The sequence below is a fragment of the Rhinoderma darwinii genome, chromosome 13 (genome assembly GCF_050947455.1).
Source record: "Rhinoderma darwinii isolate aRhiDar2 chromosome 13, aRhiDar2.hap1, whole genome shotgun sequence".
NCBI classification, from domain to species: Eukaryota; Metazoa; Chordata; class Amphibia; order Anura; family Rhinodermatidae; genus Rhinoderma; species Rhinoderma darwinii.
In genome coordinates this window covers 33257580-33329350 of record NC_134699.1, presented here as the reverse complement: position 1 = coordinate 33329350, position 71771 = coordinate 33257580, and the positions used below count along the sequence as shown (strand labels likewise).

At 39.2% G+C, this 71771-nt stretch overlaps 5 protein-coding genes across 5 annotated transcripts in view; all 5 read left to right on the top strand.

Moving 5' to 3' along the window:
* Positions 1-7953, top strand: part of LOC142665455 (microtubule-associated serine/threonine-protein kinase 4-like) — an 8616-nt gene extending 663 nt beyond the window's left edge. Inside the window, exons 2-16 of the mRNA XM_075845158.1 lie at positions 327-428; positions 827-926; positions 1146-1213; positions 1453-1538; positions 1676-1884; positions 2485-2623; positions 3112-3244; positions 3691-3856; positions 4108-4209; positions 4459-4581; positions 4862-4974; positions 5408-5496; positions 5873-5961; positions 6289-6375; positions 7119-7953. Coding sequence (XP_075701273.1) covers positions 327-428; positions 827-926; positions 1146-1213; positions 1453-1538; positions 1676-1884; positions 2485-2623; positions 3112-3244; positions 3691-3856; positions 4108-4209; positions 4459-4581; positions 4862-4974; positions 5408-5496; positions 5873-5961; positions 6289-6375; positions 7119-7234 — 1722 coding nt within the window. The 3' untranslated portion in view covers positions 7235-7953. The remainder of the gene's footprint in view (positions 1-326; positions 429-826; positions 927-1145; positions 1214-1452; positions 1539-1675; positions 1885-2484; positions 2624-3111; positions 3245-3690; positions 3857-4107; positions 4210-4458; positions 4582-4861; positions 4975-5407; positions 5497-5872; positions 5962-6288; positions 6376-7118) is intronic.
* A 7967-nt stretch (positions 7954-15920) lies between these two features.
* Positions 15921-24509, top strand: LOC142665448 (microtubule-associated serine/threonine-protein kinase 4-like). The gene is made up of 16 exons (XM_075845148.1): positions 15921-16210; positions 16890-16991; positions 17389-17488; positions 17708-17775; positions 18015-18100; positions 18238-18446; positions 19047-19185; positions 19674-19806; positions 20253-20418; positions 20670-20771; positions 21021-21143; positions 21424-21536; positions 21967-22055; positions 22431-22519; positions 22848-22934; positions 23676-24509. Exons 1-16 carry the CDS (start codon positions 15983-15985, stop codon positions 23789-23791), a joined length of 1950 nt encoding a protein of 649 aa, XP_075701263.1. The 5' UTR covers positions 15921-15982; the 3' UTR covers positions 23792-24509.
* An 8376-nt stretch (positions 24510-32885) lies between these two features.
* On the top strand, positions 32886-41392 carry LOC142665482 (microtubule-associated serine/threonine-protein kinase 4-like). Its single transcript, XM_075845185.1, has 16 exons — positions 32886-33195; positions 33875-33976; positions 34374-34473; positions 34693-34760; positions 35000-35085; positions 35223-35431; positions 36032-36170; positions 36659-36791; positions 37238-37403; positions 37655-37756; positions 38006-38128; positions 38409-38521; positions 38954-39042; positions 39419-39507; positions 39836-39922; positions 40666-41392. The coding sequence occupies exons 1-16, from the start codon at positions 32968-32970 to the stop codon at positions 40779-40781; spliced, it is 1950 nt and encodes a 649-aa protein (XP_075701300.1). The 5' UTR covers positions 32886-32967; the 3' UTR covers positions 40782-41392.
* An 8366-nt stretch (positions 41393-49758) lies between these two features.
* Positions 49759-58356, top strand: LOC142665434 (microtubule-associated serine/threonine-protein kinase 4-like). The gene is made up of 16 exons (XM_075845131.1): positions 49759-50068; positions 50748-50849; positions 51248-51347; positions 51567-51634; positions 51874-51959; positions 52097-52305; positions 52906-53044; positions 53533-53665; positions 54112-54277; positions 54529-54630; positions 54880-55002; positions 55283-55395; positions 55818-55906; positions 56283-56371; positions 56699-56785; positions 57528-58356. The coding sequence occupies exons 1-16, from the start codon at positions 49841-49843 to the stop codon at positions 57641-57643; spliced, it is 1950 nt and encodes a 649-aa protein (XP_075701246.1). The 5' UTR covers positions 49759-49840; the 3' UTR covers positions 57644-58356.
* A 4614-nt stretch (positions 58357-62970) lies between these two features.
* LOC142665463 (microtubule-associated serine/threonine-protein kinase 4-like) lies at positions 62971-71464 on the top strand. Its single transcript, XM_075845168.1, has 16 exons — positions 62971-63239; positions 63914-64015; positions 64397-64496; positions 64716-64783; positions 65023-65108; positions 65188-65396; positions 65997-66135; positions 66624-66756; positions 67203-67368; positions 67620-67721; positions 67970-68092; positions 68373-68485; positions 68919-69007; positions 69384-69472; positions 69800-69886; positions 70630-71464. The coding sequence occupies exons 1-16, from the start codon at positions 63042-63044 to the stop codon at positions 70743-70745; spliced, it is 1920 nt and encodes a 639-aa protein (XP_075701283.1). The 5' UTR covers positions 62971-63041; the 3' UTR covers positions 70746-71464.
* Positions 71465-71771: the final 307 nt, after the last annotated feature.

Below are 71771 nucleotides of genomic sequence, written 5' to 3'. Positions count from 1 at the left end.
CATAAGGGTTGTAGCTCTAGTTTTCACACATTTACTAAGCATTTTACTTCAGTTTTCGGGGTAAAACGGTGACTTACGACAAGTTAGAGGTAAAATTTGCGACTTTTCTGATGACTCACCAAATTTAAAAATAACAAGAATGTGAGCATGGTCTTCAAGGAGGCAAATTTGACACCAAATTTATTAAGTGAACTAAGTGGAAAATACAGAAAATGTTGGTATAAATCTATGTCTGCTCATAGCTCCAAATCTTCTGCTTCTCTTCACATAGTAAATGATAAAACGCTGATGTGTTTCACCTTCTTCTATTTGTATTTTATTTATAGGCAGGAGAAAAATCAGAACATGAAGAATTGGCCTTTATCAAAGAACTGGCCGAGAAAGTCCTGTGTGTAATTCCTCGTCTACCTCACTCATTGGACTGCCTGGTAAGGATCTATCATCTTCTATATCACATGTCCTAGGATCAGCCAGCACTATATACATGACGTCATATGATATAATAGTACATCTAGTTCATGTATATATGAAACACTTGTATATAACTGGTATATATTATATAATTGTAATCTCCTAAAATATATAGAAATTCTCATAATTGGTTCATTCATAACTGGGAGCACTCCAATAGTAGAACAATGCAGCTCCTCATATCCCAAAAATTAGAGATATATTAATTCAGTTTTGCCGATTTATTTGATTTGTCAGGAATTTGCTTTTGGCAAATTACATTTGTATTATATTCTATAGACCAAGAATACAGGCAAATTGACAGGTATTTAATGTTTGTGAACTTTTACACCTAATAATTCTAAATCTTCTACAGGAAACACCAGAAGGCCGAGCCAAAGAGGAACAAAATGGAACAACTGATTCTACTGAGCCAAATACCAGTCACCAAGAACTACCCAAGGATCTGATTATAGGTAAGGGGGTCACATATGTTCTTGCAACTGGCGATGCCATGTAACCATGGAGACAGAGTTTAAATGTTATATTTCATGAAGAATACTTGTCATTTCCAGGCTATTGTATTTTGTGGCCTTCTTTCCAGCCTTCTACTTGTTATTAATATTCATTGTATTATTATTCTGTATTTATGACCAGCTACGTCATGTATATTCATTATATTATCATTATTTTAGAAACATCTGTGCTGGCAAACAATGATCAAGGAAAATCTGAACCACCTGAGATTGATGAATCTGCCAGTGTAAGTATCATAGAGGCGGGCGTCTATTTACCATTAGGTTGTGGCGGTGGTCTCTAATCTTTGGCGCTCTGGCTGAATGGTGGATATAATATATCAGGCAGATCATGTCTGCATAGAGTCCTGCATGTATCATATCCTCTCCATATACCGCAGTGTTTATTGGGACATATTATAGAAGGGACACGTTGGTGGCGTCTGGAGCTTTTATGTTTATATTTCATTTCTTGTTCCTTTTTTAGAACTTGATCAGATCACTGGACGTGGGCAGAAAGCCTTGTAAGAGCCACTTTGAGACATCCACACTGATCAGCAGTGGAACTTATGGGTGAGCTTTATGTTGGAATAATATGAGTCTTAGGCTCTGTTCACATTGGCGTCAAGACTTCTGTTTCTGACTATTCCAAACAGAAGTATTGCAGATGAGAATGAGGATTGATAATAAAGCTTCTTTTTTCTCTCCAGGACTGTCCACTTAGTCCATCATACAGACACCCGCCGTGCATTTGCTATGAAAAAGATCGAGAAGCAGAACCTGTTCATGGCAGAAAAATTTCAACAGGCCTTTCTTGAAAGAGACATCTTAATGTTCATAGAGAGTCCATTTATAGTCAACATGGTCTGCTCCTTTTCCAGTCAGCGTCACCTGTGTATGATCATGGAGTATATAGGAGGTAAGACATGTCATTATTAATATGGATATATGGAGGAAACATTAAAAGGGGAAACATGTTCAGATATGTGCACATTGGTCATGTCTGTAATTCCAGCTATGGACTAAAGCAATGACTGTCTAGAAGGGGTTGTCCAGAAGGTTAAATCCCTTCAATAAATTCTGGATTGCTGGCATGTAGCCAACTGCTGGGGATCTGGCTGCACCCCCAGTGATCAGCTGTTATGGATGGGAAAGTTGCTGGTGCTTGTAGATTTCCCCTGCAGGAAATGTAGTATTATATGTCACCTGTTCAAGTAAATGAGCAGCCACCAAATACATAGATCCGCTGAGTCCGCCAAAGACAGTGCACTATTTACAGTGGTTCTGGCTAGTAGGGGAGATCCTAAGAGGGGGACCCCCTCTATGACATCCCTATGTCTTAATAGGCTTAAGCTATAAAGCTTTCCTCTCTTTATACATCACTTCTAATGGTTGTCTAATCGCCAGTGACCTTTATTAGTCTTTCCATAGTCTTGGCTTGATGATCATTATGCAGCATTTGTGGTCCAAATTCTTGGTATAAATCATTCACCTGTCATCTTTTTCCTTTCTGCTTTAGGAGGAGACTGTGGGACCCTATTAAAATATGGGGGTCCTATTTCTGTGAACTTGGCCCGTCTGTATTTTGCAGAGCTGGTTCTTGCTCTGGAACACCTGCATAGCTACGGTGTGGTGCACAGAGACCTGAAGCCTGACAAGTAAGTGACAGTAACATACTAGATCCCTCATTCACTGCTGTGTATATAGCAAGAGACAAGTCACGAGGGTTATAAAACATTGCAACTAATAGTGTAAGACTAGAGTAGTACTGTAGCCTTAGTCTAAGGACGTGTACACACTAGCATTATTTTGTAACTTATTATATAGTTATAATATCTAATCATGACTGATCCATTCATTTATATGGGACAAATAGCTGCCAATGTTCTTCAGTTTACAGTCATTAAAAGACATACTAAAAAACAAAACCCGCTAGTGTGGACGAGACCTAAAGCTGCCCATACTGGTGACAATTACACCTTATGTCACACAGTTCTGATGAATAGAAATGTCTTATGATGTGATCGTCCTTATATAAACTGGAGGTGAAAAGTTTCTGTTCTACTAGAGGGAAGAAAGTAAAAGTTTGGTAACAGCCGGTCTATGGATTATCACTTGGAGATACAACTCTCTCTCTTATTGACAGCTTGCTGATAACACCATCAGGTCACATAAAAGTCACCGACTTTGGACTATCAAAACTCGGCCTCATGAGACTGACAACCAACAACTACAAGGCTCAAATGGAGGACATCACCAAAGAGTTCCTTGATAATGAGGTTTGCTTTACTGATATATCTATAGATTTATTTCCTTCATACATATTAGTGTGGTACAATGAAGGGGCGCAACTTAGATAGCGGGGCTGGTGGGACATATGCTCCAGGTGTTGGGTACCAAAAAGCCGCCCTGCCATATCTAGAGTATTAAGACATGGGGCTACGGCAGTAAACTGAATCTTTTCCTTGGGTAAAGGAACGTCTAGCTATAACTTTGGTGCAATATATATCAGGGTTCCTAAATCTTCAGGTTATAGGGGTTCTAAGCCTTAAGAGAGTTACGTCCATATAACCAAAAGCTAATGTTATATGATGTTATAATTGGGGTAAAAGGCGAGTTCATAGAGTCTGTTATAAAGCAGCAGATGTATAAATAAATTCAGCAGATATTTCAAATAAGTAATATTTTAATTTGACCCCCTTCTCTTTTATCCATTGTTTTCCAGGTCTGTGGCACCCTTGAATACATCGCTCCAGAAATGCTTCTGATGGAAGGCTATGGGAGGCCCATTGACTGGTGGGCTATGGGAATTATTCTACATGAATTCCTGCTAGGATCTGTTCCATTCTTTGGCAGTACCACAAAGAAGGTGTTCAATGCTGTGATCAAGGGTAAGTAGAAGATACATTAGGATGATATATCCTGCATGTTATCTGTCGTGTGATCTAAATATATTAATCTAATACATTATGGTCCGAGCTACCTGCTGGATCAGCATCTATGAGAAATAGTCCAAGTGATACATTTCGATCAGATCTTTAGAGGGAGTGTTTTTGGATGTAACCTTCTATATATTGTTAAGAATTATTGATATTTCCCACTTCCATTACTTGTTGGTAACATTTGTTTTTCTGTGTGACAGATGACGTCACTTGGAATTTTGACAATAAAGCTCCTCCGCCTGATGCTCAAGATCTCATCACTGAGCTGCTCAGGAAAAATCCTGCACGTAGACTTGGGACAGGTAAAGTATATAAATAGTACTAATATAGACGTATAACACCTAGGACACCTGTCACAAGACGTAAACTTCATGTCTATGAGAAACACGACTTCATATGTTGTCCCTTACCGGTTCATCCGCTAAATATAATGCTGTATAACGGTTCTTCCTGTAGACAGCAGAATAGTACCCTGCACTGTTACACCTTCAGTTAACAGCTCAATGGTGGATATATATTAATCCAATCAATCTTTTCCCTTGTTTTTCCAGGAGGAGCACATGAGGTCAAAATTCACCCATTCATGAGTGACATTAATTTTGATTGCATTCTGAGTCAACAACCTGAATATATTCCTGAACTTGTGTCGGCTGAGGACACCAGTAATTTTGAACGTAAGTTACCTAGACCATGTTGTTGTGTGGAGGTGAAGAGAAATGCTGGGATCTGTTGTCACCTTGGAGAACATCATTACAACATGAAGACAATGGTTGGAATTCATAGGAAACCCAGTGGAGAACATCATTATCATCAAGTTTATGGATGAGGAATACATTTATGAAATGCTGACCAAACTTACTCAGGAGTTGTCACCCCCAGTCAGAAATTATAACTGTGTCTGTGATGTGTAATATATAAAATCTCCGCTAACGTTGGAATATTTATGACTTTTAGCTCACTCTGAGAAACATCATCTCATGGCATCAGATGAAGAGGAAGACACAAGCGAGGATATTGGGTACACAGTATTCGCACCTTTCACATCATCTACGAAAAGGTTTTCTAAAGTAAGTCTATAAATCCGTAAAATATCCAGTTAACTATTTATTGCATAATGGCCCATAAAATATAAAATAAATATATATATATATATATAAGGTCATCATGCAAAACTTTATCCACTCGCTCGATCACTTTAGTCGTCGGGGGAAGTTCTGGCTGTTTATACATTTTCATTGTTGCGTCTGTTGCAGGGAAATTTAGTACCACATGCTGGTTGGTCCCTTATCGATATGTATTATATACATATAATGTTATGAACCTTAGACAATGTATAACAATGTATCCTGGGATATCTAAAGGAATGAAATCATGGCAGTTGTCGTTCAAGATAAGAAAAGGAAAATGGAAAATAAAAGAAGTGATTTTGATAATGATAGACACGAGGACATATGTGCTGCAGTTCCTGACTGTATATTATAACTATCTATATGTTTTTAGCTGTGCACCCACACAACCAGGATGACTGACAATAACATGGAGGATCCCAAGTTACCTCCAGAGGATTCTCCCGTCAGTGACTCAGACATGTGAGTAGAATATGGGGTTATTACTGTGTATTCAGGGGAAGAATGGTTCTTGGTAATATAAGTTATTGGGGTGCAGTATATCTGGCAGAGAGGAATAGACAATTGATATACAGGGAATCTGAGAGCAGAATGTAGCTGGACGGAGCTGTATAATGGACTATTATCCTCATATCCTCCCATTATAATGTGTAGGATGGAGAATATAACATTAGTATTGTGGATATAATGTGTGCAATGTGCATATTGCTTTATACAGTAATATTCTATACTGGCAGAACACGACATCTTTATATTACAACTTCCTTCTTATATATTTATTATACAGTGATCTTGGTTTGAGGTCATTTTTACCAGAATTTTATGTTTTATTAAACAGGCAGAGACAATTATTTTCTTCTGAAGCTGATGATGAGAAGCAGAGGCACAATGATAGTAGCGACTTACCATCCAGCTCCACAGTGCCAGGTATGTACAGGGGCTTCTGCCTCGTCGTTTAGATAATCGGTGGGGGTTTCTGAGAGTTGGACCCCCTCTGTCCATGAAGTGATCGCATTTCCTAGTACAACGCCACCGTTTCTTATGATGTAATACACCTTTAAGATAGAAGAACTTAGATAAACTATATTGTTAAATCAGAATGATCCATATTTAGCAGTGCCTGGGATCTAATAATGTGTCATCTATTTGTCGCTGAGGCCTAGTTGCTGGATTATAGAGATCATTCTGTATATTGCCCTTTATTACTCTTCTGCATTATATTTACAGCCATTTTGTTATTTATTTTATAACAAGCTACTCTAGCTCAGAAGAAACAAGGACTGACATTTACCCGGACTGGACAAAAAAATGACAGAGAGCAAGGAGAACGGAGAACGAGAGGTAAGAGGCCAGCAATAGAGGACATGATCTTTAGGTGACATTCTTGACGGTGGATTTGCTGCGAATTTCCACTGTGTACACTCCGCAGCCGGAATCCACAGCAGAGTGTAATTTCACGGAAATAAACAGGAATTTAAAATATATAGTACATACGGTACCAAAAAAAATGAGTGCGGAAAAGAGGCTGCGGAGCGGATATTTAATTTCGCAGCATGCTTATTCGTTTCATTGATTTACTGTGGATTTATTGTACAAATTCTACATTGACTTCAATGGAGAAAAAAAATCTGCAATGAATTCCATGTGTTATATGTGTTGTGGATTTGATGCAGATTTTCAGTGTGGATTGAGATCCGAGAACTGGAAATTATATCATTTAAAGGAGGAAGTGGAAAAACCACCATTTTGAGCACATTTGCTTGCTAGAAAGGCAGCTCAGCCCTAAATATGGCCAGACATAGGCAGATGAAGATGAAAGGCATATTTCCACTGCGAATTTGCTGCAGGGAATGTCCGCAGCAAATATGCCATGTTGGAACATACCCTTAATGATATTCACTAATAATAATTCACAATATATAATATAATCATTAAATATTCCTAATAGCAGTCCCAACTACGAAATGCAGGTGCAAGATAAGGAAATAGACAGTGGCCATTCTGTTCTGTACACCTGATATTCCTACGATGCTGCTTTTTTATATTATGTCCATAACTTACTTTATTTTCAATTTTTTTCAAAGGTTCTATTATACGCCGGATATTATCATCGTGCCGGCGTGGATTGTCCAGGGCTGCTCGTACCATTGGAGGAGGCTGTGCGCTTGTTAGCTGCCGCCGTTCCTCGAGAACCATGTAGCGCCCTGGAGTAAGTACAGCAAGTCTACCACTGTACTAAGGAGGAAGGACTAGCTCCATCAGACCTTCCAAACATGCAAGGACCATCTGCAGAAGAAGGCTTTATTCAAACATCTCTTCAGCCTTCCATAATATTATCATCAAAACAGCTAGAGATGTACCAAAGAGGAAGGAATGATATCATCTTACCTTCCAAGCATGCAAGGCCCATCTGCAGAAGAAGGCTTATTCCAAACACCATCTCAGCCTTCCATAAAATTATAAAATAACCAGATCTGTACCAAGGTGGGAGGACTTATACTATCTGACCTTCCAAGCATGCAAGGACCATCTGCAGAAGAAGGCTTATTCCAAACACCATCTCAGAATTCCATAAAATTATAAAATAACCAGATCTGTACCAAGGTGGGTGGACTTATACGATCTGACCTTCCAAGCATGCAAGGACCATCTGCAGAAGAAGGCTTATTCCAAACACCATCTCAGAATTCCATAAAATTATAAAATAACCAGATCTGTACCAAGGTGGGAGGACTTATACTATCTGACCTTCCAACTGAGTAAGGACCATCTGCAGAAGAAGGCTTATTCCAAACACCATCTCAGCCTTCCATAAAATTATAAAATAACCAGATCTGTACCAAGGTGGGTGGACTTATACGATCTGACCTTCCAACTGAGTAAGGACCATCTGCAGAAGAAGGCTTATTCCATACAACTTTTCAGCCTTTGATTAAATCAATAAAAATTATTTATGACTTTAATATTTCATTCATTGCGTAATTTTTTTTCATAAATCCACTACGTTTTGTTTAATCCTATAGTCAATCAAAGAGTGAAAACTGCATAAAAAACAACAACCTGTTAAAGCTGGTTAGAGAAGGGGTGAATTTACACGCGGCACACTGAAAATCAGTTGCATTCATCTGAACGTAGTTGATTCTGCAGCAGGTGTATGGATTTCTGCAAGTTCCATTAAAGAGTGACTGCCCTTTCATCAAACTTTTGATATGTCATAGAGACATTGCATTATACCTGTTTAGCCAGCTGCTATCCCGCTACACGGTACGGCCCAGTGGGTCCACACCCCGCGCCGTGACAGAGGGCTTGTTCTTTATGGCACAAGTTGTATTTTTAATAGCAACATTTTGGGGTACAGATAATGTATATTGAATAACTTAAAAAAAAAATAAATTGGGGTAGGAAATAAAAAATGAACTGGATGTCTGCCATAGTTGTTTTTGCACTTTATTTTATGGCGTTCACTGTGCGATATAAATGACATTTTAACTTTATTCTGGGGGTCGTTACGATTATGGCATTACCAAATGTATATCTTTTTTTAATGCTTTACTACTTTTGCACAATAAAAACCCTTTTGACCGTTGACCTAGCTTTATTAGGGCTTGTATTTTTGTAGGACAAGTTTTAAATCGTCCCATTTTGAGGGACATAGGATTTATTGATTAACCCCTTCCCGACATTTGTGGTAAGTATACGACATTGAAAGAAAGTGCTTCCCGCAAAATGTCGTATACTTACGCCAAATGTTTGGCACCACCTCAGAAGCTGAGTCGGTGCCATCATCCCCGGATGTCAGCTGTATCTGACAGCTGACATCCTGCTGTAACGGTGGGGACCAAAGTTAGCTTCGATCCCCGCCATTAACCCTTTAAATGCAGCCGTCAAAAGCGATCTCTACATTTAAGGTGTTTGCAGCTCATCGACACCCCAGCAATGAAATCGCCAGGGTGTCGATGGCTGTAATGGCAACCGGAGGCCTAATACTGGCCTGCCGGTGTGCTTAGCACGGAAAACTTCCAGCCCCCGCCCAGAGGCGGGGCCTAAAAGGCTTCCGTAGCCGCCGGCAAAATTGCGCCGACTCAGCAGATGAGCCGGCGTCATCAGCGGTGGATATCAACTGTATGTTACAGCTGACATCCACTTGTAACGGCAGGAACCGGAGCTAGCTCCGATTCCTGCCATTAACCCCTCAGATGCAGCGATCGGATGTGATTGCTGCATTTTTGTGGTTGCTAGCAGATCGCCAGCTGTGCCTTGCAATCGCACGACTGCCGACTGCTATTATGACACCAGGAGACCTAACAATGGCCTCCTGTTTGCCATTACGGAAGCCGATTAGGCCCCGCCTGAAGGCAAAGCCTAATCGGCTTGCTGTCAGTGAATGACTGACAGATCTAATACATTGCACTGACAGTTGGACCTTCATGTCCCCTAGTGAGACTAAAGTAAAGTGTAAAAAAAAGTGGAAAGAAAGTTGTAAAAAATATAATAAAAGTTTTAAGTAATAAAATAAAACACAATCGCCCTTTTTCCCATATCAAGTCCTTTATTTTTAACTCAATAAATTTTTATTGACATTTTTCAACACAAATTTAACATACATTTTATATACATTTGTTTTTCAATGTAGAAGATGTGTAGTACTTGCATCATCCGACCAATATAATCTAATAAACCGACATACCATATGCAGACACAGTCCAAAAAAGAAAAACACTGTACCTCTACCATACAGCCTTACATTTGAGATAACACAGTACATATGAGATATGTAATCTTTCCTTACGTATTATATAATAGCCTAGCTTCCCTTTTGACTCTTAGCGAATTAATCTCTTCATTTCCCTATCCTCCTCTAATTTGTATTTCCTCTTTAAGAAATAAGGTTGTGCATGCTATGTAACCACGGATCCCACTCTGTCTCATATTGAGCTATTGAATGGTTCTTGTGTGCCATCATCTTCTCATGCGAGCATGTGCTGTTGACACGTGCGATAATTTCTGTAATTGAGGGTAATGTTATGCTTTTCCAATACCGGGTTATTGCTAATTTGGTCTCAATAAAGATATGTGCGGCTATTATTCTAAATTCTCTCGGAATATCTTTAATGTTTAAAAAAAGTAAAGCTAGTGAAGGGGAGGGAATTATTGTAATCCCTATGATATCTGACAGTAATTGGAATGAGGACTTCCATATGCTTTGGAGTAGTGGACAGGTCCATAAAATATGTATCAAAGTTCCTCTACCTCCACAGTTCCTCCAACAGTAGTGAGAAGCATTTGGATATATGCGTTGAAGTTTATCTGGCGTGTAATACCAACGAAGTATCGTCTTCATCCCTGATTCATAATGAAGAGTGCATTTCAAGTGCTTTGCTATGAACGTGAGTGCACTGGTCCACTCTTGCTCAGAGTCAAGTCCTTTATTATTGAAAAAATAAATAAACCATACATATTTGGTATCGCCGCGACCGTAACGTCCTAAACTTTACAAATATTATGTTATTTATGCCACGCAGTGAACGGCGTATAAATAAAACCGTATAAAATAATGCCAGAATTTCAGTTTTTTGGTCACTTTGCCCTCCAAAAATTAAAATAAAAAGTGATCAAAAAGTCGCATGTATCCAAAAATGGTGCTTATAAAAACTATAGCTCGTCTCGCAAAAAACAAGCCCTCATACAGCTCCGTCGACGAAAAAATTAAAAAGTTATAGTTCTCACAACTTGGCGACATAAAAAAGTTGTAAAACATAAAAAAGTGCCATAAATTAGGTATCGCCGGAATCGTACTGACCCGCAGAATAAAGATAACATGTCATTTATAACTCATGGTGAACGCTGTATAAAAAAAAAACCCTAAAAAAACTATGCCAGAATTGCTGTTTTTTGGTCACCTTGCCTCTCAAAAAATAGGATAAAAAGTGATCAAAAAGTCGCATGTACCCCAAAATGGTACCAATAATAACTACAGCTCGTCCCACAAAAAAAACAGCCCTCATACCACTACGTCTATGAAAAAATAAAATTAGTTAAGTCTCCAATAAGTCAGGAAATAAAAAATATGCAGTTGTGCACATCAGAGGGGAACATTTTGTCTGTTTCAAGAGGCGATTTATCGGGGCCCTAAAATTAGGGAAGCAGGAAGGGCAGGGCCCAAACATATCTGCTAGAAGCGAGGGCGCCCGTATTATACCAGGACAACACTTCCTAGCAAAATTCCCCAAACTGCAAAGGTGCGGAGTGTGGACCAAATGGGGGATAAGTAAAGACACCGTTTATCAGTGTGACACCGGCCTGTGCAGAAATGATTGCTTCACAGCGTAACACACATCTATGGATTATTTTATTGTTTACCCCATTATTATACCACCTGACTATGCCCCTGATGTACTCTGCCCAGCTTACATGTACCCCCACATTATAAACGGAAACACCAGTAATACTCAAACAAAACTACCAAGCAAAATCTACGCTTCAAAAGCCAAATGGCGCTCAAACCCATCTGAGCTCTACAGCGTGCCCAAACAGCAGTTTACTTCCACATATATGGCACCGCCATACCCGGAAGAACCATTTTAACAATTTTTGGGGTGTGTGTCTACAGTGGCATAAGCTGGGCACGACATACTTGTCACTGAACTGGCAATTCTTTTTTTCCAGGTGTTTTTGTCTTCGCTCTTGTTACTACACCACTTATAACCATGGACCATTGAGAGTAGGAATCACTGACCACAACTCTCTGGATACGGTCCTTGAGACAATTTTCAATCTCATTACAAGCTATACTTTCTTTTTTAAAATAGGCACTATACCAGTCACTAGAGAATCTCTGAATATTATGAAGAGGGGGACAGAAATAACTGAAATAAGCTCTTTAAGAACTCTAGGGTGTAACCCATCTGGTCCCGGAGCCTTGTGCATATTTATTTGATTTAACTTGGCTTGGATCATATCTACATTCAGCCAATTCAGTACATCAACTGATATATTAACAGCACTGGCACCAGCTACATCAGATGCTCTTTCTTTTGTTGTATATACAGAGCTAAAGAACCCATTTAGTAACTCTGCCTTCTCTTGACTAACTCCCCATTACTACTATTTAGAGGTGCTACATGTTCAGACGTTGACTTTTTTTGCATTTATATACTTGAAGAATTTTTTGGTAGTTGTATTGCTGTCTTTGGCCACCTGCCTTTTATTTTGTATTTTTGCTGATGACTTTTTTATTTATTTATTTTTTTACAGATTTTACTAAGGTTTTTGTAATTTATAAAGGCTGCAGATGTACCCTCAGAATTATATTTTTCAAAGGGTCTTTTTTTTGTCATGTATTGCCCTTTTTACATTAGGTGTAAGCCATGTGGGGTTTAATTTTAGTTGTTTATAATTGTTACATATAGAAATACATTTTACACTATAATAAGTAGATTTGAAAATCTCCCATTTATTATTTGTCCCATTATTTGACATTAGTTCTCCCCAGTCTATATCCTGAATTGCAGCCCTCATCCTGGGGAAATTGGCCTTCTTAAAATTAAGTGTTTTTGCCCTCCCAGCCTGTGTTTGTTTTTTACAGTATAGTTAAAATGTAACTATATTGTGATCACTGTTACCGAGGTTTTCACAAACATTGACATTCCCAAGAAGCTCTGCATTATTAGAAATGACCAGATCCAACAGAGCTTCACCTCTAGTCGGGTCTTCCACAAACTTCTCCAGCAACAGGTTGAGGAAATTTCGCCCCTTCGCAGTTGTAGCTGAACCATGACAAAAGCAGCTCGGCACCTGGACCCACTGGAGGATCCTCCAAACCTCCGGTGGGCCAGTCCAACGCTGCAAGGACCTGTTGTAAAACAAACTGCAAATAAGGTAAGGTCCCAAAAAAGGTGCAGACACCGGCCTGTGCATAAAGAATTACCAAATATCTATGGATTATTTGTATTATACATTTACCCCATTATTATCCCCCATCATTATGCCCTAATGTACTCCGCACAGCTTATAGATGGCCCCACATTATAAATGGAAATACCAGTAAAACCCTAAACCAGGGGCGTAGCTACGAGGGGGCAGGCGGGACATGTGCCCGGGCGCAACTAGGAGAGAAGGAAGGGGGAAGGCACCGCTAACTAGATGCCCATGGCATGAGGGGTCCCATGCCACCCAGCCCATAATGTGCCAGCGGCACGGGCCCCCTCATTCCAGGTAGCGTCACCTGCAAGGATCCCGTCTCATAGGCTGCTGAGGGGGGGATTTGTGGCACTGTCTACAAGAAGGGGTTGTTCATTATGTCACAATATAGTCTGTTTTAGTCAAGCACACTGACCTCTTTCATTTATTTTATTTTCATCTATTGTTATGTAAACTACCTTATATAAATATATTGCTTGTAAAATTTATAAATGGTTTTATGCTCGTGTAACAGAAAAAAAAAGTGAAAAAAAAATTACACCTCATTGATTGGTAGAGAAAGCAAATTTGGCGAGGGTGAAGGGGATGTCGTGAAAGAAATTGGGGGTGCCAAACGGAATCTTTACCCCGGGGGAGAACCTAGCTATGCCTCTGCCCAAACAGAACTACTACCATGCAAGATCCATGCTCCAAAAGCCAAATGGCAGTTCCTCCATTCTGAGCTCTGGAATGTCCCTAAACAGCATTTCATGTCCACATATATGGAATTTCCATACACAGGAGAAACCGCTTAACAATTTATGGTGTGTGCTTATCCAGTGGTATAAGCTGGGCACAACATGTTGGGCATAGCAGTGTAAAAATAGCAATTTTCGATTTGCATCATTCAATTTCAGTAAAACACCTTTGAGGTCAAAATGCTCACTACATTCCTAACAAAATGTCTTCAGGGGTGTCATTTCCAAAATGGGGTCACTTCTCATGGGATTCCACTGCACTAGTACCTAAGGGCAATGCGACATCGTGCCCGAACACCAATTCAGCTAAATCTGCCCTACAAAAGCCAAATGGCGCGCATTCCCTTTTGAGCCCCGATGTGTGCCCAAACAGCCGTTTATGACCACCTATGGGTTACTGCTGTACTCCAAAGAAATTGAATAACAAGTTGTGGGGTGCTTTTTCTCCTATATTCCTTGTGAAAATAAAAAATGTTGAGCTAAATCTATGTATTATTGGAAAAAATATAAGTTTCTATTTTCACGGCCCGCTTCTAATAAAGTCCATAGAACACCTGTTTGGTCAAAATGTTCACTACATAAATTCTTGAGGTGTGTAGTTTTTAAAATAGTGTCCTGGAGGAGGGGGGGGGGGTTCATCTGTTTTGGTACCTGAAGGCAAACCTTTAGTGGTGACTGGAAAACATCCTAATGACGGATTAGTACGTCAAGGAGCGGGGAGGGGTTAAAGCAGCCTTTTTCTGTCTGTTAGATTGAATGTAAATGCCTAAGCTAATAAATGTTATGGCTAACAATTACTGATGGATTGTTACAGAGATACAAGGGGTGATGTATGATGTACTGACATATGGTTTGCACTAATCTGTATTCAATGGAGCACCCAATTACATTGAATAAAGTCCAGAAGTCCACTCACAAATACATATATAAAGATTATATGCAATGGGGCTATACACTGATAAAAATTCAACACACTGTCCAGGAAAAGTTCCTCACCATCCCCAATATCAAGGAGGTTAGATGTGGTAGATGAAGTATCAGAACGCACTTGGTGTTTCTACTGTACAGTCTCCCAGCCTTCACATAAAGTGGTTGTGAAAAGGATAAAGGCAGACAAACATAGACTGCAGCGTTGGATAAAATCTTTTGGTACTTTATTCCATATACTCACAGTGACAAAATAAAGAGCACTCAAAAGTTATAAAACTCAGAATCTCTGTCTTTTGTTCAACTAAGAGGTGAATTTTCTTTTTTATAAAAAGCGATCAAAAACTTGTATGTATGAAAAAAAATGTTGCCAATAAAAACCACAGCTTGTCCTGCAAAAAATAAGAACCTCAATCGATGAAAAAATAAAAAAGTTGGGGCTTTCAGAATATGGAAAAAACAAAAATTTGTATTTCTTTGTAAAAGGAGTAAAACATGAAAAAACCTATATAAATTTGGTATCGCTGTAATCGTATTGACCAGCAGAAGAAAGAAAATTGCCATTTTTACCGCACGGTAAAAGACATACCCCATTGACAGATGTCCATTGTAGCCTATCCAAAGACGGCCTGATAGCTGTCATGCACAGTAGATCGCTGGGTGAGCCGGCATGGTTCTGCGAGAGTGAAGACAAAAATTAAACCCAAAAGGAAATGGAGGAATCACAGTTTTTTCATATTCCAACCCACAAAGAATTTTTTTTCAGTTTCCCAGTACATTATATGGTACTTTAAATGGTGCCAATAGAAACTACAACTCCTCCCCCAAAAAAACGGCACCTAGTATTCCCAGGCAGTCCCCCATGTTGGTACTGGCCAGGCATGAGGCTACTCAACTTTCACAGTGGATTCAGGCACATCTATGATTTGATAGAAAAATTTTACTCACATTACCACAAAATTTTGCTTCACATGGTATATATTTATTTAAAAAAAAGGCACACATGGTACAAAACTATTTTTTTTATCATAACCCTATGTACCAAAGCAAAAAAATTGAATAATATCTTTACTAGTCTGAAAAATGAACAAGTTATAGGCTTTAAATCAGTATGTGCAAAAAAAACTGGAAAACCGTTCCAAAAATACCTCAGTCAAGAAAGGGTTAAGTACAGATATTCCTTGGAGGTTGTATCACGGTCTTCCTTGACATCACTGGTCATCAAACATCATAATCCTCTATTATGACATCACTGGTCTTGAAAAGTTCCATCTGCCCTCCATTCTCTATCAGTATGTTAATGTTGCCAGCTGTGGATACACTGGTAGCGCGTTACTGATTATCAGCGATTACTTTTACCGAAAATGGCCAGATTACCACTGGACAAGACTAAAATGGAAGCACATCTACAGGGGATTATTACCAGCTACTCCCCTGACGCCATGCTTCCACTACCCGATGGCGTGCTCAGCTTCACTCACCGGCTGGTTGTGGAGCTGTCACGAGACTGCCTCGCTAAACACCAACGAGGCCTAATAACCGAAACATACCTCGAGGATCTACAGCAGAACATAGAGACGTTATTACAACAGGTAAATAGCAGAGACTCAGCACGAAATGTAAAGTAAACAATACATGAGAATAATAGAGTCAGAGAAATTAATTTACACGTATTTATTGTCATTAGAGCAAAATGTCATAGAAAGCAAATTTATATAACCCAAAAATAAAATGTAGAGGAAATAAAGCAGATATTTCTGAGCATGTAAGTGACATGTAGTGGAGTGGATAAAAAACAACTTAGAATAGAGACGCCTTTATATATCTCCAGACAGGAGCGGACACAGAAATCATAGGGCCCCTAAACAAAACTTAGAATGGGCCCTTACAAATGTACTACTTATTTATTATAGTCAATGTCCACCACAACTCTGTAACATATCTTCAGAAGGGTTGTAGCTCTAGTTTTCACACATTTACTAAGCATTTTACTTCAGTTTTCGGGGTAAAACGGTGACTTACGACAAGTTAGAGGTAAAATTTGCGACTTTTCTTATGACTCACTAAATTAAAAAATAACAAGAATGTGGGCATGGTCTTCAAGGAGGCAAATTTGACACCAAATTTATTAAGTGAACTAAGTGAAAAATACAGAAAATGTTGGTATAAATCTATGTCTGCTCATAGCTCCAAATCTTCTGCTTCTCTTCACATAGTAAATGATAAAACGCTGATGTGTTTCACCTTCTTCTATTTGTATTTTATTTATAGGCAGGAGAAAAATCAGAACATGAAGAATTGTCCTTCATCAAAGAACTGGCCGAGAAAGTCCTGTGTGTAATTCCTCGTCTACCTCACTCATTGGACTGCCTGGTAAGGATCTATCATCTTCTATATCACATGTCCTAGGATCAGCCAGCACTATATACATGACGTCATATGATATAATAGTACATCTAGTTCATGTATATATGAAACACTTGTATATAACTGGTATATATTATACAATTGTAATCTCCTAAAATATATAGAAATTCTCATAATTGGTTCATTCATAACTGGGAGCACTCCAATAGTAGAACAATGCAGCTCCTCATATCCCAAAAATTAGAGATATATTAATTCAGTTTTGCCGATTTATTTGATTTGTCAGGAATTTGCTTTTGGCAAATTACATTTGTATTATATTCTATCGACCAGAATACAGGCAAATTGACAGGTATTTAATGTTTGTGAACTTTTACACCTAATAATTCTAAATCTTCTACAGGAAACACCAGAAGGCCGAGCCAAAGAGGAACAAAATGGAACAACTGATTCTACTGAGCCAAATACCAGTCACCAAGAACTACCCAAGGATCTGATTATAGGTAAGGGGGTCACATATGTTCTTGCAACTGGCGATGCCATGTAACCATGGAGACAGAGTCTAAATGTTATATTTCATGAAGAATACTTGTCATTTCCAGGCTATTGTATTTTGTGGCCTTCTTTCCAGCCTTCTACTTGTTATTAATATTCATTGTATTATTATTCTGTATTTATGACCAGCTACGTCATGTATATTCATTATATTATCATTATTTTAGAAACATCTGTGCTGGCAAACAATGATCAAGGAAAATCTGAACCACCTGAGATTGATGAATCTGCCAGTGTAAGTATCATAGAGGCGGGCGTCTATTTACCATTAGGTTATGGCGGTGGTCTCTAATCTTTGGCGCTCTGGCTGAATGGTGGATATAATATATCAGGCAGATCATGTCTGTATAGAGTCGTGCATATATCACGTCCTCTCCATATACGACAGTGTTTATTGGGACATATTATAGAAGGGACACGTTGGTGGCGTCTGGAGCTTTTATGTTTATATTTCATTTCTTGTTCCTTTTTTAGAACTTGATCAGATCACTGGACGTGGGCAGAAAGCCTTGTAAGAGCCACTTTGAGACATCCACACTGATCAGCAGTGGAACTTATGGGTGAGCTTTATGTTGGAATAATATGAGTCTTAGGCTCTGTTCACATTGGCGTCAAGACTTCTGTTTCTGACTATTCCAAACAGAAGTATTGCAGATGAGAATGAGGATTGATAATAAAGCTTCTTTTTTCTCTCCAGGACTGTCCACTTAGTCCATCATAAAGACACCCGCCGTGCATTTGCTATGAAAAAGATCGAGAAGCAGAACCTGTTCATGGCAGCCAAATTTCAACAGGCCTTTCTTGAAAGAGACATCTTAATGTTCATAGAGAGTCCATTTATAGTCAACATGGTCTGCTCCTTTTCCAGTCAGCGTCACCTGTGTATGATCATGGAGTATATAGGAGGTAAGACATGTCATTATTAATATGGATATATGGAGGAAACATTAAAAGGGGAAACTTGTTCAGATATGTCCACATTGGTCATGTCTCTAATTCCAGCTATGGACTATAGCAATGACTGTCTAGAAGGGGTTGTCCAGAAGGTTAAATCCCTTCAATAAATTCTGGATCGCTGGCATGTAGCCAACTGCTGGGGATCTGGCTGCACCCCCAGTGATCAGCTGTTATGGATGGGAAAGTTGCAGGTGCTTGTAGATTTCCCCTGCAGGAAATGTCGTATTATATGTCACCTGTTCAAGTGAATGAGCAGCCACCATATACATAGATCCACTGAGTCCGCCAAAGACAGTGCACTATTTCCAGTGGTTCTGGCTAGTAGGGGAGATCCTAAGAGGGGGACCCCCTCTATGACATCCCTATGTCTTAATAGGCTTAAGCTATAAAGCTTTCCTCTCTTTATACATCACTTCTAATGGTTGTCTAATCGCCAGTGACCTTTATTAGTCTTTCCATAGTCTTGGCTTGATGATCATTATGCAGCATTTGTGGTCCAACTTCTTGGTATAAATCATTCACCTGTCATCTTTTTCCTTTCTGCTTTAGGAGGAGACTGCGGGACCCTAATAAAATATGGGGGTCCTATTTCTGTGAACTTGGCCCGTCTGTATTTTGCAGAGATGGTTCTTGCTCTGGAACACCTGCATAGCTACGGTGTGGTGCACAGAGACCTGAAGCCTGACAAGTAAGTGACAGTAACATACTAGATCCCTCATTCACTGCTGTGTATATAGCAAGAGACAAGTCACGAGGGTTATAAAACATTGCAACTAATAGTGTAAGACTAGAGTCGTACTGTAGCCTTAGTCTAAGGACGTGTACACACTAGCATTATTTTGTAACTTATTATATAGTTGTAACATCTAATCATGACTGATCCATTCATTTATATGGGACAAATAGCTGCCAATGTTCTTCAGTTTACAGTCATTAAAAGACATACTAAAAAACAAAGTCCGCTAGTGTGGACGAGACCTAAAGCTGGCCATACTGGTGACAATTACACCTTATGTCACACAGTTCTGATGAATAGAAATGTCTTATGATGTGATCGTCTTCATATAAACTGGAGGTGAAAAGTTTCTGTTCTACGAGAGGGAAGAAAGTAAAAGTTTGGTAACAGCCGGTCTATGGATTATCACTTGGAGATACAACTCTCTCTCTTATTGACAGCTTGCTGATAACACCATCAGGTCACATAAAAGTCACCGACTTTGGACTATCAAAACTCGGCCTCATGAGACTGACAACCAACAACTACAAGGCTCAAATGGAGGACATCACCAAAGAGTTCCTTGATAATGAGGTTTGCTTTACTGATATATCTATAGATTTATTTCCTTCATACATATTAGTGTGGTACAATGAAGGGGCGCAACTTAGATAGCGGGGCTGGTGGGACATATGCTCCAGGTGTTGGGTACCAAAAAGCCGCCCTGCCATATCTAGAGTATTAAGACATGGGGCTACGGCAGTAAACTGAATCTTTTCCTTGGGTGAAGGAACGTCTAGCTATAACTTTGGTGCAATATATATCAGGGTTCCTAAATCTTCAGGTTATAGGGGTTCTAAGCCTTAAGAGAGTTACGTCCATATAACCAAAAGCTAATGTTATATGATGTTATAATTGGGGTGAAAGTCGAGTCCATAGAGTCTGTTATAAAGCAGCAGAAGTATAAATAAATTCGGCAGGTATTTCTAATAAGTAATATTTTAATTTGACCCCCTTCTCTTTCATCCATTGTTTTCCAGGTCTGTGGCACCCTTGAATACATCGCTCCAGAAATGCTTCTGATGGAAGGCTATGGGAGGCCCATTGACTGGTGGGCTATGGGAATTATTCTACATGAATTCCTGCTAGGATCTGTTCCATTCTTTGGCAGTACCACAAAGAAGGTGTTCAATGCTGTGATCAAGGGTAAGTAGAAGATACATTAGGATGATATATCCTGCATGTTATCTGTCGTGTGATCTAAATATATTAATCTAATACATTATGGTCCGAGCTTCCTGCTGGATCAGCATCTATGAGAAATAGTCCAAGTGATACATTTCGATCAGATCTTTAGAGGGAGTGTTTTTGGATGTAACCTTCTATATATTGTTAAGAATTATTGATATTTCCCACTTCCATTACTTGTTGGTAACATTTGTTTTTCTGTGTGACAGATGACGTCACTTGGAATTTTGACAATAAAGCTCCTCCGCCTGATGCTCAAGATCTCATCACTGAGCTGCTCAGGAAAAATCCTGCACGTAGACTTGGGACAGGTAAAGTATATAAATAGTACTAATATAGACGTATAACACCTAGGACACCTGTCACAAGACGTAAACTTCATGTCTATGAGAAACACGACTTCATATGTTGTCCCTTACCGGTTCATCCGCTAAATATAATGCTGTATAACGGTTCTTCCTGTAGACAGCAGAATAGTACCCTGCACTGTTACACCTTCAGTTAACAGCTCAATGGTGGATATATATTAATCCAATCAATCTTTTCCCTTGTTTTTCCAGGAGGAGCACATGAGGTCAAAATTCACCCATTCATGAGTGACATTAATTTTGATTGCATTCTGAGTCAACAACCTGAATATATTCCTGAACTTGTGTCGGCTGAGGACACCAGTAATTTTGAACGTAAGTTACCTAGACCATGTTGTTGTGTGGAGGTGAAGATAAATGCTGGGATCTGTTGTCACCTTGGAGAACATCATTACAACATGAAGACAATGGTTGAAATTCATAGGAAACCCAGTGGAGAACATCATTATCATCAAGTTTATGGATGAGGAATACATTTATGAAATGCTGACCAAACTTACTCAGGAGTTGTCACCCCCAGTCAGAAATGATAACTGTGTCTGTGATGTGTAATATATAAAATCTCCGCTAACGTTGGAATATTTATGACTTTTAGCTCACTCTGAGAAACATCATCTCATGGCATCAGATGAAGAGGAAGACACAAGCGAGGATATTGGGTACACAGTATTCGCACCTTTCACATCATCTACGAAAAGGTTTTCTAAAGTAAGTCTATAAATCCGTAAAATATCCAGTTAACTATTTATTGCATAATGGCCCATAAAATATAAAATAAATATATATATATATATATATATAAGGTCATCATGCAAAACTTTATCCACTCGCTCGATCACTTTAGTCGTCGGGGGAAGTTCTGGCTGTTTATACATTTTCATTGTTGCGTCTGTTGCAGGGAAATTTAGTACCACATGCTGGTTGGTCCCTTATCGATATGTATTATATACATATAATGTTATGAACCTTAGACAATGTATAACAATGTATCCTGGGATATCTAAAGGAATGAAATCATGGCAGGTGTCGTTCAAGATAAGAAAAGGAAAATAAAAGAAGTGATTTTGATAATGATAGACACGAGGACATATGTGCTGCAGTTCCTGACTGTATATTATAACTATCTATATGTTTTTAGCTGTGTACCCACACAACCAGGATGACTGACAATAACATGGAGGATCCCAAGTTACCTCCAGAGGATTCTCCCGTCAGTGACTCAGACATGTGAGTAGAATATGGGGTTATTACTGTGTATTCAGGGGAAGAATGGTTCTTGGTAATATAAGTATTGGGGTGCAGTATATCTGGCAGAGAGGAATAGACAATTGATATACAGGGAATCTGAGAGCAGAATGTAGCTGGACGGAGCTGTATAATGTACTATTATCCTCATATCCTCCCATTATAATGTGTAGGATGGAGAATATAACATTAGTATTGTGGATATAATGTGTGCAATGTGCATATTGCTTTATACAGTAATATTCTATACTGGCAGAACACGACATCTTTATATTACAACTTCCTTCTTATATATTTATTATACAGTGATCTTGGTTTGAGGTCATTTTTACCAGAATTTTATGTTTTATTAAACAGGCAGAGACAATTATTTTCTTCTGAAGCTGATGATGAGAAGCAGAGGCACAATGATAGTAGCGACTTACCATCCAGCTCCACAGTGCCAGGTATGTACAGGGGCTTCTGCCTCGTCGTTTAGATAATCGGTGGGGGTTTCTGAGAGTTGGACCCCCTCTGTCCATGAAGTGATCACATTTCCTAGTACAACGCCACCGTTTCTTATGATGTAATACACCTTTAAGATAGAAGAACTTAGATAAACTATATTGTTAAATCAGAATGATCCATATTTAGCAGTGCCTGGGATCTAATAATGTGTCATCTATTTGTCGCTGAGGCCTAGTTGCTGGATTATAGAGATCATTCTGTATATTGCCCTTTATTGCTCTTCTGCATTATATTTACAGCCATTTTTGTTATTTATTTTATAACAAGCTACTCTAGCTCAGAAGAAACAAGGACTGACATTTACCCGGACTGGACAAAAAAATGACAGAGAGCAAGGAGAACGGAGAACGAGAGGTAAGAGGCCAGCAATAGAGGACATGATCTTTAGGTGATATTCTTGACGGTGGATTTGCTGCGAATTTCCACTGTGTACACTCCGCAGCCGGAATCCACAGCAGAGTGTAATTTCACGGAAATAAACAGGAATTTAAAATATATAGTACACACGGTGCCAAAAAAATGAGTGCGGAAAAGAGGCTGCGGAGCGGGTTTTTAATTTCGCAGCATGCTTATTCGTTTCATTGATTTACTGCGGATTTATTGTAGAAATTCTACATTGACTTCAATGGAGAAAAAAATCTGCAATGAATTCCATGTGTTATATGTGTTGTGGATTTGATGCAGATTTTCAGTGTGGATTGCGATCCAAGAACTGGGAATTATATCATTTAAAGGAGGAAGTGGAAAAACCACCATTTTGAGCACATTTGCTTGCTAGAAAGGCAGCTCAGCCCTAAATATGGCCAGACATAGGCAGATGAAGATGAAAGGCATATTTCCACTGCGAATTTGCTGCAGGGAATGTCCGCAGCAAATATGCCATGTTGGAACATACCCTTAATGATATTCACTAATAATAATTCACAATATATAATATAATCATTAAATATTCCTAATAGCAGTCCCAACTACGAAATGCAGGTGCAAGATAAGGAAATAGACAGTGGCCATTCTGTTCTGTACACCTGATATTCCTACGATGCTGCTTTTTTATATTATGTCCATAACTTACTTTATTTTCAATTTTTTTCAAAGGTTCTATTATACGCCGGATATTATCATCGTGCCGGCGTGGATTGTCCAGGGCTGCTCGTACCATTGGAGGAGGCTGTGCGCTTGTTAGCTGCCGCCGTTCCTCGAGAACCATGTAGCGCCCTGGAGTAAGTACAGCAAGTCTACCACTGTACTAAGGAGGAAGGACTAGCTCCATCAGACCTTCCAAACATGCAAGGACCATCTGCAGAAGAAGGCTTTATTCAAACATCTCTTCAGCCTTCCATAACATTATCATCAAAACAGCTAGAGATGTACCAAAGAGGAAGGAATGATATCATCTTACCTTCCAAGCATGCAAGGCCCATCTGCAGAAGAAGGCTTATTCCAAACACCATCTCAGCCTTCCATAAAATTATAAAATAACCAGATCTGTACCAAGGTGGGAGGACTTATACTATCTGACCTTCCAAGCATGCAAGGACCATCTGCAGAAGAAGGCTTATTCCAAACACCATCTCAGAATTCCATAAAATTATAAAATAACCAGATCTGTACCAAGGTGGGTGGACTTATACTATCTGACCTTCCAACTAAGTAAGGACCATCTGCAGAAGAAGGCTAATTCCAAACACCATCTCAGCCTTCCATAAAATTATAAAATAACCAGATCTGTACCAAGGTGGGTGGACTTATACTATCTGACCTTCCAACTGAGTAAGGACCATCTGCAGAAGAAGGCTAATTCCAAACACCATCTCAGCCTTCCATAAAATTATAAAATAACCAGATCTGTACCAAGGTGGGTGGACTTATACGATCTGACCTTCCAACTAAGTAAGGACCATCTGCAGAAGAAGGCTAATTCCATACAACTCTTCAGCCTTTGATAAAATCAATAAAAATTATTTGACTTTAATATTTCATTCATTGCGTAATTTTTTTTCATAAATCCACTACGTTTTGTTTAATCCTACAGTCAATCAAAGAGTGAAAACTGCATAAAAAACAACAACCTGTTAAAGCTGGTTAGAGAAGGGGTGAATTTACACGCGGCACACTGAAAATCAGTTTCATTCATCTGAACGTAGTTGATTCTGCAGCAGGTGTATGGATTTCTGCAAGTTCCATTAAAGAGTGACTGCCCTTTCATCAAACTTTTGATATGTCATAGAGACATTGCATTATACCTGTTTAGCCAGCTGCTATCACGCTACACGGTACGGCCCAGTGGGTCCACACCCCGCGCCGTGACAGAGGGCTTGTTCTTTATGGCACAAGTTGTATTTTTAATAGCAACATTTTGGGGTACAGATAATGTATATTGAATAACTTTAACAAAAATAAAAATTTGGGTAGGAAATAAAAAATGAACTGGATGTCTGCCATAGTTGTTTTTGCACTTTATTTTATGCCGTTCACTGTGCGATATAAATGTCATTTTAACTTTATTCTGGGGATCGTTACGATTATGGCATTACCAAATGTATATCTTTTTTTAATGCTTTACTACTTTTGCACAATAAAAACCCTTTTGACCGTTGACCTAGCTTTATTAGGGCTTGTATTTTTGTAGGACAAGTTTTAAATCGTCCCATTTTGAGGGACATAGGATTTATTGATTAACCCCTTCCCGACATTTGTGGTAAGTGTACGACATTGAAAGAAAGTGCTTCCCGCAAAATGTTGTATACTTACGCCAAATGTTTGGCACCACCTCAGAAGCTGAGTCGGTGCCATCATCCCCGGATGTCAGCTGTATCTGACAGCTGACATCCTGCTGTAACGGCGGGGACCAAAGTTAGCTTCGATCCCCGCCATTAACCCTTTAAATGCAGCCGTCAAAAGCGATCTCTACATTTAAGGTGTTTGCAGCTCATCGACACCCCAGCAATGAAATCGCCAGGGTGTCGATGGCTGCAATGGCAACCGGAGGCCTAATACTGGCCTGCCGGTGTGCTTAGCACGGAAAACTTCCAGCCCCCGCCCAGAGGCGGGGCCTAAAAGGCTTCCGTAGCCGCCGGCAAAATTGCGCCGACTCAGCAGATGAGCCGGCGTCATCAGCGGTGGATATCAACTGTATGTTACAGCTGACATCCACTTGTAACGGCAGGAACCGGAGCTAGCTCCGATTCCTGCCATTAACCCCTCAGATGCAGCGATCGGATGTGATTGCTGCATTTTTGTGGTTGCTAGCAGATCGCCAGCTGTGCCTTGCAATCTCACGACTGCCGACTGCTATTATGACACCAGGAGACCTAACAATGGCCTCTTGTTTGCCATTACGGAAGCCGATTAGGCCCCGCCCGAAGGCAAAGCCTAATCGGCTTGCTGTCAGTGAATGACTGACAGATCTAATACATTGCACTGACAGTTGGACCTCCATGTCCCCTAGTGAGACTAAAGTAAAGTGTAAAAAAAAGTGAAAAAAAATGTGAAAGAAAGTTGTAAAAAATATAATAAAAGTTTTAAGTAATAAAATAAAACACAATCGCCCTTTTTCCCTTATCAAGTCCTTTATTATTGAAAAAATAAATAAACCATACATATTTGGTATCGCCGCGACCGTAACGGCCTAAACTATACAAATATTATGTTATTTATTCCACGCAGTGAACGGCGTATAAATAAAACCGTATAAAATAATGCCAGAATTTCAGTTTTTTGGTCACTTTGCCCTCCAAAAATTAAAATAAAAAGTGATCAAAAAGTCGCATGTATCCAAAAATGGTGCTTATAAAAACTATAGCTCGTCTCGCAAAAAACAAGCCCTCATACAGCTCCGTCGACGAAAAAATTAAAAAGTTATAGTTCTCACAACTTGGCGACATAAAAAAGTTGTAAAACATAAAAAAGTGCCATAAATTAGGTATCGCCGGAATCGTACTGACCCGCAGAATAAAGATAACATGTCATTTATAACTCATGGTGAACGCTGTATAAAAAAAAAACCCTAAAAAAACTATGCCAGAATTGCTGTTTTTTGGTCACCTTGCCTCTCAAAAAATAGGATAAAAAGTGATCAAAAAGTTGCATGTACCCCAAAATGGTACCAATAATAACTACAGCTCGTCCCACAAAAAAAACAGCCCTCATACCACTACGTCTATGAAAAAATAAAATTAGTTAAGTCTCCAATAAGTCAGGAAATAAAAAATATGCAGTTGTGCACATCAGAGGGGAACATTTTGTCTGTTTCAAGAGGCGATTTATCGGGGCCCTAAAATTAGGGAAGCAGGAAGGGCGGGGCCCTAAAATTAGGGAAGCAGGAAGGGCAGGGCCCAAACATATCTGCTAGAAGCGAGGGCGCCCGTATTATACCAGGACAACACTTCCTAGCAAAATTCCCCAAACTGCAAAGGTGCGGAGTGTGGACCAAATGGGGGATAAGTAAAGACACCGTTTATCAGTGTGACACCGGCCTGTGCAGAAATGATTGCTTCACAGCGTAACACACATCTATGGATTATTTTATTGTTTACCCCATTATTATACCACCTGACTATGCCCCTGATGTACTCTGCCCAGCTTACATGTACCCCCACATTATAAACGGAAACACCAGTAATACTCAAACAAAACTACCAAGAAAAATCTACGCTTCAAAAGCCAAATGGCGCTCAAACCCATCTGAGCTCTACAGCGTGCCCAAACAGCAGTTTACTTCCACATATATGGCACCGCCATACCCGGAAGAACCATTTTAAAAATTTTTGGGGTGTGTGTCTACAGTGGCATAAGCTGGGCACGACATACTTGCCACTGAACTGGCAATTCTTTTTTTCCAGGTGTTTTTCTTCGCTCTTGTTACTACACCACTTATAACCATGGACCATTGAGAGTAGGAATCACTGACCACAACTCTCTGGATACGGTCCTTGAGACAATTTTCAATCTCATTACAAGCTATACTTTCTTTTTTAAAATAGGCACTATACCAGTCACTAGAGAATCTCTGAATATTATGAAGAGGGGGACAGAAATAACTGAAATAAGCTCTTTAAGAACTCTAGGGTGTAACCCATCTGGTCCCGGAGCCTTGTGCATATTTATTTGATTTAACTTGGCTTGGATCATATCTACATTCAGCCAATTCAGTACATCAACTGATATATTAACAGCACTGGCACCAGCTACATCAGATGCTCTTTCTTTTGTTGTATATACAGAGCTAAAGGACCTATTTAGTAACTCTGCCTTCTCTTGACTAACTCCCCATTACTACTATTTAGAGGTGCTACATGTTCAGACGTTGACTTTTTTTGCATTTATATACTTGAAGAATTTTTGGGTAGTTGTATTGCTGTCTTTGGCCACCTGCCTTTTATTTTGTATTTTTGCTGATGACTTTTTTATTTATTTATTTTTTTACAGATTTTACTAAGGTTTTTGTAATTTATAAAGGCTGCAGATGTACCCTCAGAATTATATTTTTCAAAGGGCCTTTTTTTTGTCATGTATTGCCCTTTTTACATTAGGTGTAAGCCATGTGGGGTTTAATTTTAGTTGTTTATAATTGTTACATATAGAAATACATTTTACACTATAATAAGTAGATTTGAAAATCTCCCATTTATTATTTGTCCCATTATTTGACATTAGTTCTCCCCAGTCTATATCCTGAATTGCAGCCCTCATCCTGGGGAAATTGGCCTTCTTAAAATTAAGTGTTTTTGCCCTCCCAGCCTGTGTTTGTTTTTTACAGTATAGTTAAAATGTAACTATATTGTGATCACTGTTACCGAGGTTTTCACGAACATTGACATTCCCAACAAGCTCTGCATTATTAGAAATGACCAGATCCAACAGAGCTTCACCGCTAGTCGGGTCTTCCACAAACTTCTCCAGCAACAGGTTGAGGAAATTTCGCCCCTTCGCAGTTGTAGCTGAACCATGACAAAAGCAGCTCGGCACCTGGACCCACTGGAGGATCCTCCAAACCTCCGGTGGGCCAGTCCAACGCTGCAAGGACCTGTTGTAAAACAAACTGCAAATAAGGTAAGGTCCCAAAAAAGGTGCAGACACCGGCCTGTGCATAAAGAATTACCAAATATCTATGGATTATTTGTATTATACATTTACCCCATTATTATCCCCCATCATTATGCCCTAATGTACTCCGCACAGCTTATAGATGGCCCCACATTATAAATGGAAATACCAGTAAAACCCTAAACCAGGGGCGTAGCTACGAGGGGGCAGGCGGGACATGTGCCCGGGCGCAACTAGGAGAGAAGGAAGGGGGAAGGCACCGCTAACTAGATGCCCATGGCATGAGGGGTCCCATGCCACCCAGCCCATAATGTGCCAGCGGCACGGGCCCCCTCATTCCAGGTAGCGTCACCTGCAAGGATCCCGTCTCATAGGCTGCTGAGGGGGGGATTTGTGGCACTGTCTACAAGAAGGGGTTGTTCATTATGTCACAATATAGTCTGTTTTAGTCAAGCACACTGACCTCTTTCATTTATTTTATTTTCATCTATTGTTATGTAAACTACCTTATATAAATATATTGCTTGTAAAATTTATAAATGGTTTTATGCTCGTGTAACAGAAAAAAAAAGTGAAAAAAAAATTACACCTCATTGATTGGTAGAGAAAGTAAATTTGGCGAGGGTGAAGGGGATGTCGTGAAAGAAATTGGGGGTGCCAAACGGAATCTTTACCCCGGGGGAGAACCTAGCTATGCCTCTGCCCAAACAGAACTACTACCATGCAAGATCCATGCTCCAAAAGCCAAATGGCAGTTCCTCCATTCTGAGCTCTGGAATGTCCCTAAACAGCATTTCATGTCCACATATATGGAATTTTCATACATAGGAGAAACCGCTTAACAATTTATGGTGTGTGCTTATCCAGTGGTATAAGCTGGGCACAACATGTTGGGCATAGCAGTGTAAAAATAGCAATTTTCGATTTGCATCATTCAATTTCAGTAAAACACCTTTGAGGTCAAAATGCTCACTACATTCCTAACAAAATGTCTTGAGGGGTGTCATTTCCAAAATGGGGTCACTTCTCATGGGATTCCACTGCACTAGTACCTAAGGGCAATGCGACATCGTGCCCGAACACCAATTCAGCTAAATCTGCCCTATAAAAGCCAAATGGCGCGCATTCCCTTTTGAGCCCCGATGTGTGCCCAAACAGCCGTTTATGACCACCTATGGGTTACTGCTGTACTCCAAAGAAATTGAATAACAAGTTGTGGGGTGCTTTTTCTCCTATATTCCTTGTGAAAATGAAAAATGTTGAGCTAAATCTATGTATTATTGGAAAAAATATAAGTTTCTATTTTCACGGCCCGCTTCTAATAAAGTCCATAGAACACCTGTTTGGTCAAAATGTTCACTACATAAATTCTTGAGGTGTGTAGTTTTTAAAATAGTGTCCTGGAGGAAGGGGGGGGTTCATCTGTTTTGGTACCTGAAGGCAAACCTTTAGTGGTGACTGGAAAACATCCTAATGACGGAATAGTACGTCAAGGAGCGGGGAGGGGTTAAAGCAGCCTTTTTCTGTCTATTAGATTGAATGTAAATGCCTAAGCTAATAAATGTTATGGCTAACAATTACTGATGGATTGTTACAGAGATACAAGGGGTGATGTATGATGTACTGACATATGGTTTGCACTAATCTGTATTCAATGGAGCACCCAATTACATTGAATAAAGTCCAGAAGTCCACTCACAAATACATATATAAAGATTATATGCAATGGGGCTATACACTGATAAAAATTCAACACACTGTCCAGGAAAAGTTCCTCACCATCCCCAATATCAAGGAGGTTAGATGTGGTAGATGAAGTATCAGAACGCACTTGGTGTTTCTACTGTACAGTCTCCCAGCCTTCACATAAGGTGGTTGTGAAAAGGATAAAGGCAGACAAACATAGACTGCAGCGTTGGATAAAATATTTTGGTACTTTATTCCATATACTCACAGTGACAAAATAAAGAGCACTCAAAAGTTATAAAACTCAGAATCTCTGTCTTTTGTTCAACTAAGAGGTGAATTTTCTTTTTTATAAAAAGCGATCAAAAACTTGTATGTATGAAAAAAAATGGTGCCAATAAAAACCACAGCTTGTCCTGCAAAAAATAAGCCCTCAATCGATGAAAAAATAAAAAAGTTGGGGCTTTCAGAATATGGAAAAAACAAAATTTTTTATTTCTTTGTAAAAGGAGTGAAACATTAAAAAAACTATATAAATTTGGTATCGCTGTAATCGTATTGACCAGCAGAATAAAGAAAATTGCCATTTTTACCGCACGGTAAAAGACATACCCCATTGACAGATGTCCATTGTAGCCTATCCAAAGACGGCCTGATAGCTGTCATGCACAGTAGATCGCTGGGAGAGCCTCTGCGAGAGTGAAGACAAAAATTAAACCCAAAAGGAAATGGAGGAATCAGTTTTTTCATATTCCAACCCACAAAGAATTTTTTTTCAGTTTCCCAGTACATTATATGGTACTTTAAATGGTGCCAATAGAAACTACAACTCCTCCCCCAAAAAAACAAGCCTTCACACCACTACATTGACGGAAAAATAAAAAAGTTATGGCTCAAACGAAAAAAAACAATGACTTGGACTGTAAGGGTTTAAGCAATTGCCCATGATGTGCTAATTTTTACGTATGATGGTCGTAACCAAATTACTCTGTTCAGTGTATGTAGATATGAATGGAATGCTAACCAAATTTTTTAGGGGTTTGGAAGCCCCCAATAAAGATGCTCTGTCCATCATACGTACTCATTTCTGATGTGGTGAGTCTCCTAGAGTAACCCCTCTATCGGAAACGTAGATAAATGGTATCTAATCTGTCATCAATGAGACCTTCGTCGTTAGCTATTCTTCTTACTCGCAGCATTTGGCTTCCTGGTAATGATCTAATCATCCACCTCACATGGCAGCTGTCATATTTCAATAAATTGTTACTTTCTGTGTTCTTAAAGAACAGATCCGTGTCAAACTTGTCTTGTCCTACCCGGACTGTAGTGTCCAGGAATTGGGCCTGTTCTGTGGACCAAGTTTTGGTAAATTAAAGTTCTTCTTGACTTGCGCAGTACCTTTATGCACACACTTGGGTCTGGCATGCGCAGTAGCTAGATGCACGCGCACCCGACCCCATTGACAGATGTCCATTGTAGCCTATCCAAAGACGGCCTGCTAGCTGTCATGCACAGTAGATCGCTGGGAGAGCCGGCATGGTTCTGCGATAGTGGATTCATAGACACATTTCATAAACACATTTTCATGTGGTGGGTCACATATGGCAGCTGATCATTATTATCTATTATTGATGATTAACTGCAAGTAATATTTATTATGAAGTTTGTAACCTAATATGTTAATTACATCAATTCGTATGAGCAACTTTATATACTTGTCTCAACCACATGTTATATTGCTTGAGAAGGGCTCTATTGAGTGAGCTGAAACGTTGCAGAGGTGAATAAAGTCCACTTACTTCTTCACTGAACTTCCTAGTGTGCCGCCATTTTTTACTTTTTATACTTCATTTGGATATTGCATCAGTAATCAACGGCTTGTAACCAAGCTGTCTATATAAATCACAGTGCTGCTGTCTATATACATATGTACATGTGTATATGTATATACACACACACACCCATGCACAAAAAAACATATTAATAATACGTCAGTTATTGCAACCATTTTTTTTATTCATACTCTCCAAAGAAGATTCATATCATATCACTCATTCACAAAATTTACAAAAAAGCCCAAGAAGATCCATTGTCTACAATCTCTTATGTCGCATAGTATGTCTACGGCACCTAGTATTCCCAGGCAGTCCCCCATGTTGGTACTGGTCAGGCATGAGGCTACTCAACTTTCACAGTGGATTCAGGCACATCTATGATTTGAAAGAAAAATTTTACTCACATTACCACAAATGTTTGCTTCACATGGTATATATTTATTTTAAAAAAAGGCACACATGGTACAAAACAATTTTTTTTATCATAACCCTATGTACCAAAGCAAAAAAAATGAATAATATCTTTACTAGTCTGAAAAATGAACAAGTTATAGGCTTTAAATCAGTATGTGCAAAAAAAAACTGGAAAACCGTTCCAAAAATACCTCAGTCAAGAAAGGGTTAAGTACAGATATTCCTTGGAGGTTGTATCACAGTCTTCCTTGACATCACTGGTCATCAAACATCATAATCCTCTATTATGACATCACTGGTCTTGAAAAGTTCCATCTGCCCTCCATTCTCTATCAGTATGTTAATGTTGCCAGCTGTGGATACACTGGTAGCGCGTTACTGATTATCAGCGATTACTTTTACCGAAAATGGCCAGATTACCACTGGACAAGACTAAAATGGAAGCACATCTACAGGGGATTATTACCAGCTACTCCCCTGACGCCATGCTTCCACTACCCGATGGCGTGCTCAGCTTCACTCACCGGCTGGTTGTGGAGCTGTCACGAGACTGCCTCGCTAAACACCAACGAGGCCTAATAACCGAAACATACCTCGAGGATCTACAGCAGAACATAGAGACGTTATTACAACAGGTAAATAGCAGAGACTCAGCACGAAATGTAAAGTAAACAATACATGAGAATAATAGAGTCAGAGAAATTAATTTACACGTATTTATTGTCATTAGAGCAAAATGTCATAGAAAGCAAATTTATATAACCCAAAAATAAAATGTAGAGGAAATAAAGCAGATATTTCTGAGCATGTAAGTGACATGTAGTGGAGTGGATAAAAAACAACTTAGAATAGAGACGCCTTTATATATCTCCAGACAGGAGCGGACACAGAAATCATAGGGCCCCTAAACAAAACTTAGAATGGGCCCTTACAAATGTACTACTTATTTATTATAGTCAATGTCCACCACAACTCTGTAACATATCTTCATAAGGGTTGTAGCTCTAGTTTTCACACATTTACTAAGCATTTTACTTCAGTTTTCGGGGTAAAACGGTGACTTACGACAAGTTAGAGGTAAAATTTGCGACTTTTCTGATGACTCACCAAATTTAAAAATAACAAGAATGTGAGCATGGTCTTCAAGGAGGCAAATTTGACACCAAATTTATTAAGTGAACTAAGTGGAAAATACAGAAAATGTTGGTATAAATCTATGTCTGCTCATAGCTCCAAATCTTCTGCTTCTCTTCACATAGTAAATGATAAAACGCTGATGTGTTTCACCTTCTTCTATTTGTATTTTATTTATAGGCAGGAGAAAAATCAGAACATGAAGAATTGGCCTTTATCAAAGAACTGGCCGAGAAAGTCCTGTGTGTAATTCCTCGTCTACCTCACTCATTGGACTGCCTGGTAAGGATCTATCATCTTCTATATCACATGTCCTAGGATCAGCCAGCACTATATACATGACGTCATATGATATAATAGTACATCTAGTTCATGTATATATGAAACACTTGTATATAACTGGTATATATTATATAATTGTAATCTCCTAAAATATATAGAAATTCTCATAATTGGTTCATTCATAACTGGGAGCACTCCAATAGTAGAACAATGCAGCTCCTCATATCCCAAAAATTAGAGATATATTAATTCAGTTTTGCCGATTTATTTGATTTGTCAGGAATTTGCTTTTGGCAAATTACATTTGTATTATATTCTATCGACCAGAATACAGGCAAATTGACAGGTATTTAATGTTTGTGAACTTTTACACCTAATAATTCTAAATCTTCTACAGGAAACACCAGAAGGCCGAGCCAAAGAGGAACAAAATGGAACAACTGATTCTACTGAGCCAAATACCAGTCACCAAGAACTACCCAAGGATCTGATTATAGGTAAGGGGGTCACATATGTTCTTGCAACTGGCGATGCCATGTAACCATGGAGACAGAGTTTAAATGTTATATTTCATGAAGAATACTTGTCATTTCCAGGCTATTGTATTTTGTGGCCTTCTTTCCAGCCTTCTACTTGTTATTAATATTCATTGTATTATTATTCTGTATTTATGACCAGCTACGTCATGTATATTCATTATATTATCATTATTTTAGAAACATCTGTGCTGGCAAACAATGATCAAGGAAAATCTGAACCACCTGAGATTGATGAATCTGCCAGTGTAAGTATCATAGAGGCGGGCGTCTATTTACCATTAGGTTGTGGCGGTGGTCTCTAATCTTTGGCGCTCTGGCTGAATGGTGGATATAATATATCAGGCAGATCATGTCTGCATAGAGTCCTGCATGTATCATATCCTCTCCATATACCGCAGTGTTTATTGGGACATATTATAGAAGGGACACGTTGGTGGCGTCTGGAGCTTTTATGTTTATATTTCATTTCTTGTTCCTTTTTTAGAACTTGATCAGATCACTGGACGTGGGCAGAAAGCCTTGTAAGAGCCACTTTGAGACATCCACACTGATCAGCAGTGGAACTTATGGGTGAGCTTTATGTTGGAATAATATGAGTCTTAGGCTCTGTTCACATTGGCGTCAAGACTTCTGTTTCTGACTATTCCAAACAGAAGTATTGCAGATGAGAATGAGGATTGATAATAAAGCTTCTTTTTTCTCTCCAGGACTGTCCACTTAGTCCATCATACAGACACCCGCCGTGCATTTGCTATGAAAAAGATCGAGAAGCAGAACCTGTTCATGGCAGAAAAATTTCAACAGGCCTTTCTTGAAAGAGACATCTTAATGTTCATAGAGAGTCCATTTATAGTCAACATGGTCTGCTCCTTTTCCAGTCAGCGTCACCTGTGTATGATCATGGAGTATATAGGAGGTAAGACATGTCATTATTAATATTGATATATGGAGGAAACATTAAAAGGGGAAACATGTTCAGATATGTGCACATTGGTCATGTCTGTAATTCCAGCTATGGACTAAAGCAATGACTGTCTAGAAGGGGTTGTCCAGAAGGTTAAATCCCTTCAATAAATTCTGGATTGCTGGCATGTAGCCAACTGCTGGGGATCTGGCTGCACCCCCAGTGATCAGCTGTTATGGATGGGAAAGTTGCAGGTGCTTGTAGATTTCCCCTGCAGGAAATGTAGTATTATATGTCACCTGTTCAAGTAAATGAGCAGCCACCAAATACATAGATCCGCTGAGTCCGCCAAAGACAGTGCACTATTTACAGTGGTTCTGGCTAGTAGGGGAGATCCTAAGAGGGGGACCCCCTCTATGACATCCCTATGTCTTAATAGGCTTAAGCTATAAAGCTTTCCTCTCTTTATACATCACTTCTAATGGTTGTCTAATCGCCAGTGACCTTTATTAGTCTTTCCATAGTCTTGGCTTGATGATCATTATGCAGCATTTGTGGTCCAAATTCTTGGTATAAATCATTCACCTGTCATCTTTTTCCTTTCTGCTTTAGGAGGAGACTGTGGGACCCTATTAAAATATGGGGGTCCTATTTCTGTGAACTTGGCCCGTCTGTATTTTGCAGAGCTGGTTCTTGCTCTGGAACACCTGCATAGCTACGGTGTGGTGCACAGAGACCTGAAGCCTGACAAGTAAGTGACAGTAACATACTAGATCCCTCATTCACTGCTGTGTATATAGCAAGAGACAAGTCACGAGGGTTATAAAACATTGCAACTAATAGTGTAAGACTAGAGTAGTACTGTAGCCTTAGTCTAAGGACGTGTACACACTAGCATTATTTTGTAACTTATTATATAGTTATAATATCTAATCATGACTGATCCATTCATTTATATGGGACAAATAGCTGCCAATGTTCTTCAGTTTACAGTCATTAAAAGACATACTAAAAAACAAAACCCGCTAGTGTGGACGAGACCTAAAGCTGCCCATACTGGTGACAATTACACCTTATGTCACACAGTTCTGATGAATAGAAATGTCTTATGATGTGATCGTCCTTATATAAACTGGAGGTGAAAAGTTTCTGTTCTACTAGAGGGAAGAAAGTAAAAGTTTGGTAACAGCCGGTCTATGGATTATCACTTGGAGATACAACTCTCTCTCTTATTGACAGCTTGCTGATAACACCATCAGGTCACATAAAAGTCACCGACTTTGGACTATCAAAACTCGGCCTCATGAGACTGACAACCAACAACTACAAGGCTCAAATGGAGGACATCACCAAAGAGTTCCTTGATAATGAGGTTTGCTTTACTGATATATCTATAGATTTATTTCCTTCATACATATTAGTGTGGTACAATGAAGGGGCGCAACTTAGATAGCGGGGCTGGTGGGACATATGCTCCAGGTGTTGGGTACCAAAAAGCCGCCCTGCCATATCTAGAGTATTAAGACATGGGGCTACGGCAGTAAACTGAATCTTTTCCTTGGGTGAAGGAACGTCTAGCTATAACTTTGGTGCAATATATATCAGGGTTCCTAAATCTTCAGGTTATAGGGGTTCTAAGCCTTAAGAGAGTTACGTCCATATAACCAAAAGCTAATGTTATATGATGTTATAATTGGGGTGAAAGTCGAGTCCATAGAGTCTGTTATAAAGCAGCAGAAGTATAAATAAATTCGGCAGGTATTTCTAATAAGTAATATTTTAATTTGACCCCCTTCTCTTTCATCCATTGTTTTCCAGGTCTGTGGCACCCTTGAATACATCGCTCCAGAAATGCTTCTGATGGAAGGCTATGGGAGGCCCATTGACTGGTGGGCTATGGGAATTATTCTACATGAATTCCTGCTAGGATCTGTTCCATTCTTTGGCAGTACCACAAAGAAGGTGTTCAATGCTGTGATCAAGGGTAAGTAGAAGATACATTAGGATGATATATCCTGCATGTTATCTGTCGTGTGATCTAAATATATTAATCTAATACATTATGGTCCGAGCTTCCTGCTGGATCAGCATCTATGAGAAATAGTCCAAGTGATACATTTCGATCAGATCTTTAGAGGGAGTGTTTTTGGATGTAACCTTCTATATATTGTTAAGAATTATTGATATTTCCCACTTCCATTACTTGTTGGTAACATTTGTTTTTCTGTGTGACAGATGACGTCACTTGGAATTTTGACAATAAAGCTCCTCCGCCTGATGCTCAAGATCTCATCACTGAGCTGCTCAGGAAAAATCCTGCACGTAGACTTGGGACAGGTAAAGTATATAAATAGTACTAATATAGACGTATAACACCTAGGACACCTGTCACAAGACGTAAACTTCATGTCTATGAGAAACACGACTTCATATGTTGTCCCTTACCGGTTCATCCGCTAAATATAATGCTGTATAACGGTTCTTCCTGTAGACAGCAGAATAGTACCCTGCACTGTTACACCTTCAGTTAACAGCTCAATGGTGGATATATATTAATCCAATCAATCTTTTCCCTTGTTTTTCCAGGAGGAGCACATGAGGTCAAAATTCACCCATTCATGAGTGACATTAATTTTGATTGCATTCTGAGTCAACAACCTGAATATATTCCTGAACTTGTGTCGGCTGAGGACACCAGTAATTTTGAACGTAAGTTACCTAGACCATGTTGTTGTGTGGAGGTGAAGATAAATGCTGGGATCTGTTGTCACCTTGGAGAACATCATTACAACATGAAGACAATGGTTGAAATTCATAGGAAACCCAGTGGAGAACATCATTATCATCAAGTTTATGGATGAGGAATACATTTATGAAATGCTGACCAAACTTACTCAGGAGTTGTCACCCCCAGTCAGAAATGATAACTGTGTCTGTGATGTGTAATATATAAAATCTCCGCTAACGTTGGAATATTTATGACTTTTAGCTCACTCTGAGAAACATCATCTCATGGCATCAGATGAAGAGGAAGACACAAGCGAGGATATTGGGTACACAGTATTCGCACCTTTCACATCATCTACGAAAAGGTTTTCTAAAGTAAGTCTATAAATCCGTAAAATATCCAGTTAACTATTTATTGCATAATGGCCCATAAAATATAAAATAAATATATATATATATATATATATATAAGGTCATCATGCAAAACTTTATCCACTCGCTCGATCACTTTAGTCGTCGGGGGAAGTTCTGGCTGTTTATACATTTTCATTGTTGCGTCTGTTGCAGGGAAATTTAGTACCACATGCTGGTTGGTCCCTTATCGATATGTATTATATACATATAATGTTATGAACCTTAGACAATGTATAACAATGTATCCTGGGATATCTAAATGAATGAAATCATGGCAGGTGTCGTTCAAGATAAGAAAAGGAAAATAAAAGAAGTGATTTTGATAATGATAGACACGAGGACATATGTGCTGCAGTTCCTGACTGTATATTATAACTATCTATATGTTTTTAGCTGTGCACCCACACAACCAGGATGACTGACAATAACATGGAGGATCCCAAGTTACCTCCAGAGGATTCTCCCGTCAGTGACTCAGACATGTGAGTAGAATATGGGGTTATTACTGTGTATTCAGGGGAAGAATGGTTCTTGGTAATATAAGTTATTGGGGTGCAGTATATCTGGCAGAGAGGAATAGACAATTGATATACAGGGAATCTGAGAGCAGAATGTAGCTGGACGGAGCTGTATAATGTACTATTATCCTCATATCCTCCCATTATAATGTGTAGGATGGAGAATATAACATTAGTATTGTGGATATAATGTGTGCAATGTGCATATTGCTTTATACAGTAATATTCTATACTGGCAGAACACGACATCTTTATATTACAACTTCCTTCTTATATATTTATTATACAGTGATCTTGGTTTGAGGTCATTTTTACCAGAATTTTATGTTTTATTAAACAGGCAGAGACAATTATTTTCTTCTGAAGCTGATGATGAGAAGCAGAGGCACAATGATAGTAGCGACTTACCATCCAGCTCCACAGTGCCAGGTATGTACAGGGGCTTCTGCCTCGTCGTTTAGATAATCGGTGGGGGTTTCTGAGAGTTGGACCCCCTCTGTCCATGAAGTGATCGCATTTCCTAGTACAACGCCACCGTTTCTTATGATGTAATACACCTTTAAGATAGAAGAACTTAGATAAACTATATTGTTAAATCAGAATGATCCATATTTAGCAGTGCCTGGGATCTAATAATGTGTCATCTATTTGTCGCTGAGGCCTAGTTGCTGGATTATAGAGATCATTCTGTATATTGCCCTTTATTGCTCTTCTGCATTATATTTACAGCCATTTTTGTTATTTATTTTATAACAAGCTACTCTAGCTCAGAAGAAACAAGGACTGACATTTACCCGGACTGGACAAAAAAATGACAGAGAGCAAGGAGAACGGAGAACGAGAGGTAAGAGGCCAGCAATAGAGGACATGATCTTTAGGTGATATTCTTGACGGTGGATTTGCTGCGAATTTCCACTGTGTACACTCCGCAGCCGGAATCCACAGCAGAGTGTAATTTCACGGAAATAAACAGGAATTTAAAATATATAGTACACACGGTGCCAAAAAAAATGAGTGCGGAAAAGAGGCTGCGGAGCGGATTTTTAATTTCTCAGCATGCTTATTCGTTTTATTGATTTACTGTGGATTTATTGTAGAAATTCTAAATTGACTTCAATGGAGAAAAAAAATCTGCAATGAATTCCATGTGTTATATGTGTTGTGGATTTGATGCAGATTTTCAGTGTGGATTGAGATCCGAGAACTGGGAATTATATAATTTAAAGGAGGAAGTGGAAAAACCACCATTTTGAGCACATTTGCTTGCTAGAAAGGCAGCTCAGCCCTAAATATGGCCAGACATAGGCAGATGAAGATGAAAGGCATATTTCCACTGCGAATTTGCTGCAGGGAATGTCCGCAGCAAATATGCCATGTTGGAACATACCCTTAATGATATTCACTAATAATAATTCACAATATATAATATAATCATTAAATATTCCTAATAGCAGTCCCAACTACGAAATGCAGGTGCAAGATAAGGAAATAGACAGTGGCCATTCTGTTCTGTACACCTGATATTCCTACGATGCTGCTTTTTTATATTATGTCCATAACTTACTTTATTTTCAATTTTTTTCAAAGGTTCTATTATACGCCGGATATTATCATCGTGCCGGCGTGGATTGTCCAGGGCTGCTCGTACCATTGGAGGAGGCTGTGCGCTTGTTAGCTGCCGCCGTTCCTCGAGAACCATGTAGCGCCCTGGAGTAAGTACAGCAAGTCTACCACTGTACTAAGGAGGAAGGACTAGCTCCATCAGACCTTCCAAACATGCAAGGACCATCTGCAGAAGAAGGCTTTATTCAAACATCTCTTCAGCCTTCCATAACATTATCATCAAAACAGCTAGAGATGTACCAAAGAGGAAGGAATGATATCATCTTACCTTCCAAGCATGCAAGGCCCATCTGCAGAAGAAGGCTTATTCCAAACACCATCTCAGCCTTCCATAAAATTATAAAATAACCAGATCTGTACCAAGGTGGGAGGACTTATACTATCTGACCTTCCAAGCATGCAAGGACCATCTGCAGAAGAAGGCTTATTCTAAACACCATCTCAGAATTCAATAAAATTATAAAATAACCAGATCTGTACCAAGGTGGGAGGACTTATACTATCTGACCTTCCAACTGAGTAAGGACCATCTGCAGAAGAAGGCTTATTCCAAACACCATCTCAGCCTTCCATAAAATTATAAAATAACCAGATCTGTACCAAGGTGGGTGGACTTATACGATCTGACCTTCCAACTGAGTAAGGACCATCTGCAGAAGAAGGCTAATTCCATACAACTTTTCAGCCTTTGATTAAATCAATAAAAATTATTTATGACTTTAATATTTCATTCATTGGGTATTTTTTTTTCATAAATCCACTACGTTTTGTTTAATCCTACAGTCAATCAAAGAGTGAAAACTGCATAAAAAACAACAACCTGTTAAAGCTGGTTAGAGAAGGGGTGAATTTACACGCGGCACACTGAAAATCAGTTGCATTCATCTGAACGTAGTTGATTCTGCAGCAGGTGTATGGATTTCTGCAAGTTCCATTAAAGAGTGACTGCCCTTTCATCAAACTTTTGATATGTCATAGAGACATTGCATTATACCTGTTTAGCCAGCTGCTATCCCGCTACACGGTACGGCCCAGTGGGTCCACACCCCGCGCCGTGACAGAGGGCTTGTTCTTTATGGCACAAGTTGTATTTTTAATAACAACATTTTGGGGTACAGATAATGTATATTGAATAACTTTAAAAAAAAAATAAATTTGGGTAGGAAATCAAAAATGAACTGGATGTCTGCCATAGTTGTTTTTGCACTTTATTTTATGCCGTTCACTGTGCGATATAAATGACATTTTAACTTTATTCTGGGGATCGTTACGATTATGGCATTACCAAATGTATATCTTTTTTTAATGCTTTACTACTTTTGCACAATAAAAACCCTTTTGACCGTTGACCTAGCTTTATTAGGGCTTGTATTTTTGTAGGACAAGTTTTAAATCGTCCCATTTTGAGGGACATAGGATTTATTGATTAACCCCTTCCCGACATTTGTGGTAAGTATACGACATTGAAAGAAAGTGCTTCCCGCAAAATGTTGTATACTTACGCCAAATGTTTGGCACCACCTCAGAAGCTGAGTCGGTGCCATCATCCCCGGATGTCAGCTGTATCTGACAGCTGACATCCTGCTGTAACGGCGGGGACCAAAGTTAGCTTCGATCCCCGCCATTAACCCTTTAAATGCAGCCGTCAAAAGCGATCTCTACATTTAAGGTGTTTGCAGCTCATCGACACCCCAGCAATGAAATCGCCAGGGTGTCGATGGCTGCAATGGCAACCGGAGGCCTAATACTGGCCTGCCGGTGTGCTTAGCACGGAAAACTTCCAGCCCCCGCCCAGAGGCGGGGCCTAAAAGGCTTCCGTAGCCGCCGGCAAAATTGCGCCGACTCAGCAGATGAGCCGGCGTCATCAGCGGTGGATATCAACTGTATGTTACAGCTGACATCCACTTGTAACGGCAGGAACCGGAGCTAGCTCCGATTCCTGCCATTAACCCCTCAGATGCAGCGATCGGATGTGATTGCTGCATTTTTGTGGTTGCTAGCAGATCGCCAGCTGTGCCTTGCAATCTCACGACTGCCGACTGCTATTATGACACCAGGAGACCTAACAATGGCCTCTTGTTTGCCATTACGGAAGCCGATTAGGCCCCGCCCGAAGGCAAAGCCTAATCGGCTTGCTGTCAGTGAATGACTGACAGATCTAATACATTGCACTGACAGTTGGACCTCCATGTCCCCTAGTGAGACTAAAGTAAAGTGTAAAAAAAAGTGAAAAAAAATGTGAAAGAAAGTTGTAAAAAATATAATAAAAGTTTTAAGTAATAAAATAAAACACAATCGCCCTTTTTCCCTTATCAAGTCCTTTATTATTGAAAAAATAAATAAACCATACATATTTGGTATCGCCGCGACCGTAACGGCCTAAACTATACAAATATTATGTTATTTATTCCACGCAGTGAACGGCGTATAAATAAAACCGTATAAAATAATGCCAGAATTTCAGTTTTTTGGTCACTTTGCCCTCCAAAAATTAAAATAAAAAGTGATCAAAAAGTCGCATGTATCCAAAAATGGTGCTTATAAAAACTATAGCTCGTCTCGCAAAAAACAAGCCCTCATACAGCTCCGTCGACGAAAAAATTAAAAAGTTATAGTTCTCACAACTTGGCGACATAAAAAAGTTGTAAAACATAAAAAAGTGCCATAAATTAGGTATCGCCGGAATCGTACTGACCCGCAGAATAAAGATAACATGTCATTTATAACTCATGGTGAACGCTGTATAAAAAAAAAACCCTAAAAAAACTATGCCAGAATTGCTGTTTTTTGGTCACCTTGCCTCTCAAAAAATAGGATAAAAAGTGATCAAAAAGTTGCATGTACCCCAAAATGGTACCAATAATAACTACAGCTCGTCCCACAAAAAAAACAGCCCTCATACCACTACGTCTATGAAAAAATAAAATTAGTTAAGTCTCCAATAAGTCAGGAAATAAAAAATATGCAGTTGTGCACATCAGAGGGGAACATTTTGTCTGTTTCAAGAGGCGATTTATCGGGGCCCTAAAATTAGGGAAGCAGGAAGGGCGGGGCCCTAAAATTAGGGAAGCAGGAAGGGCAGGGCCCAAACATATCTGCTAGAAGCGAGGGCGCCCGTATTATACCAGGACAACACTTCCTAGCAAAATTCCCCAAACTGCAAAGGTGCGGAGTGTGGACCAAATGGGGGATAAGTAAAGACACCGTTTATCAGTGTGACACCGGCCTGTGCAGAAATGATTGCTTCACAGCGTAACACACATCTATGGATTATTTTATTGTTTACCCCATTATTATACCACCTGACTATGCCCCTGATGTACTCTGCCCAGCTTACATGTACCCCCACATTATAAACGGAAACACCAGTAATACTCAAACAAAACTACCAAGAAAAATCTACGCTTCAAAAGCCAAATGGCGCTCAAACCCATCTGAGCTCTACAGCGTGCCCAAACAGCAGTTTACTTCCACATATATGGCACCGCCATACCCGGAAGAACCATTTTAAAAATTTTTGGGGTGTGTGTCTACAGTGGCATAAGCTGGGCACGACATACTTGCCACTGAACTGGCAATTCTTTTTTTCCAGGTGTTTTTCTTCGCTCTTGTTACTACACCACTTATAACCATGGACCATTGAGAGTAGGAATCACTGACCACAACTCTCTGGATACGGTCCTTGAGACAATTTTCAATCTCATTACAAGCTATACTTTCTTTTTTAAAATAGGCACTATACCAGTCACTAGAGAATCTCTGAATATTATGAAGAGGGGGACAGAAATAACTGAAATAAGCTCTTTAAGAACTCTAGGGTGTAACCCATCTGGTCCCGGAGCCTTGTGCATATTTATTTGATTTAACTTGGCTTGGATCATATCTACATTCAGCCAATTCAGTACATCAACTGATATATTAACAGCACTGGCACCAGCTACATCAGATGCTCTTTCTTTTGTTGTATATACAGAGCTAAAGGACCTATTTAGTAACTCTGCCTTCTCTTGACTAACTCCCCATTACTACTATTTAGAGGTGCTACATGTTCAGACGTTGACTTTTTTTGCATTTATATACTTGAAGAATTTTTGGGTAGTTGTATTGCTGTCTTTGGCCACCTGCCTTTTATTTTGTATTTTTGCTGATGACTTTTTTATTTATTTATTTTTTTACAGATTTTACTAAGGTTTTTGTAATTTATAAAGGCTGCAGATGTACCCTCAGAATTATATTTTTCAAAGGGCCTTTTTTTTGTCATGTATTGCCCTTTTTACATTAGGTGTAAGCCATGTGGGGTTTAATTTTAGTTGTTTATAATTGTTACATATAGAAATACATTTTACACTATAATAAGTAGATTTGAAAATCTCCCATTTATTATTTGTCCCATTATTTGACATTAGTTCTCCCCAGTCTATATCCTGAATTGCAGCCCTCATCCTGGGGAAATTGGCCTTCTTAAAATTAAGTGTTTTTGCCCTCCCAGCCTGTGTTTGTTTTTTACAGTATAGTTAAAATGTAACTATATTGTGATCACTGTTACCGAGGTTTTCACGAACATTGACATTCCCAACAAGCTCTGCATTATTAGAAATGACCAGATCCAACAGAGCTTCACCGCTAGTCGGGTCTTCCACAAACTTCTCCAGCAACAGGTTGAGGAAATTTCGCCCCTTCGCAGTTGTAGCTGAACCATGACAAAAGCAGCTCGGCACCTGGACCCACTGGAGGATCCTCCAAACCTCCGGTGGGCCAGTCCAACGCTGCAAGGACCTGTTGTAAAACAAACTGCAAATAAGGTAAGGTCCCAAAAAAGGTGCAGACACCGGCCTGTGCATAAAGAATTACCAAATATCTATGGATTATTTGTATTATACATTTACCCCATTATTATCCCCCATCATTATGCCCTAATGTACTCCGCACAGCTTATAGATGGCCCCACATTATAAATGGAAATACCAGTAAAACCCTAAACCAGGGGCGTAGCTACGAGGGGGCAGGCGGGACATGTGCCCGGGCGCAACTAGGAGAGAAGGAAGGGGGAAGGCACCGCTAACTAGATGCCCATGGCATGAGGGGTCCCATGCCACCCAGCCCATAATGTGCCAGCGGCACGGGCCCCCTCATTCCAGGTAGCGTCACCTGCAAGGATCCCGTCTCATAGGCTGCTGAGGGGGGGATTTGTGGCACTGTCTACAAGAAGGGGTTGTTCATTATGTCACAATATAGTCTGTTTTAGTCAAGCACACTGACCTCTTTCATTTATTTTATTTTCATCTATTGTTATGTAAACTACCTTATATAAATATATTGCTTGTAAAATTTATAAATGGTTTTATGCTCGTGTAACAGAAAAAAAAAGTGAAAAAAAAATTACACCTCATTGATTGGTAGAGAAAGTAAATTTGGCGAGGGTGAAGGGGATGTCGTGAAAGAAATTGGGGGTGCCAAACGGAATCTTTACCCCGGGGGAGAACCTAGCTATGCCTCTGCCCAAACAGAACTACTACCATGCAAGATCCATGCTCCAAAAGCCAAATGGCAGTTCCTCCATTCTGAGCTCTGGAATGTCCCTAAACAGCATTTCATGTCCACATATATGGAATTTTCATACATAGGAGAAACCGCTTAACAATTTATGGTGTGTGCTTATCCAGTGGTATAAGCTGGGCACAACATGTTGGGCATAGCAGTGTAAAAATAGCAATTTTCGATTTGCATCATTCAATTTCAGTAAAACACCTTTGAGGTCAAAATGCTCACTACATTCCTAACAAAATGTCTTGAGGGGTGTCATTTCCAAAATGCGGTCACTTCTCATGGGATTCCACTGCACTAGTACCTAAGGGCAATGCGACATCGTGCCCGAACACCAATTCAGCTAAATCTGCCCTATAAAAGCCAAATGGCGCGCATTCCCTTTTGAGCCCCGATGTGTGCCCAAACAGCCGTTTATGACCACCTATGGGTTACTGCTGTACTCCAAAGAAATTGAATAACAAGTTGTGGGGTGCTTTTTCTCCTATATTCCTTGTGAAAATGAAAAATGTTGAGCTAAATCTATGTATTATTGGAAAAAATATAAGTTTCTATTTTCACGGCCCGCTTCTAATAAAGTCCATAGAACACCTGTTTGGTCAAAATGTTCACTACATAAATTCTTGAGGTGTGTAGTTTTTAAAATAGTGTCCTGGAGGAAGGGGGGGGGTTCATCTGTTTTGGTACCTGAAGGCAAACCTTTAGTGGTGACTGGAAAACATCCTAATGACGGAATAGTACGTCAAGGAGCGGGGAGGGGTTAAAGCAGCCTTTTTCTGTCTATTAGATTGAATGTAAATGCCTAAGCTAATAAATGTTATGGCTAACAATTACTGATGGATTGTTACAGAGATACAAGGGGTGATGTATGATGTACTGACATATGGTTTGCACTAATCTGTATTCAATGGAGCACCCAATTACATTGAATAAAGTCCAGAAGTCCACTCACAAATACATATATAAAGATTATATGCAATGGGGCTATACACTGATAAAAATTCAACACACTGTCCAGGAAAAGTTCCTCACCATCCCCAATATCAAGGAGGTTAGATGTGGTAGATGAAGTATCAGAACGCACTTGGTGTTTCTACTGTACAGTCTCCCAGCCTTCACATAAGGTGGTTGTGAAAAGGATAAAGGCAGACAAACATAGACTGCAGCGTTGGATAAAATATTTTGGTACTTTATTCCATATACTCACAGTGACAAAATAAAGAGCACTCAAAAGTTATAAAACTCAGAATCTCTGTCTTTTGTTCAACTAAGAGGTGAATTTTCTTTTTTATAAAAAGCGATCAAAAACTTGTATGTATGAAAAAAAATGGTGCCAATAAAAACCACAGCTTGTCCTGCAAAAAATAAGCCCTCAATCGATGAAAAAATAAAAAAGTTGGGGCTTTCAGAATATGGAAAAAACAAAATTTTTTATTTCTTTGTAAAAGGAGTGAAACATTAAAAAAACTATATAAATTTGGTATCGCTGTAATCGTATTGACCAGCAGAATAAAGAAAATTGCCATTTTTACCGCACGGTAAAAGACATACCCCATTGACAGATGTCCATTGTAGCCTATCCAAAGACGGCCTGATAGCTGTCATGCACAGTAGATCGCTGGGAGAGCCTCTGCGAGAGTGAAGACAAAAATTAAACCCAAAAGGAAATGGAGGAATCAGTTTTTTCATATTCCAACCCACAAAGAATTTTTTTTCAGTTTCCCAGTACATTATATGGTACTTTAAATGGTGCCAATAGAAACTACAACTCCTCCCCCAAAAAAACAAGCCTTCACACCACTACATTGACGGAAAAATAAAAAAGTTATGGCTCAAACGAAAAAAAACAATGACTTGGACTGTAAGGGTTTAAGCAATTGCCCATGATGTGCTAATTTTTACGTATGATGGTCGTAACCAAATTACTCTGTTCAGTGTATGTAGATATGAATGGAATGCTAACCAAATTTTTTAGGGGTTTGGAAGCCCCCAATAAAGATGCTCTGTCCATCATACGTACTCATTTCTGATGTGGTGACTCTCCTAGAGTAACCCCTCTATCGGAAACGTAGATAAATGGTATCTAATCTGTCATCAATGAGACCTTCGTCGTTAGCTATTCTTCTTACTCGCAGCATTTGGCTTCCTGGTAATGATCTAATCATCCACCTCACATGGCAGCTGTCATATTTCAATAAATTGTTACTTTCTGTGTTCTTAAAGAACAGATCCGTGTCAAACTTGTCTTGTCCTACCCGGACAGTAGTGTCCAGGAATTGGGCCTGTTCTGTGGACCAAGTTTTGGTAAATTAAAGTTCTTCTTGACTTGCGCAGTACCTTTATGCACACACTTGGGTCTGGCATGCGCAGTAGCTAGATGCACGCGCACCCGACCCCATTGACAGATGTCCATTGTAGCCTATCCAAAGACGGCCTGCTAGCTGTCATGCACAGTAGATCGCTGGGAGAGCCGGCATGGTTCTGCGATAGTGGATTCATAGACACATTTCATAAACACATTTTCATGTGGTGGGTCACATATGGCAGCTGATCATTATTATCTATTATTGATGATTAACTGCAAGTAATATTTATTATGAAGTTTGTAACCTAATATGTTAATTACATCAATTCGTATGAGCAACTTTATATACTTGTCTCAACCACATGTTATATTGCTTGAGAAGGGCTCTATTGAGTGAGCTGAAACGTTGCAGAGGTGAATAAAGTCCACTTACTTCTTCACTGAACTTCCTAGTGTGCCGCCATTTTTTACTTTTTATACTTCATTTGGATATTGCATCAGTAATCAACGGCTTGTAACCAAGCTGTCTATATAAATCACAGTGCTGCTGTCTATATACATATGTACATGTGTATATGTATATACACACACACACCCATGCACAAAAAAACATATTAATAATACGTCAGTTATTGCAACCATTTTTTTTATTCATACTCTCCAAAGAAGATTCATATCATATCACTCATTCACAAAATTTACAAAAAAGCCCAAGAAGATCCATTGTCTACAATCTCTTATGTCGCATAGTATGTCTACGGCACCTAGTATTCCCAGGCAGTCCCCCATGTTGGTACTGGTCAGGCATGAGGCTACTCAACTTTCACAGTGGATTCAGGCACATCTATGATTTGAAAGAAAAATTTTACTCACATTACCACAAATGTTTGCTTCACATGGTATATATTTATTTAAAAAAAAGGCACACATGGTACAAAACAATTTTTTTTATCATAACCGTATGTACCAAAGCAAAAAAAATGAATAATATCTTTACTAGTCTGAAAAATGAACAAGTTATAGGCTTTAAATCAGTATGTGCAAAAAAAAACTGGAAAACCGTTCCAAAAATACCTCAGTCAAGAAAGGGTTAAGTACAGATATTCCTTGGAGGTTGTATCACAGTCTTCCTTGACATCACTGGTCATCAAACATCATAATCCTCTATTATGACATCACTGGTCTTGAAAAGTTCCATCTGCCCTCCATTCTCTATCAGTATGTTAATGTTGCCAGCTGTGGATACACTGGTAGCGCGTTACTGATTATCAGCGATTACTTTTACCGAAAATGGCCAGATTACCACTGGACAAGACTAAAATGGAAGCACATCTACAGGGGATTATTACCAGCTACTCCCCTGACGCCATGCTTCCACTACCCGATGGCGTGCTCAGCTTCACTCACCGGCTGGTTGTGGAGCTGTCACGAGACTGCCTCGCTAAACACCAACGAGGCCTAATAACCGAAACATACCTCGAGGATCTACAGCAGAACATAGAGACGTTATTACAACAGGTAAATAGCAGAGACTCAGCACGAAATGTAAAGTAAACAATACATGAGAATAATAGAGTCAGAGAAATTAATTTACACGTATTTATTGTCATTAGAGCAAAATGTCATAGAAAGCAAATTTATATAACCCAAAAATAAAATGTAGAGGAAATAAAGCAGATATTTCTGAGCATGTAAGTGACATGTAGTGGAGTGGATAAAAAACAACTTAGAATAGAGACGCCTTTATATATCTCCAGACAGGAGCGGACACAGAAATCATAGGGCCCCTAAACAAAACTTAGAATGGGCCCTTACAAATGTACTACTTATTTATTATAGTCAATGTCCACCACAATTCTGTAACATATCTTCATAAGGGTTGTAGCTCTAGTTTTCACACATTTACTAAGCATTTTACTTCAGTTTTCGGGGTAAAACGGTGACTTACGACAAGTTAGAGGTAAAATTTGCGACTTTTCTGATGACTCACCAAATTTAAAAATAACAAGAATGTGAGCATGGTCTTCAAGGAGGCAAATTTGACACCAAATTTATTAAGTGAACTAAGTGGAAAATACAGAAAATGTTGGTATAAATCTATGTCTGCTCATAGCTCCAAATCTTCTGCTTCTCTTCACATAGTAAATGATAAAACGCTGATGTGTTTCACCTTCTTCTATTTGTATTTTATTTATAGGCAGGAGAAAAATCAGAACATGAAGAATTGGCCTTTATCAAAGAACTGGCCGAGAAAGTCCTGTGTGTAATTCCTCGTCTACCTCACTCATTGGACTGCCTGGTAAGGATCTATCATCTTCTATATCACATGTCCTAGGATCAGCCAGCACTATATACATGACGTCATATGATATAATAGTACATCTAGTTCATGTATATATGAAACACTTGTATATAACTGGTATATATTATATAATTGTAATCTCCTAAAATATATAGAAATTCTCATAATTGGTTCATTCATAACTGGGAGCACTCCAATAGTAGAACAATGCAGCTCCTCATATCCCAAAAATTAGAGATATATTAATTCAGTTTTGCCGATTTATTTGATTTGTCAGGAATTTGCTTTTGGCAAATTACATTTGTATTATATTCTATAGACCAAGAATACAGGCAAATTGACAGGTATTTAATGTTTGTGAACTTTTACACCTAATAATTCTAAATCTTCTACAGGAAACACCAGAAGGCCGAGCCAAAGAGGAACAAAATGGAACAACTGATTCTACTGAGCCAAATACCAGTCACCAAGAACTACCCAAGGATCTGATTATAGGTAAGGGGGTCACATATGTTCTTGCAACTGGCGATGCCATGTAACCATGGAGACAGAGTTTAAATGTTATATTTCATGAAGAATACTTGTCATTTCCAGGCTATTGTATTTTGTGGCCTTCTTTCCAGCCTTCTACTTGTTATTAATATTCATTGTATTATTATTCTGTATTTATGACCAGCTACGTCATGTATATTCATTATATTATCATTATTTTAGAAACATCTGTGCTGGCAAACAATGATCAAGGAAAATCTGAACCACCTGAGATTGATGAATCTGCCAGTGTAAGTATCATAGAGGCGGGCGTCTATTTACCATTAGGTTGTGGCGGTGGTCTCTAATCTTTGGCGCTCTGGCTGAATGGTGGATATAATATATCAGGCAGATCATGTCTGCATAGAGTCCTGCATGTATCATATCCTCTCCATATACCGCAGTGTTTATTGGGACATATTATAGAAGGGACACGTTGGTGGCGTCTGGAGCTTTTATGTTTATATTTCATTTCTTGTTCCTTTTTTAGAACTTGATCAGATCACTGGACGTGGGCAGAAAGCCTTGTAAGAGCCACTTTGAGACATCCACACTGATCAGCAGTGGAACTTATGGGTGAGCTTTATGTTGGAATAATATGAGTCTTAGGCTCTGTTCACATTGGCGTCAAGACTTCTGTTTCTGACTATTCCAAACAGAAGTATTGCAGATGAGAATGAGGATTGATAATAAAGCTTCTTTTTTCTCTCCAGGACTGTCCACTTAGTCCATCATACAGACACCCGCCGTGCATTTGCTATGAAAAAGATCGAGAAGCAGAACCTGTTCATGGCAGAAAAATTTCAACAGGCCTTTCTTGAAAGAGACATCTTAATGTTCATAGAGAGTCCATTTATAGTCAACATGGTCTGCTCCTTTTCCAGTCAGCGTCACCTGTGTATGATCATGGAGTATATAGGAGGTAAGACATGTCATTATTAATATTGATATATGGAGGAAACATTAAAAGGGGAAACATGTTCAGATATGTGCACATTGGTCATGTCTGTAATTCCAGCTATGGACTAAAGCAATGACTGTCTAGAAGGGGTTGTCCAGAAGGTTAAATCCCTTCAATAAATTCTGGATTGCTGGCATGTAGCCAACTGCTGGGGATCTGGCTGCACCCCCAGTGATCAGCTGTTATGGATGGGAAAGTTGCTGGTGCTTGTAGATTTCCCCTGCAGGAAATGTAGTATTATATGTCACCTGTTCAAGTAAATGAGCAGCCACCAAATACATAGATCCGCTGAGTCCGCCAAAGACAGTGCACTATTTACAGTGGTTCTGGCTAGTAGGGGAGATCCTAAGAGGGGGACCCCCTCTATGACATCCCTATGTCTTAATAGGCTTAAGCTATAAAGCTTTCCTCTCTTTATACATCACTTCTAATGGTTGTCTAATCGCCAGTGACCTTTATTAGTCTTTCCATAGTCTTGGCTTGATGATCATTATGCAGCATTTGTGGTCCAAATTCTTGGTATAAATCATTCACCTGTCATCTTTTTCCTTTCTGCTTTAGGAGGAGACTGTGGGACCCTATTAAAATATGGGGGTCCTATTTCTGTGAACTTGGCCCGTCTGTATTTTGCAGAGCTGGTTCTTGCTCTGGAACACCTGCATAGCTACGGTGTGGTGCACAGAGACCTGAAGCCTGACAAGTAAGTGACAGTAACATACTAGATCCCTCATTCACTGCTGTGTATATAGCAAGAGACAAGTCACGAGGGTTATAAAACATTGCAACTAATAGTGTAAGACTAGAGTAGTACTGTAGCCTTAGTCTAAGGACGTGTACACACTAGCATTATTTTGTAACTTATTATATAGTTATAATATCTAATCATGACTGATCCATTCATTTATATGGGACAAATAGCTGCCAATGTTCTTCAGTTTACAGTCATTAAAAGACATACTAAAAAACAAAACCCGCTAGTGTGGACGAGACCTAAAGCTGCCCATACTGGTGACAATTACACCTTATGTCACACAGTTCTGATGAATAGAAATGTCTTATGATGTGATCGTCCTTATATAAACTGGAGGTGAAAAGTTTCTGTTCTACTAGAGGGAAGAAAGTAAAAGTTTGGTAACAGCCGGTCTATGGATTATCACTTGGAGATACAACTCTCTCTCTTATTGACAGCTTGCTGATAACACCATCAGGTCACATAAAAGTCACCGACTTTGGACTATCAAAACTCGGCCTCATGAGACTGACAACCAACAACTACAAGGCTCAAATGGAGGACATCACCAAAGAGTTCCTTGATAATGAGGTTTGCTTTACTGATATATCTATAGATTTATTTCCTTCATACATATTAGTGTGGTACAATGAAGGGGCGCAACTTAGATAGCGGGGCTGGTGGGACATATGCTCCAGGTGTTGGGTACCAAAAAGCCGCCCTGCCATATCTAGAGTATTAAGACATGGGGCTACGGCAGTAAACTGAATCTTTTCCTTGGGTGAAGGAACGTCTAGCTATAACTTTGGTGCAATATATATCAGGGTTCCTAAATCTTCAGGTTATAGGGGTTCTAAGCCTTAAGAGAGTTACGTCCATATAACCAAAAGCTAATGTTATATGATGTTATAATTGGGGTGAAAGTCGAGTCCATAGAGTCTGTTATAAAGCAGCAGAAGTATAAATAAATTCGGCAGGTATTTCTAATAAGTAATATTTTAATTTGACCCCCTTCTCTTTCATCCATTGTTTTCCAGGTCTGTGGCACCCTTGAATACATCGCTCCAGAAATGCTTCTGATGGAAGGCTATGGGAGGCCCATTGACTGGTGGGCTATGGGAATTATTCTACATGAATTCCTGCTAGGATCTGTTCCATTCTTTGGCAGTACCACAAAGAAGGTGTTCAATGCTGTGATCAAGGGTAAGTAGAAGATACATTAGGATGATATATCCTGCATGTTATCTGTCGTGTGATCTAAATATATTAATCTAATACATTATGGTCCGAGCTTCCTGCTGGATCAGCATCTATGAGAAATAGTCCAAGTGATACATTTCGATCAGATCTTTAGAGGGAGTGTTTTTGGATGTAACCTTCTATATATTGTTAAGAATTATTGATATTTCCCACTTCCATTACTTGTTGGTAACATTTGTTTTTCTGTGTGACAGATGACGTCACTTGGAATTTTGACAATAAAGCTCCTCCGCCTGATGCTCAAGATCTCATCACTGAGCTGCTCAGGAAAAATCCTGCACGTAGACTTGGGACAGGTAAAGTATATAAATAGTACTAATATAGACGTATAACACCTAGGACACCTGTCACAAGACGTAAACTTCATGTCTATGAGAAACACGACTTCATATGTTGTCCCTTACCGGTTCATCCGCTAAATATAATGCTGTATAACGGTTCTTCCTGTAGACAGCAGAATAGTACCCTGCACTGTTACACCTTCAGTTAACAGCTCAATGGTGGATATATATTAATCCAATCAATCTTTTCCCTTGTTTTTCCAGGAGGAGCACATGAGGTCAAAATTCACCCATTCATGAGTGACATTAATTTTGATTGCATTCTGAGTCAACAACCTGAATATATTCCTGAACTTGTGTCGGCTGAGGACACCAGTAATTTTGAACGTAAGTTACCTAGACCATGTTGTTGTGTGGAGGTGAAGATAAATGCTGGGATCTGTTGTCACCTTGGAGAACATCATTACAACATGAAGACAATGGTTGAAATTCATAGGAAACCCAGTGGAGAACATCATTATCATCAAGTTTATGGATGAGGAATACATTTATGAAATGCTGACCAAACTTACTCAGGAGTTGTCACCCCCAGTCAGAAATGATAACTGTGTCTGTGATGTGTAATATATAAAATCTCCGCTAACGTTGGAATATTTATGACTTTTAGCTCACTCTGAGAAACATCATCTCATGGCATCAGATGAAGAGGAAGACACAAGCGAGGATATTGGGTACACAGTATTCGCACCTTTCACATCATCTACGAAAAGGTTTTCTAAAGTAAGTCTATAAATCCGTAAAATATCCAGTTAACTATTTATTGCATAATGGCCCATAAAATATAAAATAAATATATATATATATAAGGTCATCATGCAAAACTTTATCCACTCGCTCGATCACTTTAGTCGTCGGGGGAAGTTCTGGCTGTTTATACATTTTCATTGTTGCGTCTGTTGCAGGGAAATTTAGTACCACATGCTGGTTGGTCCCTTATCGATATGTATTATATACATATAATGTTATGAACCTTAGACAATGTATAACAATGTATCCTGGGATATCTAAAGGAATGAAATCATGGCAGGTGTCGTTCAAGATAAGAAAAGGAAAATAAAAGAAGTGATTTTGATAATGATAGACACGAGGACATATGTGCTGCAGTTCCTGACTGTATATTATAACTATCTATATGTTTTTAGCTGTGCACCCACACAACCAGGATGACTGACAATAACATGGAGGATCCCAAGTTACCTCCAGAGGATTCTCCCGTCAGTGACTCAGACATGTGAGTAGAATATGGGGTTATTACTGTGTATTCAGGGGAAGAATGGTTCTTGGTAATATAAGTTATTGGGGTGCAGTATATCTGGCAGAGAGGAATAGACAATTGATATACAGGGAATCTGAGAGCAGAATGTAGCTGGACGGAGCTGTATAATGGACTATTATCCTCATATCCTCCCATTATAATGTGTAGGATGGAGAATATAACATTAGTATTGTGGATATAATGTGTGCAATGTGCATATTGCTTTATACAGTAATATTCTATACTGGCAGAACACGACATCTTTATATTACAACTTCCTTCTTATATATTTATTATACAGTGATCTTGGTTTGAGGTCATTTTTACCAGAATTTTATGTTTTATTAAACAGGCAGAGACAATTATTTTCTTCTGAAGCTGATGATGAGAAGCAGAGGCACAATGATAGTAGCGACTTACCATCCAGCTCCACAGTGCCAGGTATGTACAGGGGCTTCTGCCTCGTCGTTTAGATAATCGGTGGGGGTTTCTGAGAGTTGGACCCCCTCTGTCCATGAAGTGATCGCATTTCCTAGTACAACGCCACCGTTTCTTATGATGTAATACACCTTTAAGATAGAAGAACTTAGATAAACTATATTGTTAAATCAGAATGATCCATATTTAGCAGTGCCTGGGATGTAATAATGTGTCATCTATTTGTCGCTGAGGCCTAGTTGCTGGATTATAGAGATCATTCTGTATATTGCCCTTTATTGCTCTTCTGCATTATATTTACAGCCATTTTGTTATTTATTTTATAACAAGCTACTCTAGCTCAGAAGAAACAAGGACTGACATTTACCCGGACTGGACAAAAAAATGACAGAGAGCAAGGAGAACGGAGAACGAGAGGTAAGAGGCCAGCAATAGAGGACATGATCTTTAGGTGATATTCTTGACGGTGGATTTGCTGCGAATTTCCACTGTGTACACTCCGCAGCCGGAATCCACAGCAGAGTGTAATTTCACGGAAATAAACAGGAATTTAAAATATATAGTACATACGGTACCAAAAAAAATTAGTGCGGAAAAGAGGCTGCGGAGCGGATTTTTAATTTTGCAGCATGCTTATTCGTTTTATTGATTTACTGCGGATTTATTGTACAAATTCTACATTGACTTCAATGGAGAAAAAAATCTGCAATGAATTCCATGTGTTATATGTGTTGTGGATTTGATGCAGATTTTCAGTGTGGATTGAGATCCGAGAACTGGGAATTATATAATTTAAAGGAGGAAGTGGAAAAACCACCATTTTGAGCACATTTGCTTGCTAGAAAGGCAGCTCAGCCCTAAATATGGCCAGACATAGGCAGATGAAGATGAAAGGCATATTTCCACTGCGAATTTGCTGCAGGGAATGTCCGCAGCAAATATGCCATGTTGGAACATACCCTTAATGATATTCACTAATAATAATTCACAATATATAATATAATCATTAAATATTCCTAATAGCAGTCCCAACTACGAAATGCAGGTGCAAGATAAGGAAATAGACAGTGGCCATTCTGTTCTGTACACCTGATATTCCTACGATGCTGCTTTTTTATATTATGTCCATAACTTACTTTATTTTCAATTTTTTTCAAAGGTTCTATTATACGCCGGATATTATCATCGTGCCGGCGTGGATTGTCCAGGGCTGCTCGTACCATTGGAGGAGGCTGTGCGCTTGTTAGCTGCCGCCGTTCCTCGAGAACCATGTAGCGCCCTGGAGTAAGTACAGCAAGTCTACCACTGTACTAAGGAGGAAGGACTAGCTCCATCGGACCTTCCAAACATGCAAGGACCATCTGCAGAAGAAGGCTTTATTCAAACATCTCTTCAGCCTCCCATAACATTATCATCAAAACAGCTAGAGATGTACCAAAGAGGAAGGAATGATATCATCTTACCTTCCAAGCATGCAAGGCCCATCTGCAGAAGAAGGCTTATTCCAAACACCATCTCAGCCTTCCATAAAATTATAAAATAACCAGATCTGTACCAAGGTGGGAGGACTTATACTATCTGACCTTCCAAGCATGCAAGGACCATCTGCAGAAGAAGGCTTATTCCAAACACCATCTCAGAATTCCATAAAATTATAAAATAACCAGATCTGTACCAAGGTGGGTGGACTTATACGATCTGACCTTCCAACTGAGTAAGGACCATCTGCAGAAGAAGGCTTATTCCAAACACCATCTCAGCCTTCCATAAAATTATAAAATAACCAGATCTGTACCAAGGTGGGAGGACTTATACTATCTGACCTTCCAACTGAGTAAGGACCATCTGCAGAAGAAGGCTTATTCCAAACACCATCTCAGCCTTCCATAAAATTATAAAATAACCAGATCTGTACCAAGGTGGGTGGACTTATACGATCTGACCTTCCAACTGAGTAAGGACCATCTGCAGAAGAAGGCTAATTCCATACAACTTTTCAGCCTTTGATTAAATCAATAAAAATTATTTATGACTTTAATATTTCATTCATTGCGTAATTTTTTTTCATAAATCCACTACGTTTTGTTTAATCCTATAGTCAATCAAAGAGTGAAAACTGCATAAAAAACAACAACCTGTTAAAGCTGGTTAGAGAAGGGGTGAATTTACACGCGGCACACTGAAAATCAGTTGCATTCATCTGAACGTAGTTGATTCTGCAGCAGGTGTATGGATTTCTGCAAGTTCCATTAAAGAGTGACTGCCCTTTCATCAAACTTTTGATATGTCATAGAGACATTGCATTATACCTGTTTAGCCAGCTGCTATCCCGCTACACGGTACGGCCCAGTGGGTCCACACCCCGCGCCGTGACAGAGGGCTTGTTCTTTATGGCACAAGTTGTATTTTTAATAGCAACATTTTGGGGTACAGATAATGTATATTGAATAACTTTAAAAAAAAAAAAAATTGGGGTAGGAAATAAAAAATGAACTGGATGTCTGCCATAGTTGTTTTTGCACTTTATTTTATGGCGTTCACTGTGCGATATAAATGACATTTTAACTTTATTCTGGGGATCGTTACGATTATGGCATTACCAAATGTATATCTTTTTTTAATGCTTTACTACTTTTGCACAATAAAAACCCTTTTGACCGTTGACCTAGCTTTATTAGGGCTTGTATTTTTGTAGGACAAGTTTTAAATCGTCCCATTTTGAGGGACATAGGATTTATTGATTAACCCCTTCCCGACATTTGTGGTAAGTATACGACATTGAAAGAAAGTGCTTCCCGCAAAATGTCGTATACTTACGCCAAATGTTTGGCACCACCTCAGAAGCTGAGTCGGTGCCATCATCCCCGGATGTCAGCTGTATCTGACAGCTGACATCCTGCTGTAACGGTGGGGACCAAAGTTAGCTTCGATCCCCGCCATTAACCCTTTAAATGCAGCCGTCAAAAGCGATCTCTACATTTAAGGTGTTTGCAGCTCATCGACACCCCAGCAATGAAATCGCCAGGGTGTCGATGGCTGTAATGGCAACCGGAGGCCTAATACTGGCTTGCCGGTGTGCTTAGCACGGAAAACTTCCAGCCCCCGCCCAGAGGCGGGGCCTAAAAGGCTTCCGTAGCCGCCGGCAAAATTGCGCCGACTCAGCAGATGAGCCGGCGTCATCAGCGGTGGATATCAACTGTATGTTACAGCTGACATCCACTTGTAACGGCAGGAACCGGAGCTAGCTCCGATTCCTGCCATTAACCCCTCAGATGCAGCGATCGGATGTGATTGCTGCATTTTTGTGGTTGCTAGCAGATCGCCAGCTGTGCCTTGCAATCGCACGACTGCCGACTGCTATTATGACACCAGGAGACCTAACAATGGCCTCCTGTTTGCCATTACGGAAGCCGATTAGGCCCCGCCCGAAGGCAAAGCCTAATCGGCTTGCTGTCAGTGAATGACTGACAGATCTAATACATTGCACTGACAGTTGGACCTTCATGTCCCCTAGTGAGACTAAAGTAAAGTGTAAAAAAAAGTGAAAAAAAATGTTGTCAAAAATATAATAAAAGTTTTAAGTAATAAAATAAAACACAATCGCCCTTTTTCCCATATCAAGTCCTTTATTTTTAACTCAATAAATTTTTATTGACATTTTTCAACACAAATTTAACATACATTTTATATACATTTGTTTTTCAATGTAGAAGATGTGTAGTACTTGCATCATCCGACCAATATAATCTAATAAACCGACATACCATATGCAGACACAGTCCAAAAAAGAAAAACACTGTACCTCTACCATACAGCCTTACATTTGAGATAACACAGTACATATGAGATATGTAATCTTTCCTTACGTATTATATAATAGCCTAGCTTCCCTTTTGACTCTTAGCAAATTAATCTCTTCATTTCCCTATCCTCCTCTAATTTGTATTTCCTCTTTAAGAAATAAGGTTGTGCATGCTATGTAACCACGGATCCCACTCTGTCTCATATTGAGCTATTGAATGGTTCTTGTGTGCCATCATCTTCTCATGCGAGCATGTGCTGTTGACACGTGCGATAATTTCTGTAATTGAGGGTAATGTTATGCTTTTCCAATACCGGGTTATTGCTAATTTGGTCTCAATAAAGATATGTGCGGCTATTATTCTAAATTCTCTCGGAATATCTTTAATGTTTAAAAAAAGTAAAGCTAGTGAAGGGGAGGGAATTATTGTAATCCCTATGATATCTGACAGTAATTGGAATGAGGACTTCCATATGCTTTGGAGTAGTGGACAGGTCCATAAAATATGTATCAAAGATCCTCTACCTCCACAGTTCCTCCAACAGTAGTGAGAAGCATTTGGATATATGCGTTGAAGTTTATCTGGCGTGTAATACCAACGAAGTATCGTCTTCATCCCTGATTCATAATGAAGAGTGCATTTCAAGTGCTTTGCTATGAACGTGAGTGCACTGGTCCACTCTTGCTCAGAGTCAAGTCCTTTATTATTGAAAAAATAAATAATACATACATATTTGGTATCGCCGCGACCGTAACGTCCTAAACTATACAAATATTATGTTATTTATGCCACGCAGTGAACGGCGTATAAATAAAACCGTATAAAATAATGCCAGAATTTCAGTTTTTTGGTCACTTTGCCCTCCAAAAATTAAAATAAAAAGTGATCAAAAAGTCGCATGTATCCAAAAATGGTGCTTATAAAAACTATAGCTCGTCTCGCAAAAAACAAGCCCTCATACAGCTCCGTCGACGAAAAAATTAAAATGTTATAGTTCTCACAACTTGGCGACAGAAAAAAGTTGTAAAACATAAAAAAGTGCCATAAATTAGGTATCGCCGGAATCGTACTGACCCGCAGAATAAAGATAACATGTCATTTATAACTCATGGTGAACGCTGTATAAAAAAAAATACCTAAAAAAACTATGCCAGAATTGCTGTTTTTTGGTCACCTTGCCTCTCAAAAAATAGGATAAAAAGTGATCAAAAAAAACATAATGTTTCCACCTCCATGCTTGACAGTGGGGACGGTGTTCTTTGGGTCATAGGCAGCATTTCTCTTCCTCCAAACATTGCGAGTTGAGTTAATGCCAAAGAGCTCAATTTTAGTCTCAACTGACCACAGCACCTTCTCCCAATCACTCTCAGAATCATCCAGATGTTCATTTGCAAACTTCAGATGGGCCTGTACATGTGCCTTCTTGAGCAGGGGGACCTTGTGGGCACTGCAGGATTTTAATCCATTACGGCGTAATGTGTTACCAATGGTTTTCTTGGTGACTGTGGTCCCAGCTGCCTTGAGATCATTAACAAGTTCCCCCCGTGTAGTTTTCGGATGAGCTCTCACCTTCCTCAGGAGCAAGGATACCCCACGAGGTGAGATTTTGCATGGAGCCCCAGATCGATGTCGATTGACAGTCATTTTGTATGTCTTCCATTTTCTTACTATTGCACCAACAGTTGTCTCCTTCTCACCCAGCATCTTACTTATGGTTTTGTAGCCCATTCCAGCCTTGTGCAGGTCTATGATCTTGTCCCTGACATCCTTAGAAAGCTCTTTGGTCTTGCCCATGTTGTAGAGGTTAGAGTCAGACTGATTAATTGAGTCTGTGGACAGGAGTCTTTTATACAGGTGACCATTTAAGACCAAGTTGATTTGGAGCGTGTAACTGGTCTGGAGGAGGCTGAACTCTTAATGGTTGGTAGGGGATCAAATACTTATTTCTCTGTGCACAATGCAAATAAATATATATAATTTTGACTATGTGATTTTCTTTTTTTTTTCTTATATAATCTATCTCTCACTGGTAAAAGTAACCTAGCCTAAAAATTCTAGGCTGTTCATGTCTTTGACACTGGGCAAACTTACAAAATCAGCAAGGGATCAAATACTTATTTCCTTCACTGTATATACACACACACACCCATGTACAAAAAACATATTAATAATACGTCAGTTATTGCAACCATTTTTTTTATTCATACTCTCCAAAGAAGATTCATATCATATCACTCATTCACAAAATTTACAAAAAAGCCCAAGAAGATCCATTGTCTACAATCTCTTATGTCACATAGTAAGTCTACGGCACCTAGTATTCCAAGGCAGTCCCCCATGTTGGTACTGGTCAGGCATGAGGCTACTCAACTTTCACAGTGGATTCAGGCACATCTATGATTTGATAGAAAAATTTTACTCACATTACCACAAAATTTTGCTTCACATGGTATATATTTATTTTAAAAAAAGGCACACATGGTACAAAACAATTTTTTTTTATCATAACCCTATGTACCAAAGCAAAAAAATTGAATAATATCTTTACTAGTCTGAAAAATGAACAAGTTATAGGCTTTAAATCAGTATGTGCAAAAAAAACTGGAAAACCGTTCCAAAAATACCTCAGTCAAGAAAGGGTTAAGTACAGATATTCCTTGGAGCTTGTATCACAGTCTTCCTTGACATCACTGGTCATCAAACATCATAATCCTCTATTATGACATCACTGGTCTTGAAAAGTTCCATCTGCCCTCCATTCGCTGTCAGTATGTTAATGTTGCCAGCTGTGGATACACTGGTAGCGCGTTACTGATTATCAGCGATTACTTTTACCGAAAATTGCCAGATTACCACTGGACAAGACTAAAATGGAAGCACATCTACAGGGGATTATTACCAGCTACTCCCCTGACGCCATGCTTCCACTACCCGATGGCGTGCTCAGCTTCACTCACCGGCTGGTTGTGGAGCTGTCCCGAGACTGCCTCGCTAAACACCAACGAGGCCTAATAACCGAAACATACCTCGAGGATCTACAGCAGAACATAGAGACGTTATTACAACAGGTAAATAGCAGAGACTCAGCACGAAATGTAAAGTAAACAATACATGAGAATAATAGTCAGAGAAATTAATTTACACGTATTTATTGTCATTAGAGCAAAATGTCATAGAAAGCAAATTTATATAACCCAAAAATAAAATGTAGAGGAAATAAAGCAGATATTTCTGAGCATGTAAGTGACATGTAGTGGAGTGGATAAAAAACAACTTAGAATAGAGACGCCTTTATATATCTCCAGACAGGAGCGGACACAGAAATCATAGGGCCCCTAAACAAAACTTAGAATGGGCCCTTACAAATGTACTACTTATTTATTATAGTCAATGTCCACCACAAATCTGTAACATATCTTCAGAAGGGTTGTAGCTCTAGTTTTCACACATTTACTAAGCATTTTACTTCAGTTTTCGGGGTAAAACGGTGACTTACGACAAGTTAGAGGTAAAATTTGCGACTTTTCTTGTGACTCACTAAATTAAAAAATAACAAAAATGTGGGCATGGTCTTCAAGGAGGCAAATTTGACACCAAATTTATTAAGTGAACTAAGTGAAAAATACAGAAAATGTTGGTATAAATCTATGTCTGCTCATAGCTCCAAATCTTCTGCTTCTCTTCACATAGTAAATGATAAAACGCTGATGTGTTTCACCTTCTATTTGTATTTTATTTATAGGCAGGAGAAAAATCAGAACATGAAGAATTGTCCTTCATCAAAGAACTGGCCGAGAAAGTCCTGTGTGTAATTCCTCGTCTACCTCACTCATTGAACTGCCTGGTAAGGATCTATCATCTTCTATATCACATGTCCTAGGATCAGCCACTATATACATGACGTCATATGATATAATAGTACATCTAGTTCATGTATATATGAAATACTTGTATATTATATAATTGTAATCTCCTAAAATATATAGAAATTCTCATAATTGGTTCATTCATAACTGGGAGCACTCCAATAGTAGAACAATGCAGCTCCTCATATCCCAAAAATTAGAGATATATTAATTCAGTTTTGCCGATTTATTTGATTTGTCAGGAATTTGCTTTTGGCAAATTACATTTGTATTATATTCTATAGACCAGAATACAGGCAAATTGACAGGTATTTAATGTTTGTGAACTTTTACACCTAATAATTCTAAATCTTCTACAGGAAACACCAGAAGGCCGAGCCAAAGAGGAACAAAATGAAACAACTGATTCTACTGAGCCAAATACCAGTCACCAAGAACTACCCAAGGATCTGATTATAGGTAAGGGGGTCACATATGTTCTTGCAACTGGCGATGCCAAGTAACCATGGAGACAGAGTCTAAATGTTATATTTCATGAAGAATACTTGTCATTTCCAGGCTATTGTATTTTGTGGCCTTCTTTCCAGCCTTCTACTTGTTATTAATATTCATTGTATTATTATTCTGTATTTATGACCAGCTACGTCATGTATATTCATTATATTATCATTATTTTAGAAACATCTGTGCTGGCAAACAATGATCAAGGAAAATCTGAACCACCTGAGATTGATGAATCTGCCAGTGTAAGTATCATAGAGGCGGGCGTCTATTTACCATTAGGTTATGGCGGTGGTCTCTAATCTTTGGCGCTCTGGCTGAATGGTGGATATAATATATCAGGCAGATCATGTCTGCATAGAGTCCTGCATGTATCATATCCTCTCCATATACCGCAGTGTTTATTGGGACATATTATAGAAGGGACACGTTGGTGGCGTCTGGAGCTTTTATGTTTATATTTCATTTTTTGTTCCATTTTTAGAACTTGATCAGATCCGTGGACATGGGCAGAAAGCCTTGTAAGAGCCACTTTGAGACATCCACACTGATCAGCAGTGGAACTTATGGGTGAGCTTTATGTTGGAATAATATCTAGTATTACAGATGAGAATGAGGATTGATAATAAAACTTGTTTTTCCTCTCCAGGACTGTCCACTTAGTCCATCATAAAGACACCCGCCGTGCATTTGCTATAAAAAAAATCGAGAAGCAGAACCTGTTCATGGCAGAAAAATTTCAACAGGCCTTTCTTGAAAGAGACATCTTAATGTTCATAGAGAGTCCATTTATAGTCAACATGGTCTGCTCCTTTTCCAGTCAGCGTCACCTGTGTATGATCATGGAGTATATAGGAGGTAAGACATGTCATTATTAATATGGATATATGGAGGAAACATTAAAAGGGGAAACATGTTCAGATATGTGCACATTGGTCATGTCTGTAATTCCAGCTATGGACTAAAGCAATGACTGTCTAGAAGGGGTTGTCCAGAAGGTTAAATCCCTTCAATAAATTCTGGATCGCTGGCATGTAGCCAACTGCTGGGGATCTGGCTGCACCCCCAGTGATCAGCTGTTATGGATGGGAAAGTTGCTGGTGCTTGTAGATTTCCCCTGCAGGGAATCTAGTATTATATGTCACCTGTTCAAGTAAATGAGCAGCCACCAAATACATAGATCTGCTGAGTCCGCCAAAGACAGTGCACTATTTCCAGTGGTTCTGGCTAGTAGGGGAGATCCTAAGAGGGGGACCCCCTCTATGACATCCCTATGTCTTAATAGGCTTAATCTATAAAGCTTTCCTCTCTTTATACATCACTTCTAATGGTTGTCTAATCGCCAGTGACCTTTATTAGTCTTTCCATAGTCTTGGCTTGATGATCATTATGCAGCATTTGTGGTCCAACTTCTTGGTATAAATCATTCACCTGTCATCTTTTTCCTTTCTGCTTTAGGAGGAGACTGTGGGACCCTATTAAAATATGGGGGTCCTATTTCTGTGAACTTGGCCCGTCTGTATTTTGCAGAGATGGTTCTTGCTCTGGAACACCTGCATAGCTACGGTGTGGTGCACAGAGACCTGAAGCCTGACAAGTAAGTGACAGTAACATACTAGATCCCTCATTCACTGCTGTGTATATAGCAAGAGACAAGTCACGAGGGTTATAAAACATTGCAACTAATAGTGTAAGACTAGAGTCGTACTGTAGCCTTAGTCTAAGGACGTGTACACACTAGCATTATTTTGTAGCTTATTATATAGTTATAATATCTAATCATGACTGATCCATTCATTTATATGGGACAAATAGGTGCCAATGTTCTTCAGTTTACAGTCATTAAAAGACATACTAAAAAACAAAACCCGCTAGTGTGGATGAGGGCTAAAGCTGCCCATACTGGTGACAATTACACCTTATGTCACACAGTTCTGATGAATAGAAATGTCTTATGATGTGATCGTCCTTATATAAACTGGAGGTGAAAAGTTTCTGTTCTACTAGAGGGAAGAAAGTAAAAGTTTGGTAACAGCCGGTCTATGGATTATCACTTGGAGATACAACTCTCTCTCTTATTGACAGCTTGCTGATAACACCATCAGGTCACATAAAAGTCACCGACTTTGGACTATCAAAACTCGGCCTCATGAGACTGACAACCAACAACTACAAGGCTCAAATGGAGGACATCACCAAAGAGTTCCTTGATAATGAGGTTTGCTTTACTGATATATCTATAGATTTATTTCCTTCATACATATTAGTGTGGTACAATGAAGGGGCGCAACTTAGATAGCGGGGCTGGTGGGACATATGCTCCAGGTGTTGGGTACCAAAAAGCCGCCCTGCCATATCTGGAGTATTAAGACATGGGGCTACGGCAGTAAACTGAATCTTTTCCTTGGGTAAAGGAACGTCTAGCTATAACTTTGGTGCAATATATATCAGGGTTCCTAAATCTTCAGGTTATAGGGGTTCTAAGCCTTAAGAGAGTTACGTCCATATAACCAAAAGCTAATGTTATATGATGTTATAATTGGGGTGAAAGGCGAGTTCATAGAGTCTGTTATAAAGCAGCAGATGTATAAATAAATTCAGCAGATATTTCAAATAAGTAATATTTTAATTTGACCCCCTTCTCTTTCATCCATTGTTTTCCAGGTCTGTGGCACCCTTGAATACATCGCTCCAGAAATGCTTCTGATGGAAGGCTATGGGAGGCCCATTGACTGGTGGGCTATGGGAATTATTCTACATGAATTCCTGCTAGGATCTGTTCCATTCTTTGGCAGTACCACAAAGAAGGTGTTCAATGCTGTGATCAAGGGTAAGTAGAAGATACATTAGGATGATATATCCTGCATGTTATCTGTCGTGTGATCTAAATATATTAATCTAATACATTATGGTCCGAGCTTCCTGCTGGATCAGCATCAATGAGAAATAGTCCAAGTGATACATTTCGATCAGATCTTTAGAGGGAGTGTTTTTGGATGTAACCTTCTATATATTGTTAAGAATTATTGATATTTCCCACTTCCATTACTTGTTGGTAACATTTGTTTTTCTGTGTGACAGATGACGTCACTTGGAATTTTGACAATAAAGCTCCTCCGCCTGATGCTCAAGATCTCATCACTGAGCTGCTCAGGAAAAATCCTGCACGTAGACTTGGGACAGGTAAAGTATATAAATAGTACTAATATAGACGTATAACACCTAGGACTCTGTCACAAGACGTAAACTTCATGTCTATGAGAAACACGACTTCATATGTTGTCCCTTACCGGTTCATCCGCTAAATATAATGCTGTATAACGGTTCTTCTTGTAGACAGCAGAATAGTACCCTGCACTGTTACACCTTCAGTTAACAGCTCAATGTTGGATATATATTAATCCAATCAATCTTTTCCCTTGTTTTTCCAGGAGGAGCACATGAGGTCAAAATTCACCCATTCATGAGTGACATTAATTTTGATTGCATTCTGAGTCAACAACCTGAATATATTCCTGAACTTGTGTCGGCTGAGGACACCAGTAATTTTGAACGTAAGTTACCTAGACCATGTTGTTGTGTGGAGGTGAAGATAAATGCTGGGATCTGTTGTCACCTTGGAGAACATCATTACAACATGAAGACAATGGTTGGAATTCATAGGAAACCCAGTGGAGAACATCATTATCATCAAGTTTATGGATGAGGAATACATTTATGAAATGCTGACCAAACTTACTCAGGAGTTGTCACCCCCAGTCAGAAATGATAACTGTGTCTGTGATGTGTAATATATAAAATCTCCGCTAACGTTGGAATATTTATGACTTTTAGCTCACTCTGAGAAACATCATCTCATGGCATCAGATGAAGAGGAAGACACAAGCGAGGATATTGGGTACACAGTATTCGCACCTTTCACATCATCTACGAAAAGGTTTTCTAAAGTAAGTCTATAAATCCGTAAAATATCCAGTTAACTATTTATTGCATAATGGCCCATAAAATATAAAATAAATATATATATATATATATAAGGTCATCATGCAAAACTTTATCCACTCGCTCGATCACTTTAGTCGTCGGGGGAAGTTCTGGCTGTTTATACATTTTCATTGTTGCGTCTGTTGCAGGGAAATTTAGTACCACATGCTGGTTGGTCCCTTATCGATATGTATTATATACATATAATGTTATGAACCTTAGACAATGTATAACAATGTATCCTGGGATATCTAAAGGAATGAAATCATGGCAGTTGTCGTTCAAGATAAGAAAAGGAAAATGGAAAATAAAAGAAGTGATTTTGATAATGATAGACACGAGGACATATGTGCTGCAGTTCCTGACTGTATATTATAACTATCTATATGTTTTTAGCTGTGCACCCACACAACCAGGATGACTGACAATAACATGGAGGATCCCAAGTTACCTCCAGAGGATTCTCCCGTCAGTGACTCAGACATGTGAGTAGAATATGGGGTTATTACTGTGTATTCAGGGGAAGAATGGTTCTTGGTAATATAAGTTATTGGGGTGCAGTATATCTGGCAGAGAGGAATAGACAATTGATATACAGGGAATCTGAGAGCAGAATGTAGCTGGACGGAGCTGTATAATGGACTATTATCCTCATATCCTCCCATTATAATGTGTAGGATGGAGAATATAACATTAGTATTGTGGATATAATGTGTGCAATGTGCATATTGCTTTATACAGTAATATTCTATACTGGCAGAACACGACATCTTTATATTACAACTTCCTTCTTATATATTTATTATACAGTGATCTTGGTTTGAGGTCATTTTTACCAGAATTTTATGTTTTATTAAACAGGCAGAGACAATTATTTTCTTCTGAAGCTGATGATGAGAAGCAGAGGCACAATGATAGTAGCGACTTACCATCCAGCTCCACAGTGCCAGGTATGTACAGGGGCTTCTGCCTCGTCGTTTAGATAATCGGTGGGGGTTTCTGAGAGTTGGACCCCCTCTGTCCATGAAGTGATCGCATTTCCTAGTACAACGCCACCGTTTCTTATGATGTAATACACCTTTAAGATAGAAGAACTTAGATAAACTATATTGTTAAATCAGAATGATCCATATTTAGCAGTGCCTGGGATCTAATAATGTGTCATCTATTTGTCGCTGAGGCCTAGTTGCTGGATTATAGAGATCATTCTGTATATTGCCCTTTATTACTCTTCTGCATTATATTTACAGCCATTTTGTTATTTATTTTATAACAAGCTACTCTAGCTCAGAAGAAACAAGGACTGACATTTACCCGGACTGGACAAAAAAATGACAGAGAGCAAGGAGAACGGAGAACGAGAGGTAAGAGGCCAGCAATAGAGGACATGATCTTTAGGTGACATTCTTGACGGTGGATTTGCTGCGAATTTCCACTGTGTACACTCCGCAGCCGGAATCCACAGCAGAGTGTAATTTCACGGAAATAAACAGGAATTTAAAATATATAGTACATACGGTACCAAAAAAAATGAGTGCGGAAAAGAGGCTGCGGAGCGGATATTTAATTTCGCAGCATGCTTATTCGTTTCATTGATTTACTGTGGATTTATTGTACAAATTCTACATTGACTTCAATGGAGAAAAAAAATCTGCAATGAATTCCATGTGTTATATGTGTTGTGGATTTGATGCAGATTTTCAGTGTGGATTGAGATCCGAGAACTGGAAATTATATCATTTAAAGGAGGAAGTGGAAAAACCACCATTTTGAGCACATTTGCTTGCTAGAAAGGCAGCTCAGCCCTAAATATGGCCAGACATAGGCAGATGAAGATGAAAGGCATATTTCCACTGCGAATTTGCTGCAGGGAATGTCCGCAGCAAATATGCCATGTTGGAACATACCCTTAATGATATTCACTAATAATAATTCACAATATATAATATAATCATTAAATATTCCTAATAGCAGTCCCAACTACGAAATGCAGGTGCAAGATAAGGAAATAGACAGTGGCCATTCTGTTCTGTACACCTGATATTCCTACGATGCTGCTTTTTTATATTATGTCCATAACTTACTTTATTTTCAATTTTTTTCAAAGGTTCTATTATACGCCGGATATTATCATCGTGCCGGCGTGGATTGTCCAGGGCTGCTCGTACCATTGGAGGAGGCTGTGCGCTTGTTAGCTGCCGCCGTTCCTCGAGAACCATGTAGCGCCCTGGAGTAAGTACAGCAAGTCTACCACTGTACTAAGGAGGAAGGACTAGCTCCATCAGACCTTCCAAACATGCAAGGACCATCTGCAGAAGAAGGCTTTATTCAAACATCTCTTCAGCCTTCCATAATATTATCATCAAAACAGCTAGAGATGTACCAAAGAGGAAGGAATGATATCATCTTACCTTCCAAGCATGCAAGGCCCATCTGCAGAAGAAGGCTTATTCCAAACACCATCTCAGCCTTCCATAAAATTATAAAATAACCAGATCTGTACCAAGGTGGGAGGACTTATACTATCTGACCTTCCAAGCATGCAAGGACCATCTGCAGAAGAAGGCTTATTCCAAACACCATCTCAGAATTCCATAAAATTATAAAATAACCAGATCTGTACCAAGGTGGGTGGACTTATACGATCTGACCTTCCAAGCATGCAAGGACCATCTGCAGAAGAAGGCTTATTCCAAACACCATCTCAGAATTCCATAAAATTATAAAATAACCAGATCTGTACCAAGGTGGGAGGACTTATACTATCTGACCTTCCAACTGAGTAAGGACCATCTGCAGAAGAAGGCTTATTCCAAACACCATCTCAGCCTTCCATAAAATTATAAAATAACCAGATCTGTACCAAGGTGGGTGGACTTATACGATCTGACCTTCCAACTGAGTAAGGACCATCTGCAGAAGAAGGCTTATTCCATACAACTTTTCAGCCTTTGATTAAATCAATAAAAATTATTTATGACTTTAATATTTCATTCATTGCGTAATTTTTTTTCATAAATCCACTACGTTTTGTTTAATCCTATAGTCAATCAAAGAGTGAAAACTGCATAAAAAACAACAACCTGTTAAAGCTGGTTAGAGAAGGGGTGAATTTACACGCGGCACACTGAAAATCAGTTGCATTCATCTGAACGTAGTTGATTCTGCAGCAGGTGTATGGATTTCTGCAAGTTCCATTAAAGAGTGACTGCCCTTTCATCAAACTTTTGATATGTCATAGAGACATTG

Bases quoted from the DNA above. Each gene is read 5' to 3' on its own strand.
- LOC142665448 (XM_075845148.1), top strand. From the start codon at position 15,983: ATGGCCAGATTACCACTGGACAAGACTAAAATGGAAGCACATCTACAG. The intron at 19,186-19,673 runs GTAAGTGACAGT...TCTTATTGACAG, and splicing joins AGAGACCTGAAGCCTGACAA to CTTGCTGATAACACCATCAG. The intron at 22,935-23,675 runs GTAAGAGGCCAG...TTTTTTTCAAAG, and splicing joins AGGAGAACGGAGAACGAGAG to GTTCTATTATACGCCGGATA.
- LOC142665482 (XM_075845185.1), top strand. From the start codon at position 32,968: ATGGCCAGATTACCACTGGACAAGACTAAAATGGAAGCACATCTACAG. The intron at 35,086-35,222 runs GTGAGCTTTATG...TTTTCTCTCCAG, and splicing joins ATCAGCAGTGGAACTTATGG to GACTGTCCACTTAGTCCATC. The intron at 39,508-39,835 runs GTATGTACAGGG...TTTTATAACAAG, and splicing joins ATCCAGCTCCACAGTGCCAG to CTACTCTAGCTCAGAAGAAA.
- LOC142665434 (XM_075845131.1), top strand. From the start codon at position 49,841: ATGGCCAGATTACCACTGGACAAGACTAAAATGGAAGCACATCTACAG. The intron at 51,348-51,566 runs GTAAGGGGGTCA...TCATTATTTTAG, and splicing joins ACCCAAGGATCTGATTATAG to AAACATCTGTGCTGGCAAAC. The intron at 54,278-54,528 runs GTAAGTAGAAGA...TCTGTGTGACAG, and splicing joins GTTCAATGCTGTGATCAAGG to ATGACGTCACTTGGAATTTT.
- LOC142665463 (XM_075845168.1), top strand. From the start codon at position 63,042: ATGGAAGCACATCTACAGGGGATTATTACCAGCTACTCCCCTGACGCC. The intron at 65,397-65,996 runs GTAAGACATGTC...TTTCTGCTTTAG, and splicing joins GATCATGGAGTATATAGGAG to GAGGAGACTGTGGGACCCTA. The intron at 67,722-67,969 runs GTAAAGTATATA...TTGTTTTTCCAG, and splicing joins TGCACGTAGACTTGGGACAG to GAGGAGCACATGAGGTCAAA.